Below are 72,089 nucleotides of genomic sequence, written 5' to 3'. Positions count from 1 at the left end.
GTGTGCGGTGTTGTCCCAATTTGTAGTCATGACTCAAACTAAGGCATGGTTCCAGCGAAAGGGAAACCACAAAGTGTGTCAACCTCGTAAACGTGGATCAAAGGCTTGAAGTCATCTGGACCCGGAAGATAAGGGTTAGACTTGATCTTCCTTAACCCACGCTCGCTGACTTGGTTGTCACATGTCATCGTATCCCAATTGCATAGATCGATGCTCATGATGTTGATCACTGGATTGTCTGTTCCAGACTCTATATAGCTGTAATATTGCTGAGTGCGTTGTAAAACTAAATTCACTCACTCACTGAAGTCATCTGTGGTCTCCACACTTTGCTAGAATACATGGCAACAGTACTGTTCGACGAAATGCATCTCTGGAATAGGGGTCATTTCACTTTAGTCTGTTATTTACGGTCCCATTTCAGAACTTGAAATTACAGTGCAAAAAGGGACAAAACTCAGAAACCTCTGAGTCGAATGCCCGATGTCGGCTCTATCATGAGCATGTGTTTAGGACTCACTTTCAAATATTACGATACCGGGTATTCGTGAAAAGGTGCATCCTTCCCCACTGGGGTGGTACAGGGTCATAAACACATGCAAAGGCTGGTCAAGCATTGTTCACCTGCAAACGAAATGTATGACACAAAAGAAATAGGGAGTTGTATTTGTGTCTCTGATTCACACATCACATATCTGTATCAAGGTTGGTCGAGGCACGTAGTGTCTACAAATCGAATAGAATAACTGACAGTGGTATTTAATGAACCAGTCGGCGTGAGTCGGGTATATAACACTGGACCTTGTATCACATTTCCATTCATAACCATTGGATGTAAAAGTGGCCCTATCCAATATAAACAAACAGCGAAAACACGGTTGATTCTCAAACTTGGAAAACAAACAGTATTTGTAACCCCGATCATTTGTAACCCCAATCATTTGTATGCCAGTTCAGGTGTCTGTGGTAACTCGGATATGATTTAGTCACTTTCAGCCATAGGAACTTTATATAATGTAAAATTCATGACCATATGCACCAATATGGCACTGTTTAATATCCATTTCTGGCGGTCACTCCACTGTTTTCCATGGTATACATCTCTTTTACTGTTCCTTTATAATGCGAGCTTTCACTAGGATCATAAAAACGACAAAACGAATTCCTAATCTCTGCAAAAGCAGAGTCGATTGTGCAATTCCGAAAATGCGTGTCATGGAATAATTATTCAATGGTGATACGACTAAGCGTTCGCGAAAAGATGGGCGCATCCTGCCTCGCCGGTGTCACAAACACATGCAAAGGGGAGTCAATCGTCCACTGACGAAACTATAGCCCAACATATGTTAAAAGCTGATATATTTAATATAGTAATAGAGTAATTCTTGTTGAAGATGCCTAACAAGTCACCATACTTGTGAACTGAATATCTGATTCATTGTCCTTTTTTGTAACAGGCATTGGGCAGAACATGATATACGTCTCCAGTTTGTCGGCCGTTATGGAGTATTTCAAACGAAAAAGGTTAATTGCACTAACATTGCTATCTATAGGGAATTTGCTGGTTATTGTCCCGTTTGTGCTTCTGATGGTGCTGGTCTTCCCGTCCGCGGGTATGGTCAACAGCAGATCGTATTTCATCCTGCAGTTTGCAGTCACTGGCTTACTAATACCAGTCAGTCTGATGCTGAAACCACTACATCTGAGGATTAAAGGCCCTGCTGGGGGAAGTCTGATTTCAAGGCAGCTGGGAATTCAAGGACTGACGATCTACAAGAAACCAGTTCTTTATACAGTCACACTAACGTTCTTCTTCTGGGATGGAGGTAACAATCTGAATGCAGAAATGAGTGAAAAGTATGTAGAATTATACCGTCTGTATAGCATTTCGGGCTGTCTCCTCAAACACAGGAGTAAGTCAGTGGGTCCATAATACTTTATTCGGTGGCATAAAATACAGTAACGACTAGGGATTATCCCGGAGACGATCGTCAGTTCCATTGCCTTGCCTTTTTCCAAGGGTCATGTCTCCATTAACTCAAAGCAAAAGCATTCTACAGCGTACTGCGGTACATGTAAGGCCTGTCTGCAGTATCCAACACCTCATCCACAATGTTAACCTTCCGTTGCCAACCGGTAGCACGCTTAAGTTCATTTCACGCTGATGGCCATTATGATGATAGTCTAGCTACTGTTATTTCGTTTGGCAGCACTGTGAAGATTATATGTGCAACTTTTACTTCACTCGGTGAATATATAAACATACATAATCTCCCTTCCAAAACCCATTGCCCGCCAAAGTGCCTTCCATAAAAGGTATGAGTTTTGTATGTTCATATTTGAATTGAAACCCGATCCCTCTGCAGAACAAGAGGACCCTTATAAGAGGCTGCTCCACGCCCTCATTTGTTTATTAAAAAATGAAACATGTTCAGACTAGATTCAGAAATGTGTAGCTGCTGTTAGTTTGAATGTGTACAAAAAGTGAGTGAGTTTGGGTTACAACGCTATGCACAGAAAGTAAGTTATGTCCAGAAGAGTGAGTAGTCCGTAGTACTATTAATATGATTTGAACACATCCAAATTAGACCATTGAACTACCCTTGTCTCTCTCCAACACCCCACCCCCAATATAATCTAAAGGGACCGTATATCATGTGTTCATGAAACAAGTTAATTATTACTGGAAGCAGAGTTCGATTAATTACATACATGAAAATGTAGGTTATGTCATGTCTCAATATAGAACAAACTTTATGGATAACAACTTCTTTTTATTCGTGAGTGCGACGTTTCGATACAGATTCTTGTACCGTAGTCAAGCATAATGAACTACGAATTCGTATGTCATGTCTCTTCTTTAAGTACCATTTAGAAGCTGATATGTTGATGAGGAACAAGTTTTATCGATTCCTAATTGCTATGCATGCGACGTTTTGGTGTAGATGCTTATCACTTGCTTGATAACGGTGTTAGCATCTACACCGAAACGTTGAAGCAATTGCAATAAAGAGGTTGTCAATCCATAAACAATGTTCCTCTTTATATTATGTCTTGTCAGAATATTTTGTCCATGGTTGCCAGGTTTCGAAATCATCAACAAGAAGGTGCCTGGCTTTAAAGGGCTAATCTCCATCCCGAATATGGCCGATGGACTCCTATTGACCCTTATTCTGAGCGTCGCCGTGCTGTTGGGCGTCTGTATTGCATTCTGTACCGGCAGGTTCATCCAACAGAGGGCCACCGTCATCATCTTCTGTGTAAACTGCGTCAGCATTTGTTTCTTCTGTTTCCTTGCAAGTCAGTTGAGCAAGGAGACCTATGCTACTGTGTATTCCGCTGTGGTCGGTCTGTTGAAGGGTGAGAATACATGCCTGTATGTGTTAACCCACGCGTAGTATATTTGGAGACAAGGATCATGCGGGTATGGTGTTAATTAATGAGGTAGTAGTCATGGGATTTTGGACAAGCGCTGACAAGTTTCCATCCATGGGAGTATTGCATGCTGCATTTTTAACAACGTTGGAAGAGATTGCAACATCTTAAAATTGCCTAAATATATGTTAACACATGTGATATTAATTAAGAAAATCGTACAATAATTTCATATTCATACTTCATATTCGACTTCGTACACTATTCATGGTTTAATGACACACTGCTATAGTATTTATACAATCACATAATGATAAAACCCGTGAATGTCCGGGTTAGAATGAGTGAGTGAGTGAGTGAGTTTAGTTTTCAAAGCATAATCGCCTTTTGTGGCAAGCATGGGTTGCTGAAGACCTATTCTACCCCGGATCTTCACGGGTCCGGGTTAGAAAGAACCTTCAGTAACCCATGCTTGTCGTAAGATGCGACTAACGGGATCGTGTGGTCAGGCTCGCTGGCTTGGTTGACACATGTCATCGGTTCCCAATTGCGCAGATCGATGCTCATTATGTTGATCACTGGATTGTCTGGTCCAGATTCGATTATTTACAGACCGCCACCATATAGCTGGAATATAACTCACTCACTCACTCATAATGATAAAAGCTACAAAACCCTTTCCACACCCATAAGAAATGAGTCGATAACAAACAGCATTTCACAATTGACAACTACGAAATCTCTCTTTTTTTATAGGGTTTACAGATCCGATAATTCTGTTTACCATCCCAATGTTTGTTGGAGACAACAACATGAGCATTGGTATCGGCATGGTAACACTGGGACAAGGCCTTGGCAAATTCCTCCTCCCTTATCTGGCAGGTGGGTGTAATATAAGGCAACTGTATTATTCTAAAATACCTGCAAATGTTTATTGTTTATAAACGTCATCCATTCTTTGCTAACACGCATCTTCATATACAGAGGGGAAGCCAGCTTTGGTTCGATGCTTGATGGTCACCCGACCCCACGAATAGTTAATGCCTGGGTCGATGACATAACAACACCTACCGTCTATACATTTCCGCCCGAAAATCAACTTAGCTGATTTCTATAAACCCTTATATAACCTACATCGATCCTATTTTACTCTGTTAGGAGTTGTCACCAGATACATCCGTTATTTCCACAAAGTTCCATGGTCGACGGCAATACTGGGAATACGATGCACAATAGAATGGCAGATTATATTCTATCAAACCTCCGCAGAGGATTTTCAGCATCTAGAAAATACATGATTCAGTCGAAAGCCGGTTTGAAAAAAACTCTGGAAAGCACAAGTATATGTGACAACGGAGACATTCACTCACTCACACTCATTCTCACACACTCACACTTTATTTAATGTAAACATTAAATTTGTAAAATTGTTTATCAGATGAGATCGAAGGAAGAACCAAGAAACTGGACCTGTCCTTCTACCTAGTGGGTGGTCTGTATCTGATGGGTTGTGGGTCTATGCTTCTGACCTACGGCTTACACAAACGGGCAAAGATTGAAGATGTATCTCCTAAGAAGTCTGACGGGAAGGCCGCAGAGCCATCAACGACCATCTCTGCCGTGAAGGTCGAAGGTCCTACAACCTAAATGTACACTAGAGACAATGATAGAGACGTGTTATGAGCCTTGTCCAACAATGATCATATAGCTGATTTGACTTTACAAGTGGACACTAAACTTCGAACATTGAAACAATGGGGTAAAGAGGACATATAAGACGTGAAGAAACAATATTTCCCTGAACTGATGGTTTATTTTGCCGATGTATAACGTCATGCGTTTGTGTCAAATTGTATTGGTATGTTTTGACAAGTCGATGACAATAATACAGTAAAACATTATGGTTTCCAAGATGAGTTACAAGTAAAGTCAAGTCTAAAGGAGGAGAAGAAGAGTGATTTGGTAATGACACAGATGGGGTGCATGCTCAATTATCATCACAGGTTTCTATTCGCGACCTTATAATGGGTGTGTGTGTATTATCATCATTATTATTATTATTAATAATGATCATACCCCACGAGTCTCATGAAGACTATCCTTAGTTGTTTCATAGACGAACACAATAGTATGTTCCCTTCGTGGTTGGAACTTCTGCAAAAATATATATATAGTTATTGTGACACGTTATGTTTTCATTGGTAATTTTGTAAATAAATTTTTAGATTTGAACGAGAAAAATTATTCATGGCAGAAGAAGATAACCAGGCAGTCGTTCATAAATTGCACGAAATTTGCAAGAACCATGACATATTCGAACAAATTGGCCAGCAATGTTCAGTTCAAAAGGCCAGACAATCTGACGCATAGCATTTACACCAAGTGCAGTTTTAAGGACTGCAGAAACACACTCTGTTAATGGAATGACTTTATTGCATTTGAGGGGCCACAGGTCCATTATACAGTGCTTTGTACAATAGATACAAATGCTGATGGAGCACCGCACAGTCGGCGGGTGGTGTCATAATCATGGTTGAGATGGTGACGATTTACGTTTTATCATTGCAAGAAATACATACTTCCCTTGACATTCAATGATGAATACATTATCTGATGCTAAACGATTAATCGTTCTAAAACAGGTTTTACCTATCACGTCTCAGAGTAAAAGAGGGGCAAGTGGTTAAAGCTTTCGCTCGCCACGCCGAAGACCCGGGTTCGATTCCCCACATGGGTATAATGGGTAGAGCCCATTTCTGGTGACCCCTGCCGTGATATTTCTGGAATATTGCTAAAAGCGGCGTAAAACTAAACTCACTCACAGATGTGGAGGGCATTTCCAGATCTGACGCATCGTTATTTGACAGTGATTCATACACACATGTTCTAGACAAAATCGTGCAATATACTCTCCTCTTGCCCGATGTGGAAAACGTTTTGTCGCTTTTATTCAGATTCAGTGTAAACAAATCTGTGTGGCGTCTTTCTAAATTCGAAAGGGTCTTGTTTGAAACTCTCTGCTTTATTGTCAGTCCTAATTGTGCTAAGGAAATTGAGCTGTTGTATTTTACAATTACATAGTTCAATTACTTGGCCATGTGCAATATTGTACTCTATTTTCGTAATAGAGTTGCACTCTAAAGCACGGCGAGTTTCCTATGTAGCAGATTTAATGGCAAATTTTCAGGTTTTAGTTAATGAATCTAAACACAGTCAATAAGCTCAGTGTTAATGCATGGAATGTAATATCTATAATTTAGCTTGACCTTTTCAATGCTGTGTGTAGATAGGGAGCAGTCGTTGCATTACTGTGTCAGGTATTATTACTGTTGTGTTGCAATTTCGCTATATAGCCTAAGGGACATTCACACATGTTTCATGACATAAGTGATGGATAGAACTAAGTGACATTGTATCATTCTGTGATTTTCAGAACATGGAAAGTAAAGATCCTTGTTGCAAGAATCTCGGCTTGTTGTAATATGGCTCTTTCAGTATAATCCCTACCAGGTCCTATTGTCCAATTATGTGTTTCCGTAGGGCCTGTCAGGCGTGGTCATAATTTTATATATCTACCGCTTTGGTTTTCAGATGTGTATCGGGCGTGACTGCCTATTTCCGAAAAAAACGCTTATATGTACATATGGATTTCTTGAATATTATGATGTATATTACTAAAAGATGTTGTGCCACAGTATTAAAGGGGAAGTGTTCTCAGAAAATCGCTTTTTTCTCTTTTGAGAAACTAAAAGGGATCTTAAAATTAGTTCATATCAGTGTTTACCTTCTCACAGTGAAAGTAGAGCACTCTATAAAAATGTTGAGATGTTTTGAGTCCTCTGTTTTTTTCAAATCACAACGGGTCAGGGTTACACACCTGCTGAATGTACCAAATCCCTGCTAATGTTTCCCTTATAAAACTCGCGATACTACCCTTGCTATGCATATTCTGAAAATGATAAACACGTTTTTTGCAACGAGTAGCCGAACAGATCTATCGCAAAAATGAGAATATCTGAACTTTGTTTTATTCACATTTCAAACAAATGAGGTGTTTTCTGAGCACGGCGTTCGTTCTTTTAGGGCCATCGGCGATTTCAGAATGATCACTGGTGATTCCTTTGAATGAATGAATGAATATTTCAAATATTTCTTGGACATCACAGTGAGGACTGAATAGGAGGAACAAGTATTTTTCGATTAATGAAGAACATTAGTAAACTTAGAACACTGGCAAATTCGTGTTCGTTTTGGATTTTTCAACACGATTTGCTCGATAGACAAGTAACTCAAGTTCAATGTAAAACAATTCGGTTGTACTGTAAACAGAAATAAGAATGTTGTATCAATGTGTACATTTTTGAAACCGCGATGTTATGTCACATTACGGAGTGAGTGAGTTTAGTATTACGCCGCACTCAGCAATATTCCAGTTATATGGCAGCGTTCTGTAAACAATCGAGTCTGGACCAGACAATCCAGTGATCAACAGTGAGTGAGTGAGTTTAGTTTTACGCGGCTTTAGCAATATTCCGGCAACATCACGGCAAGGGACACCAGCAATAGGCTTCACACATTGTACCCATGTGGGGTATCGAACCCGGGTCTTCGGCGTGACGAGCGAACGCTCTAACCACTAGGCCACCCCCAGTGAATAACAGCATGGGCAAGCAATTGGGATACGATAACTTGTGTCAACCAAGTCAGCGACCTTGACCACCCGATCCCGTTTGTCGCTTCTTACGACTAGCTTGGGTTACTGAAGATCAATTCTAACCCGGATCTTCACAGGTTTCACAATGCGGAACAAAGCAGTACACGAATTCATCTGGCCCCAAGGCACCGTAGGGGGTACAACAGTAGGCTGTGCAGCGAGATGCAAGAACCACACACCTGTACACCACGTGAAAGGGGTCAAATAAGGTTAAAGATGTGGTTAGTTTATCGATTCGCACTAGTGACGTCATAAGGCAAGGGACATAAGCAACGGTGTGTTTATTATGGAAATAAAAGTCTCGGTAAATGTGCAAATAAAACAATAATCTAAAATAACAAACTTGTAATGTGTGGCATCTTTACTGTTTTGGCTATGAAACTACCAGATAAATACTATTTTTGTTTAAAAACGGCAAGACGGTGTAAACTTGCCCTTTAACGACTTTTACCCACACATCATTACTTTCTGTAATGTTCAGCCAAGGTGAGATCCGGGGTAGAATAGGTCTTCAGCAACCCATGGTCAGGCTCGCTGACTTGGTTGACACATGCCATCAGTTCCCAAATGCGCAGATCGATGTTCATGCTGTTGATCAGCGGATTGTCTGGTCCAGACTCGATTATGTACAGACCGCCGCCATATAGCTGGAATATTGCTGAGTGCGGCGTAAAACTAAATTCACTCACTCACTCAGCCAAGATGAAGCAACTCTGACAAATGGTATGTACACGTCAGTAAGTCTGTCAGCAAGAAGGTCGGCCTTCAAGGATAGAATCCTAGCGTGATGATTCGGTAGCGACGTCTACGGACGGGATCTCTCTGCTATCCTTGGATCTGCTGAATTTTAACTTCAGTAGCTGACTGTTCTTTTTGCAGCATTCGCCAACCTCAAACACATTTGTCTTTATGGCATACTTGTTGATTTTGTTGTGCCAACCTTCCAAATTATTGTTAGTTCTGTGTCCATCATTTTCAAAATGATTCCAAGTTGGCAGAGTCCATGGACCTTATATCCTGGGGGTAGTAATATAATCCAAATGTATCCAAATAAATGTTTTCAGCAGCATTTCGATAATCCTTCTACTCTCATTATCACAAAATAATTTGTAAGCTTTCTCTATCTTTCCGGTATTTTTTGCATGTTAAACTCCAAAATGGTAATCCTTCCACCCGCATAACGTAAAATAATAGTCTGTTTGCAACTTTAATTCTCTTACAATCTAAAAGACACTCTCTTTAATTAACTTAATTCATTTACTCATGATACGAGCATAGCCACCATAGCCACTTGCAAATCACTAAGCAAACATTCTCTTTCATTAATTAACACCGTCATGGTATGTTGACCACGCGATGTCGACACTCCGGGTTTTTTATTCTGTCGACGGTTAGCAACATTCTATTTTTCATTTGTGGACAGATCGGGCTGATACCGAAATACCTAGCATTCTCGTATTTAGATCCACGCGAAAATTAGCCCATGGGCTAAAATACGGGATTTTTTCCGTATTTAAGGGCTTAATTATGGATTTAATTCTTGGGTGTTTAGAGTGACGCCCCTTTCCAAACGCATGGCGAACCTCGTTTTAAACTTTAGTAGTGAACAGAACATTTTGGACACCGGTTACAGGGCAGTTATTAGAGACAGAAATTGATCATCTTATCCCCTATGATGTGGATGCAGTTGCAGTTATATTGAACCATGTGGTCATTCAATTTTGAATTTATAAACCAGTTTCCTGATAAAAGAGTTTTAAAAAAACCCGATTCTTTTTATTTTATCAATATTTTTAAACGTGCCATTATAAAGATTTTCTTAAAAGAAACACCTTTAAGTTCACATATATTTCATTGCAAAAAGATTGAAAAGAATAGGCAAATAATTCGTCTTGAAAGCACTTGTACGTATATATTCAGTGTTAAAACGATTGTTACGATTGTTTATATTTGTATGATGAATACATGACTGAACTTGTTTTGAAAGATGTGCAATTGTTCTGAATCATACTATAAGTTTACTGCCTCAGTGTGTTTTACATCGAGACTGCCAATTACTGTGACATTAAAACCGCCTGAGAAATTTTACTTGACCAGTCACTTCATTTAAACTTCTTTTCACAATAAGGTGAAAATGTTTCACCCAATCTTTGCGCACATACCATCAATTGGTAACTAAAGGCTGAGAAGATTCACCGGTGTATCAATAACACATTAAACCATATTTTTACACGATACATAAAGACATGTGTTGCTCATATTATCTTCATTTTATCACATTAGAATAATTCAGATGGTACTTATCTATAGCCAAATCATTCCAAGTAAACCATCTGTTCATATGGATATGTTAAACTTGCAAACTCCACATGATCTATGAAGTCAAACGAGTCTTTTTTTTCATTATGGCAAATAAACCAGAAAAGAAACGAAAGGGCCTCATGGCGTTCTTGGAACGGCATTTTCTTGTTCGCCCACTGCACAGGCAGTTGCAATACTGGAGTGCCTCACGTTATGAATTACACACACACACACACACACACACATACACACACACACACACACACTCTCTCTCTCTCTCCCTCCCTCTCTCTCTATTTATCTATCTATATATCTGTGTGTATATGTAGTTACACACACATAATCTGTTTGATTAGGATTAATGAATAATGAGAAAGGTATGTTACTGTATGGATACCAACTTCTTTAATATATCATGATGCGACGTTTCGCAACAATATATTAAAGAGGTTGTTATATCACATTAAGTACATATACAAATACACAGTTGATTCACAATCGATTGGTTCGTAGTGTTAACAATCGTGGTTTTAGCGTTCCGTGCTGGGATGGGTTATGTCTGATACCACTACAATATAACGGAAAGCTTTTGTAATGGAAATTGGTGTCCTCTTGTCAAGAATTCATGCGCAGAAATATGTCAAAAGTCTTTTGAACGGACAAATCATGAAATATTCGAAAAGCAGTTGGACAGGGAAACAAGCGACACAGGAAAATGTTCTGGAGTCTTTTTCATAAATATTTCAGGGGATCTAACTGTTGTTAATATTTCCTCTCAGGATAGAAGAAGACCAGCAATTGTGTGGAGACCATTCTTACTCTGGATACTCGGCCTATTTTGGAAACTTGACCATTGTTGCAGTAAGGTGAATATTACCATATCCGTGATTTTTACCATAATCACTGCTTGTATATTATAAAGCCTTTGGATTTCTACTGCCACTGTACTTTACTGTTGTACTGCCACAGTGAATTCGTCGCCGTGATATATATTATGTTGCATACCTGTAGTTACGTTAAATTTGAATAGTTAATAATATTCCATCTCATAGCTGTTTATTGGTTTCATTTCGAGTTCTGATATGTATGGGCGCGTCCGGGATCGAAATTTCATACATAAATATATATTACTATACTCATGCCAAAAATGGTTGTCAATTGGTTGGAATTGAATGTCCATCGGACATTGGCTGTCCTGAATTAGTTCCTGACAAATGACAAAGTCCCGCACCGTCATTCAACAGATTCATAATCTCCTTTGGTGTTTTGTATGTATATTCTTCAACAGTATCTGTACACACTGATTTGTTGTTATCCCTGTTGAAAAAATACCGACCGCGATATTTTTCATTATTTAATTAACTGACGAACGTGCCATGGGCGACCAAGGTCACCTTCTTCAGATCAATCCTATGAATTAACAGCTTGGTGTTCGTACAGGAATTGAAAACCCTTGACAGTTCCTAAAATCTGAAATATCTGAAATGAAAACCGTTGATAGTTCCTTACATCTGAAATATTAAAGACTATTCAGTATAGTCTGTTCTAAGTCTCACTGGCAATATGTTAATTTATACGCCCTGTGTGTGAGAAATGCCAACACTCTGTGTGTGAGAAATGCCAACACTCTGTGTGTGAGAAATGCCAACACTGTGATTGAAACAGTATTATCCTAGCAAGACACGTGATGACGTGATGACGGATCTCGCTATCTGTATTGCCCCCTGAAAATCTACCGAACTGTTTGACATCGGGATCTCGTGTATCAGCCACGTGCCTGGGCGACAGCCTCCATCCTTCTCACCTGCAGTTGCCGAGAGACTTTCAATAGCATTATTCCGCAGTAACTCTTCCACAGACCGAATGATGTTGCCTAGGGTTGTCCTCCATGAATATGGGGCGGGTAACCAATGGGCGATAATCACAGTGAGGCACAATACAGACAGGCAGTGGGCCATTTTGCAGTCAAAATACATATAAAAATCGGTAATTAATCTGAAAACCTTTATACGCTTAACCAAACTCCACTGCTTATACAATATAACAGTGAGTAGCCTTTACTATTATCAATCTTATTGCTTTGTTGTGGTAATGTTCATCCTAATCTTGAACAACTTAATCTACATTTAAGAATAGTCCACTTAAATATCCGAAGTCTTTAAGACAAAACCGATATATTGAAAACGGAATTCGGGTCATACGATAAAATATGTATTAGGAAATCATGGCAGCGGGCTGATATAGATGATAAAATTCTCCATATTTCGGGGTTCCAACCTCAATTTAGAAGGATTTGCAATATACGTGAAGGAAAATTTAATAGTACAGCATATACAACAATTAAACATTGTAGGACTGGAGGCTATATGGGTACAGGTAACATGTAAATCTTGTTCCTATCTGATTGGAACCATGTACAGGGCCGACAAAAGTGATGCATACGACATAGTGGATGGGATTAACAGTAGCATCAGACTTTTTGCTGATTATACGTCCATTTATGTTATCGTAGACGATCCATCTGAAGCAGCTAACTGCTTAAATGACGATCTAGAAAAGATATCCAACTGGGAAAATACGTGGCAAGTTACTTTTAATCCTTCAAAAACAGAAACAATGCATGTTTGATTGGCATTTTAGAAGATTTTTTCATCTTGTTTTATTGTTTGGTACAACGTTTCAGGGCTTGTTCTGGCCCCATCAGGTAAAACTAAAGAACAGTAACTGTTAACTCTGTCCGTGACGTCACAATGCTTATGGCGTCACAATGCTATGACGACGCAATACATGTGGAGGTCATGATGGAGGTCATAATGGATAGAGCTAACAGGGCTAATATGAATACATGTTATCATGAATATATAAAATAATATTCTTTACTGCAAAAATATTGGATTAACTTAGAAATGTACAGATACTTATTATTCAAAATTGCGTATTAATTTAGAAATGTACAGATACTTATTAATAAATGTATAGAATGTAAAGTAATTGCAGTGTATATATAGAAATTGTGGTTTAAACATGGGAACAGTGGGGCATTGTCTATTGTTTTATGAACCATGCATTCGGGAGGTACACATCCTGAGCCCTGTTTATTACTGGTTTTGTACGTTTGATGAAGATAGCTTCAATCAACTTGCGTTTCCGCCAGTCACTAATGTGTTTTGCAAGAACTTCCCAGTCAACTCATGTTTGGGATTATTCATAATGTGCTGAGAAACTGCACATTTCAGATCCAATTTGTCGACTGAAGTTGTGTCCTTTCACGCGTGTAGCTACTGGTCTGCCTGTCTCACCGATGTAGATGTCACCACAGTCACAATTTAGGTTATATACACAGCCTCTTGGGTTGGAGATAGCCTGATTGCACTCCTTACCATTTGAACGTAACAAGGTTTTAAGGGTTTTGAGAATATTGTGTCAATGCTGGCCATTTACTTCATAAGTCTGATGACTTGGTGGCTGATGGGCCCAACATACGGGATGCTGATGCGGATGGGAGATGGTTCAGGTTTCGGATGATGCTGAACTTGATCTACTTTGGTGAGATAGGCAGACCAGTAGCTACACGTGTGAAAGAACACAAAACTTCAGTGTTTAGTGTGGAGAAGTTTGTTACGAGTATATTAAATCTGGCATGCTAAAGCTGATGTTTAGAACATGTTGATCACATTCCAGGTTGAGGAAGAAAGATTTGAGGATAAAAGAATTAGAAATTCAAGCTGATAAAGAAATTAAACTGGGAAATTGATTTACAAAGTCATATCTCTTTCGCTACCTTTACGGTGAATGATAGTTTTATTTTGATAGATTAGACTCGTTCCACTCTTCTCTGGGCGTAATGTTCCAAAATAATTCTTACATTTTGTGAAAATGTGGCTCTAAATTTGTAATGGCCTGATAGTCAGTCGGCCATGCTATTGCAAAGTATATTAAGGCGGAGAGCTCAAGACGTTTTTTTATTCTGCCTTGCATACTGATAGGAGTTGATACACCTGAATTTGATAGTATTTTGTCATTTCTTGAGTCCTTAGCCAACGCCGTGGTTTTGTTAAAGAGTTTATGTGGTTTTACCATTCCATTTTGTGTTTATAGGAGGGGTTGTAGAAACTCTTCCTATCAAAGGTGTTGGCTTTATTATGTTCCTGCTCACACGGCTCATAAATAGAAATACCATGTGTTTTATATGTGTTACTACTCGTGCTAAGGCTAATGTCTTATGAGAAATATTCCGGTTATGATTTGGCTTTCATGGATCATTCTCTTGTCTAAATTCTGTGGGAGAGTACTAAAAACACTACCAATTTGGCTGTTGAGGAACCAATTCTGGGCAAGGACAGTTGGTTGAATTACAGGGAGAAGACTAAACGTTCTTGCCAATCGGGCACTCCCTTTAGAAGCAACTGACAATGTTCCAGTTCGCTATTATTCCAAGGATATCATTTTGATAAGGAAATGGAGGTTGTCAGATGTACCTGTTGATAATGAAATGAAGGTTTTCCATCAGATTGTTTTTCCAAATTTCTATCGAAAACATGTTTCTGAAATTTCTGGGAATGGTTGGTTACTGCCGTCAATTCTGTCGAAAGTTTTCACTTGGGGGTAGTCCATCTCGCTTATTTGCAAGGCAAAAGGGTGAATTTGTTTGGGACAGCAATTATCAGGCTGCTTTTGAGAACACTAACACCATTCTTACGAATTTTCCTGTTCCCCAAGCAAACAAATTTTGAAAACCCTTTTTCTTCAAATATATTACAGATCAGAGGGATATGTGAACTTTTGCTGATTTAGACAGAGTTCTTGAAGGCACCACACTGTGCTACAATCCTATATACATGTCCTTTCAATTCTATTAGATCCCGGGAGTTATTTTCTATAGGTATATATATGTGGAGATACCTCTTGCTTCTCATCTCGCATGATCTGACACGTCACTTCAGAGGCGTTCTATTGTATCCACTGGCGTCCTTACCGCAACTGATATCCCATCTGTATCGATCCTCCACCTTAAAAACGATCCTTTCCCAGAACACATGGCTAATGTAACATTTACCTGTACTCCGTGATCCGTGAAGTAACTTGTATGGGTTTTTTTTACAATAAGTATAGAGAATGAAATCCACTTTATTTTTGCATAGCTACCTCCGAAACCATCTCCTTGCAGAGGCACGTTCGCTTTTGTGCCTGTAGACACGTGTCCTGTCGTCAGCGCTGTGAAGAGTGTGAGTGTGGGGACACCAGCAATGGGCTTCACACATTGTACTCATGTGGGGAATCAAACCCGGGTCTCCGGCGTGACGAGCGAATGATTTAACCACTTGGCTACCCCACCGCCCCTACCGCGGTGAAGAAGTAAACGTGACTCAGTGGTAATGAGAACCCTCTCAGTTTGAGTGCTTCCCATTGAAACTGTTGTCTGCTTCACAGGAGATAATGACGTCGATGTTCTGGTTGTCTTGTTGTATTGCCTATTTAAGTGAACATTGCTGATCATTTTTGTAAATTTCGTTCAATTCAAACAACAACTGGTTAGTTGCCTGTCTGCGATAATTTCAGCACAGTGTTTCTCTGGTTCAAATCCGAACATTCAATTCACAATGGATAATGGAGAAATTCCATGTCAAAACTGATGTAATACCGCACGCAATATGTGCAAGTTGCTCTACCTATTGTTACTCTGCAACCTTTACAAAATAAGCATCTTCTTCTTGAAATAGCCAACAAAGTAGGAAGACAAACCGATCCCCTTTCGCCCAAGATGACCTGTGAAAGGTTCCCTGAGATGAGTGGACACGACGACAAGGACCAAGGTTCCCCATCACAGGAAACAGGGACACAGGTAGGTGTGTCTGATGTCAGCTATAAAAATCGGGTTCACGTTGTCAATTCCCATGTCAAGCCAAGATCGCTAATTTCGGGAATCACGAACTATGAATGTATCTGATGATAGCTGCTACAGATATTTAAAAGTTTGCTGCACTTTTGACAAAGAACATATTTGCCCTGAAACATAACTATTCATCCATAAACTGGTCCTTCCAATTTTGTACTCATTTAAAGTATTGCCTTGAATGGAATACATACATACATGCATGCATCCATCCATCCATCCATACAGGCATGATGCCATACCCGTTGTAACAACATCCGTGAAAGAACGAGTCACGATCAAGCACCTGTTCTTGATGGAAAAGAGCAAGAAGCAACAGTATTGACAACACTGGATTGTCTCAAATACTTTCTGTAAATAAACAGTCCTGCTTTGATAGTTTTTAAAATTTCAGTTAATCTTCAAGGCAGGGATGTTATGCTTCTTTTATTGGACCATGCAATATTAAATATGTACAGATATCTGTGGCGATTTAGTAGTCAACACATTAGAAATAAGAACATGTCTACAGGTTTTAGCCCAGGGTATGTTTTAGTGGATTGTACTTCGGTTAATATTATGTCGTTATATGTAGTATTCTATGATGTGTTATTGATACTTGTTGTGTTATCTAAAACCTTGCCAAAGGGAACAACTAAACGGTTTTTAGAAGCTAATTTGGGAAGAATGGGTTTATTAACTGTTTTTTAGAAGCTAATTTGGGAAGAATGGGTTTATTCCATTTTTCCGTTTTTGCATTCTACCAAAGACAACATCACACAATTCTTAATCCACGTTGAAAAACATTCAGTTTCATCTTCCATATTTAGTACATAAACTAAGTAAGAAAAACTGTCAAAGCAGTACTTGATGTGTTACCATTAAATTGAGTCATAAATGAAATGTGAAATTTGGGGATGGACAGGCAAGGACATGGACACAGCATGTGCTCCTCTCCTCTGTGCAGACGAGTCAGAATTTCTCTTAGGGTTGGCAAAAAACAAAACAAGAGCATTTGGCCAAGTGGTTTCACTAATTTTAAAAACACTGGAGGACAATTCCCGTTGCTTTATCCACGACAGTTTGAAAAAACAACAAACACTCTTTCTAAATCAACATTACAACAGACAAGACCCGAAGTTCAGTTTTCATATATGTTGAGCAAGTAATATATAACTTCTTTGAGAAGCATTTTAGAAGTTGTATAGATGAAGGAAAAACAGGTCATATGGACAGTCTAGTTCTTTATTGCAATGAGTCTCATTACACCGAAACGTCGCACTCAGTGCAGTAAAGAAGTTGACTATCCATAGAGCTTGGTTTTCCTTCAAGTAATATATATTCATCACAAATATATTTAATTGCCTAGTATCCAAGTTGATTTCACAATCAGTTCCATTAGTGCTACGATTTCAGAGCAGATCAGCAGAAATGTACGACCCTCGTCAGTGAGCATGTGTTTTGTCATTGTCCTGCAATGCCAGTGCTCGTCTACTTTACATTACTATTGTAATAAACGCGATTTATAGAATCCAACGTTTGCTCACAGAACCATTGCTCTAACGGGGTGTGTTTGTGAGTAGTCGTGCATGCATTAAATATCATATTCATGATTATTGCACCCTTTATATACCGGCGGTGCAGATACACTACAGGTGCAAAGTACGTTTATGGATAAAAATTCTTTATTCTATTTTGAATTAGACTTTTCGCATTTAGTCCTTATAAGTTGTCAAGAGACTTGTTGTCTTGCTTGAAAACGGCATAAGGGTCGAAACGTCTCATCATAAAGAATACAGACGCAGATATTATTGATTGTGGCGTAAAACAACATTCAACCACATGTTCATAGACTCGCAGTTTGTTGAATCATATACACTATGCATTGTGCTGCATCAGGCGAACAAACACTTGATTCTGTATACACATTGTGTGTGTGGTTGTTGCTGCAGTTAGCGAGGGCAGTCATCATGATAACACTTATCGCGAAAACCTGGTATCGTGACTGACCGTAAATATCAGTGGTAGAATTGGTCATCAGCAACCCATTATTGTCGTAAGAGGCGACTGGCGGTTCAGGCTCCATGACCCGGTCCATGCATGTCAGTGTGTCCAATTTGCGTAGATCGTTGCTCATGTCAATCACTGGATTGTCTGGTCCAGGTTCGATTACACACCGCCGTAATTTAGCTGAAATACTGCTTCGTTAAACAACACACTGATTTTACCATACGGAAGTGTATTTGGTTGTGTAGTTCCGCCAACTATTATTTTCTGCAAATTAAATTTACATAGCACAGTGAGATTAGACTTCATGCAGTCGATCATATATTTTGCAAGACTGCTTGGTTGTTTTTGAAGAATGTCCTGGTATATGAGGATCTGTGGGTGAATTCTGTCTTAAAACGGCTGGGCAGAGAGGCAGCTTTGGGGAACTGGTTTGTTTCATCCCGCGGACACGGGTTAAGTGACAATAAAATGAGTTCATTATTGAACAACATCTGGGCTGAGATCTTATGACCATGGACCCCTCTGACACCAGTAAACTGCGTCAGCTGAGACCACTCTTTCACTCTGTGTCTCCCTGCTAAGGTTTTTTACATACATTTCAGGTATTTACCATGGACTCCGGAACTGGTCAAGAACTGACCATCCCGACAGCTGATGTGGTTGTAGATCCCCCTGATGGGTTAAAGGCGTGGTGTTTAGTATTCGTTGTTATGATTTTAGCCTGTCTGAGAGGAACATTCATAGAGCTCATGCCACAAGTTCTGTTGTTTATGGGAAGTACAAATAACACATCATCTGGAGGCGCGGGACACATTGAGATTTTCCCAGTACTGCCAGTGGAGGCACAAACAGTAGATAACACTTATAAGGCTCTGTATTCAGTGTCAGGTAAGCAGTTACCTGGCCCCGATTTCTCGAAACAAACTTAAGTCTGAGTTTCGACTTAAGTTAGAGTTTTTACTCAAATTTGAAAAAATGCATTTCCCAGAATGAACTAAAATCGATATTAAACTCAAACATAGTAGACAATTTGAGTTTGGTGGATAGATTACTTAAGTTGTTTGGGCTTTTTAATTTAAAACATCCAGTTGAGTTGAAAATTCATCCGTTTCAAATTGTCCAACTCAGTTTGAAATTTGAGTAAAAACTTAAGAGAAATCGGGGCCAGATCTGTTCTTTATGAAAAGTATCGGATTAGCAGGCGACGGACAAAGCTGGGGTTACAATTTACCTACTTTAGATGTTCTTTTAATGGAGGCACAAATAATAACGGAAACTCTGTTTTAGATAACAGGAGTACCTTTGAAGCAATAACTAAATCATTTATTGTCATTGATAGAGATCAGATATTGTTTTAGGTCAGGAATCCAACAGGAAGTTGTCATATTTTCTCGCTTTCAGTGTCTTTATGGTCATAAAATCGGCTTGCTTTACAGTGCACACTGAGACATTGATCACATGGAATTCATTAGCCCCTCAGTTGTCAAGAGCTATATAGAAAATGAAGAATTTACTTCAATATGTCGTTTGTCTAAGGAGACATCTGGCAATCTGGCAGTGACACCCTATTGGAAAGATAAATATTGGAACATTGCTTCGAGATACCCTCAATGTATCATACAAAACTAAATCCCAGATTGCTCATTGAAATTATTAGAACAAAACTGTAGACGATACTAAGATATCAGAGACACTATTCAGCTCATGCCCCACCAACCTAGTCTACCTGAAATCACTCGAGTATGCATGTTATAGTGTGCATGTTACAGAACGAGATCATGACCACGAATGGACCAGGAGATCTGCCTTGCATTGTCTGGGGATTGTCTGGATTAGGGCCCATTGCGGATTGTTAGGCGTTTCGAGAACACAACATCCAATTTCACCCCACAGCTATTCAGTGGGATGGAGGGGAGGGTTGTTCAAGAAAATTCCCGGAAATTTCGTTTCGTTAATATTTCCATTTGGATATTATTTATGTGTCGACGGACCAATCACACGTTTGATGGCCCAATCAGACGCTAGATGGCCCAAACCACTAATCATGGCAAGTAGACCATCAAGACGGATCAGGCCTGCCAAGACCCTCTCAAAACTGGCCACGTAAATTATATTATCAACTAAATTTATGTATTGAGCACTATATAATTGTGTTCAACTATACAAATAGAAAGAGTATCGCAACTCCTACCATTGTTGATGTCCTTAAAACCACATGTATGTTCATATAATCATGTTCGTTTGCATGATTATTGTGACACTTCCAGCGCACCATACGATACATTTAAACATGCATGTGCTACGATCAAAGACGAATATCACTTGCAATGCGACGTCATTACGCAAATATTAAGTTTCAAGAAATTGTTTCTGAGGCTCGATAACTTGGAAAATCAATTGATTTCGTTTCAAATACGTTGCCTCCCCAACTGACTACTGCTCACAGATGGTACGTTATTGGGATATAGAATGCTGGCTTATCATTGAGGGCTATTGCAAGAGATGTTGGTTGTATTCCATCGACTATAAGCCAATTGGCCTGAAAACATCAACAAACTAATGACGTTAAGGATTGTCCGCGTTCAGATTGACCACGAGTGACTACTCTTTGGGAGGATACTCTTTCTCAGTATCACAACAAGTCATTTGGTGTTGTACTTTTCTCAATGTGTATATTATATATTTGTTTTAATTTACCCTTCCATTGATTATTGTTGATTATTTCATCAATGGTGTTGCAGTAATAACAAGTTGTATTCTGACTGTCTCGGCTGGTTACCGGTCGATGGCGCTGATCGGAATTTTTCTGACGGCAGTAGGGTATCTCGGAGCTGCTTTCTGTGACATTTCCAATATCTCTCTCATCTCCTTCCTGTACGGGGCACTACCAGGTTAGCTTTGACTATTACTATGTCTGTAAACCTACAGCCTGAGGGTTTAATATTACGAAGTTTATGGTACATGGTTATGTGTATGCTGAAAACAGGAAACTGGTATTACTTTAGAAGACTTTCCCACATGCAGAGGATGCCAGTAAAGCTACAGCCTGAGGATTTAATATTTTGCGGTACATTGCTAAGGTTTTAGTTGAAATCACGAAACTGGTATTACTAAAGAACCCATTCCTAAATACAGAAGATTGTTTCTTTAGTTGAAGCACATATGTATAATACAACCATACAAGCCACACATATTCAAATATGAATTCAATGCATAACTCACTTGGTTTACTTGCCCTGATTTGTCCCCTCCATAGCTTATCGGGGGGTTCCAAAAAGCTGCAAACTTACATCATTTGTTCCAAAAGATAACTAAAGATTTGATGATCATGCAGAGTTCTTTTGTCAAACTTTAGGTATCGGGCACAACTTGATCGAAGTGGCAATTCTTGCGGCAGTCCTGCAATACTTCAGAAGACGCCGACTGTTGGCTCTATTCATCGTCGACGGTGGTGCTCTTCTTGGAGTTTTGGCTGCTTCTTTAATGTCAGTGTTCTTTACTGGATTCCCTGGCATCAACATCTGGAAGAGTTATCTACTCGTCCAAGCAGGTGCTGCTTGTGTTATGATTCCGTGTAGTCTCATTCTGAAACCCCTGAATACCCGGATGAAACGTCCAGCCAATCAAAGCCTAATATCATATGTGATGGGTATGGATGAGCTGAAGGTGTTCCGATCTCTACTACTCTACGTCTTCGCAGTGGTCTGCTGCTTGTGGGACGGGGGTAAGAAATATCACGAACCGAATTCAATTCTGAACAAGAGCGACAAACATGTTGACACAATATAGAATAGGTGCATGAAAGATTTACTTGGTGTTTAATCTTAAATACTATTTTGTGTAATTTTACGTTTCCATAATATACGTATTATTCTCACTTTGCGAAGGATCAAATCATTGATTCAACAGAAAACTATGATGTGGGGTCAAGTTTGGTTTAAATATCTAAGTCTATTGCATGCATCCACGTTTTCAATGTCATTTCATTTGGTAGATCCCACATCTGCTATTGACAGTTGTTGTGTTCTCATCAATGACCCATGCCATGATTTGCAAAATGGTTGATTGGTGCCATGAAAACTATTCTTATGGTCACTCATGTATCAAGTGCATATGGTTAGATTAAAGTGACTGTTTTCCTAAAGATGTGTTACCATATCATTATTTATCCACTTTTAAATGGACGCAATTTCACATTATAAATCTAAGTTTAAGTAAAGTTGCAATTTTTTGTGATCCTTAGCAAAGTGTGAGTGGTATATAATATCTATTTTGAAATGAACCTAATTCTTTGTGACACTTATTAGACCCAGAAAGTGTCAAAATGTCATGGAATCACTCTGAAGTATTAATAGTTTTACCGTATCCGGTCATATTTTCTTTCTGTTACAAACTTTTTTGTTTTCTGCCTTAAATCTACCGCTGTCTTCAGGTGGAATTAAGATAATGGAATAGATACAAAAAAATACAACTGATAAAAAAAAGTCTGTTTCTCTTTGTAAAGGTATCAGTGTCATTGAGACCAAACTACTGAATTTCAAGGGTCTGCTCTGGATTTTGCCCACTGGTCAGATGTTGATGTCAATTATATTGCTGGCCAGTCTGGTGGGCGCCTGCATCTCGGGCTGTATCTGCAGTAATATCTGTCTGAAGAGTGTGGTCATTGCGATGGCTGTCTTCAGTGGCATCCTGTTCCTTCTCAACATAACGGCCAGTCTGTTTTATGACACCATCTATACCATCACCTATTCCGTACTGGTGGGAATGTTCAAAGGTAAATACTTCTGAATCATATGTAGTCATTTGTGATGGCCCTGTCCTCTCGGAATTCGCCAACAGAGTTATGTCTCTTTCTAATCCCTCTAACTACGAACAAAGGTTTGTCAGCACCAACCCATATTTAGACCTGCTTCACTTTGGAGCCTCACTCCGCATTTAGCCAGCATATTGTGACATAACTGAGACACTTAATAAACCCAACACACATAGAGGTTAGCTTTAGGTGATGTGATAGTGGTAGGGGAACCTCACCCCGCATTTAGCCAGCATATTGTGACACTGAGACACTTAATAAACCCATATATCACAGGTTAGCTTTAGGTGATGTGATAGCGGTAGGGGAGCCTCACCCCGCATTTAGCCAGCATATTGTGATATAACGGAGACACTTAATAAACCCATATATCACAGGTTAGCACATAGAGGTTAGCTTTAGGTGATGTGATAGCGGTAGGGGAGCCTCACCCCTCATTTAGCCAGCATATTGTGACATAACGGAGACACTTAATAAACCCATATAGCACAGGTTAGCACATAGAGGTTAGCTTTAGGTGATGTGATAGCGGTAGGGGAGCCTCACCCCTCATTTAGCCAGCATATTGTGACATAACGGAGACACTTAATAAACCCATATAGCACAGGTTAGCACATAGAGGTTAGCTTTAGGTGATGTGATAGCGGTAGGGGAGCCTCACCCCTCATTTAGCCAGCATATTGTGACATAACGGAGACACTTAATAAACCCATATAGCACAGGTTAGCACATAGAGGTTAGCTTTAGGTGATGTGATAGCGGTAGGGGAGCCTCACCCCTCATTTAGCCAGCATATTGTGACATAACGGAGACACTTAATAAACCCATATAGCACAGGTTAGCACATAGAGGTTAGCTTTAGGATGATGTGATAGCGGTAGGGGAGCCTCACCCCTCATTTAGCCAGCATATTGTGACATAACGGAGACACTTAATAAACCCATATAGCACAGGTTAGCACATAGAGGTTAGCTTTAGGTGATGTGATAGCGGTAGGGGAGCCTCACCCCTCATTTAGCCAGCATATTGTGACATAACGGAGACACTTAATAAACCCATATAGCACAGGTTAGCACATAGAGGTTAGCTTTAGGTGATGTGATAGCGGTAGGGGAGCCTCACCCCGCATTTAGCCAGCATATTGTGACATAACGGAGACACTTAATAAACCCATATAGCACAGGTTAGCACATAGAGGTTAGCTTTAGGTGATGTGATAGCGGTAGGGGAGCCTCACCCCGCATTTAGCCGGCATACTGTGACATATACCCAACCTACTCACTGAAGACACATAGAGACTATCATTGGGTGATGTGAAAGAGGTAGTCTTTGTTAAGCGTTTATCATAAAATAACATCATTTTATCATTTATCATATTAACATCAATGTGTCCACTGGCCCAGCCGGTTCAGTCCGCCACTTAGCTTCAATTCAAATTGTAAAATGCTGCAGAACTGCGTCACCTTCAGTGTTCTTCCCACGTTAGGATGTCACGCCATGATAAAACTGTTCCAAGATAAACCATTGACTCATCATGCCATGATAGACCTGAGGCTTCGTTAGTGGTTAAACCGGTGGCCCCAAAACCCTATTGAGCCAGGACTTCACTGGATGTTTAAGGTGCTATTCAAAACTGATGCAACTGTAAGTCAGTATAGAATATAATGACATACTCTCAATCTCAATTTCGGACTTTTTTTAATCCGTACGCAACAGATGTCACTTATATTACTAAATACATTTTCGAGACCACTCGAAAAGAAACTAACTTCTGGTTGCTATTGTCATGTCACAGGTTTTGGAAACCTCTTGGTTGAGTATTCTTTGCCGCTGTTTCTCGGGGAGGAAAACGTTGCCATCGGTGCAGCCATCATGACCTCGTTTCAGTCCATTGGAAAACTGTTGATGCCAGCCATAGCAGGTAAGCACTTCATAACCACTAATATCTGAATAGAGATTACATATTGACAACGTTGTTTCAAACAAAGTTGTTGCATCGTGGTCATATACAGTGAGTGAGTTTAGTTTTTCGCCGCTTTTAGCAGTATTCCAGCAATATGACGGCGGGGGACACCAGAAATGAGCTTCACATGTTGTACCCATGTGGGGAATCGAACCCGGGTCTTCGGCGTGACGAGCGAATGCTTTAACCACAAGGCTACCCCACCGCCCTTATATAGAGTGTTCTATACCTCTGTTCACAGAGGAATCTATCGCAATCGGACTATTCTGATTGAAATATTTGGCAAAACATTACCTTATCTGATTGACGTAATTCATGTGATCACCTCAGTTGTTCGGACCCAGTAAAAACGTACACGTCTCACAAAGCAGATTCTCTAAATTGTTTTTTTATTAATGAATAATAAAACATGAAACTTTTCACCAGACATTTAATGGTGAGACTCGGCGATGGTGGTGGGGCAATTTGAAAAACAACAACCATTGTTTCCAGAAAATACTAAAATATAATGATTTCTCCAACCTGTTACGAAAATGCCGAAACGCGATATGAAAAGTTTAGCTCCTATTGTCGATCGATCTTTTGAAGATTTATTAACATGCAAGTTCAGCGCCAAAAATATGGTTATATCTCACCATTCGTCCAATTTCTAAATACCTTGACAAAGAATTTGATTCATATGCAGTTACTGTAACACTCATCGGTTTAAATGTATTACTTCAACAACTATCGCCGCGGGTATTCCTCATAATGAAGTATTGTTCATATTTAATCTTGCAGATGAAATCGAAAAATCGACCAAAGACGTAGACATGTGTTTTTACTTTGCCGGAGTTATCATCTTCGTGTCAGCTTCCGCCATCGTGTTGGCCTACCGCTTACACCTGCGTGTGACCAAATGGGTGGTAGTCTCAGACAACCCAGACAAAACGCCAACCAAGGAACCAGAGTGCACTGGGGTGGTCACGGAAAGATTCTGATGACAGCAAGTTAAGGCATATCTTGTGGAACATATTTCACAAACCTGACCAGGAATGTTAGAGAGCTTTATGGGGCTTTATGCATGTAAGTTTAAAAGATCTGACTCAAAGCATAAATACATTAAAAATTTCGGAAGTCGGTCGATCAAGATTACAACATTTAATGTCTCAGTCAGCTTTCAGAATGGTTTATGGTACATGCGTGGTGGACATTTTCACATTTTGCGCATCGGTCTTTGACAGTGATTCAACAGCTGCTCGTGATGATCAACGCTGCTCTTGGCAAAGGATTTTTGTGGATGTGGAAAGTGTTTTGTTGCTTTGATTCAAAATGACATTATTTGTTTGACCTCATTTATTCGAATGTGTCCATTTGCCGAATGATGTGCTTCCCTGATGTCAGACGTCGTCATAATTATATTTCTACCACTTTGTTTTTCAGCATTCATAATTTCTGATGTGTGTCAGGCTCGATTGGCCTATTTCGGATACATCGCTTATATGCACACGCATGGGCATCCGTTAAATCAAGTATGCATTGAATATATTTCTATATCTGTAACAGTACCTACATGTATGCTACAGTATTAAAAACTTCATTTACGCACACATTATTACTTTCTTTTGTTCAGTCTAATACCGACAAGGAAAAATGATAAGTCTATATGTACCCAATTGTCTACAATATTACCAGTCAAATGCCAATCCACTTACCCATGACCAAAACGTGTGCATCGCACCCCTTATGGAAAATCAATGTTTTATTCATTAAAATGTTACAAGTAAAGTGACGTTTTTTCTTCATTTTTGTGAGCACCTTCAGAATACAGCACCACACCTTCTCGTGAGGACGATTTCTGCCGTAGGTCACGTGTCATTAAGACAAGCAACCACTTTGTGAGAATCCGTCGGACGCGAACCCGCGACCTTCGGATTGTTAGCGCGACAGCTAACCGACTGAGCTACGTCCACACTGTTACACAATGTGCAAATTACGCACGTACAATTACGAAGGTTACGGATAGTCTTGGTGTCTTGTGATTTTAATCTACGGACACATTACCGAATGGACCCGATGCCATTTGGCACACTCGTCCCATTCCGTAATCTACAAGATACCGTGTGGCGTGGAATAAGTCGATATGCCTCAAACTGAAATGGGTTGTTTACGTCAGGCGTCAGACGTAGATTTCACGGTGCATGCATGAATGACGTGCTTTAATATAAATCGGGTGATTTTGTGACAGAAAAGTGATGTAGGGAACACTGTAAGGATAATGTGGATCGCACTAAGGAACGAAGGAGACATGAGCATGTGTAGTGACGGCACGAGGGTGAGTTAGCCTTCGAATCATTACTTTACAAAATTTATGTTGCGTGTGAAAGAGGCTTGAGTGCAAATTCCAGGCCAATTTCCATTAGCCCAAACTTTCTACATTAAACCATTTCATAGTGTATTTTCGACGTTTTTGGTTTCCAGTTTTTGTGTGAAAAAAAAAGTATTAACATGCAAAAAGGAAAAACAACAAATGGTACCCACGTATTACACCGGAAGCTGTCGCGAGACCTCTATTATTTGGCGTCACTATTTGGCTCGTCATGAATCAACATACGTAATAAATGTAACAGAATAAGCACGTTGATACATAACATTACTTTGAAATATATGTTTGTCCTAACTGAATTCAGCCATAATTCACATCATCATTTATCGAAGTTATGCATACATCATTTTTGTTGGTGTGAGTACCCACTGGGCGAGTTAAGTTTAGTTTCTTGTTAACCGTCACACTCAGCAAAATTCCAGCTTTGCTTCGGCGAGAGTGAGTGAGTGAGTAGATACAGTTTTACTAGTCACGGCGTACATATTGCCTGAGGTGGCGCTAATTGATGTGTACAGTTTCATACCTTCATCTGTCGATCGAAGCTTTTAGTTGGTTCAAATCCCATATTTACACATCTGCTTAAGGGTTGGTACTTCGTGCTTTTGCCGTGCTGCAACATCGAACAATAATTGAGCGGACAAATAAAATCATTTCGCAATTTATGTCGACCACTACAGGAAACGACATGCCAATATATTTATCGGATTTAAAACAGAGACAAACATACTAAGTATACATATCCATACTTTGGCTGTTAAATAAACAGAAAACTATAAAACTATACAGGCTTTGTTTTCTGATGACATGGGAATTAGCGTACATGAACAACAATAGTTAAATCGATCACATGGAACGTATAAACTTTTACAGAGTCGAGTCGATTGGTTCGTGGTGTTTACAATCTGTAGTTTGTAACGTTCGCATAGTTGTACCTTGTATTATTTCACGTTTGGATAGGTTCTTATACCACTGCTACATAACGGTAAGATTGTGTAATGGAAATTAGAGACCTCTGAAACAGTCTTGACAAGTATTTATATGTGGCTTACCGAAATATTAGTCAAAAGAGATTTGAACAGGATTGAACCCTGGATACTTAGCCTATTTTGGAAACTTGACCGGTTTTGCTGTCAGGTCAATATTACTATCTCTGGTTATGTTGCTTTAATCTTAAAAAAATATATCTAGGGCCGAATTCTTTGGTTTATGGTAAATGTGATAGGTATCCATCTCAAATAGTTTCACAAACTAGATGCCTTAAATTATTGTTTAAAATTTTAGATTTGCAGGAAACAATGTTCACCTGAAACCGCTAACAGCGTACTTTTACATTCTGATAGTATATGGGTTAAAAACATTAGAAATCTTTTATTTTCCTATGGTTATGGCATTGTTAATGTTCATGTGTATTTGAAAGAACTACGGGAACGTTCCACAAATATATATTTCAAAACTTGAAATTGATATTTTAGCGATAATACACGATGCGAATCCTACAGATTTGAAAATGTCTGGAAAATTACGCGATATAGATTTAGGCTTTGGGTTTGTCGGAATTAAATATCCATGCATTTAAAACAATAGGCATCAATAAAAATGAGCGAAACTGTATGTTATGTAAAAGAAGTATAGAGAATGAAATCCACTATATTTTTACGAAACGAAATCCTTAACGAAGCACGTTCACCTTTGAGCCGATAGACACGTGTCCTTCCGTCAGCTAGGTGAAAAAGTAACGTGACTCATCGGTGACGAGAACTCTTCTCCCCTTCACCCCATCGGAAGTGTTGTCTGCTCCGCTTGAGATAGTGATGTCGATGTTCTGGTTGTCTAATTGTATTACCTATTAAAGTAAACATTGCTGATCATTTTTGTAAATTTCGTTCAGTTCGAACAACAACTGCTTGGCTACCCATCTTCGGCCATTTTAACACACTCTGTCTCTGGTTAGATTCCAGAAATATTATTCACAATGGAAAAAAGAGAAATTCCGAGTCACGATACCTTTGGCCTCTGCGTATATATCGGAACTTCTGTAACGTGTGCAGTTGGGCTATGAATTGTTACTCTGTAACATTTACACAATAAACCTCTTCTTCTTCTTCTTGAAAGCCTTTAATGGTGGAAGTCATAAGTTTGTGAATCAACCTGGAAAACCGGTCTAATCATGATGTGAAACAAGCAGATAGACAAACTGATCCCGAAAGTCTTACCCCTATGAGATAACTACAGTGATAAATCCAAGAGTGCTACTGGTGAAAAGGCCTTTGAGATGAGTCGACACGACAAGGACCAAGGTTCCCCATCAGAGGAAGCAGGGACAAAGGTGGGTGTGTCTGTGTAAGATATAATATTGACATGTATGAGTTTAACATACGTTATATTTGGGATTACACTTTCTTAGTAAAGTACAGATTCTAGTACTTTTGGGGTTGAGTCCCATCCGGGATTCGAACCCACACCCTCAGAGTCAGGCACCTAATCGCCAGCACACAAAGTCAGACGCCTAGACCGCTCAGCCACCTCGGCTTCCACAAAAATGGAAGTCGGACAACTGGTAGTCTGGCGATTAGGTGCCTAGACAATATTACATACCGGCCATGCTGATATACTATAATTGAAAGATACTTTAATGGATGCCAACTTCTTCATTCTATGCTTGAAAAACGGCATTAATATCTCTCCATAATAGAATACAGTTTCTATAAGTAAAAACGTATCCTGCCTTTATTGCTTGCAAAATCTATAATAATACCAAACAGTGTCGCCTCAGAGGTAAAACAACATTCAATCACATGTTCGTAGATTCACATTAAATTTTGTTGAACCGTATACATTGTGCTGCATCAGACAACGAACAAACACAAACTTTTATGTACAGATTATGTGAGTGGCTGTTGCTACGGTTAGCTAGGAAACTCATAATGCTAACCCTTTTCGCGCAAAACCTGGTATCGTGACTAACCCGTGAACACCCGGGGTAGAATTGGTCTTCGGGAAGAGGCGACTTATGCTATCGGACGTTCAGGCTCCCTGACCTGGTCCATGCATGTCATTGTGTACCAATTGCGCAGGTCGTTGCTCACATCAATCACTGTCGTCTCCAGACTTGATTGTTGGCACACCGCCTTAAGTTAGCCCGAATACTGTGCGTTAAACAACACGCAAATAGAGAAACATCACTCATGTTGCCATACGTCCTCAACAGTTCTAAGTATTCTGGCCAAGGATCGATCATCAAACCATTATTATCAGAATAACAGGAAAATATGTCCAAGACTGCTTGGTTGTTATTGAGGAATGTCCTGGTAAGTCAGGATCTGTGGGTGACTTGTGTCTAAACTCGGCTTGGCGGAGAGGCATGTAGGGGAACTGGTTTGTTTCATCCCACACACACGGGTTTAGTGCTAATAAAAAGTGTTCATTATCGAGCAACATCTTGGATCAGATCTATGACCAGAGACCCCGCTTACAACAGCAAACGTCGTTAGTCCAGACCACTCTTTCACTTGTTTCTGTGTCTTCTTGCTGAGGTTGCTTTTTGTTGTTGTATATTTCAGGTATTTACCATGGACTATGGAACTGGTCAAGAACTGACCATCCCGACAGCTGATGCGATTGTAGACCCCCCTGATAGGGGAAAGGCATGGTGCTTGCTATTCTTTGCTATGATTTTAGCATCTTTGAGGGAAACATTCATCGATCTTCAGCCAAAGGTTCTGTTGTTAATGGGAAATACAAGTAGCTCTTCGTCTGGAGACGCGGGACACATACTGACAGTTCCAGTCCTGCCAGTGGAGGCACAAACAGTAGATAACACTTATAAGGCTCTGCATTCAGTGTCAGGTAAGCTGTATACATGTAGAATTAAATCAAATAATATATACCAAAGTTCGGCAACCAGATCTAATCTTTATGAAATGTATCTCATCTGCAGGTAACGGACAAAGCCAGGGTTTACAATTTAAGTACCTTAGATGTTCTTTTAATGGAAGCACGAACTATAATGGAAGCTCAAAATTCTGTTTTCCATTCTAAGTGTGTGTTGAAAGCAATAACTAAATCATGTCATATCAATTATAGAGATCAGATATTGTTTTAGGTCTCGAATCCAACAGAGAGTTGTAATATGTTTCCTGCTTTTAGTGTCTTTATGGTGATGGCATCAGTTGGTTAGTGTTGTAATTGATCAACTCAATTAATAAGCACATCAGTTGTCAACAGCTATGTAGAAAATGAAGACTGACTGAGTTCTGGACGTCCACATGTAACAACGCCAAAGACTGGACAGATGGATAAGGGTGACCCATCTTCGCCACAGGTTTCAGACTGCAGTGATGACTGCCCGAACCATCCCAGGACTTCGCCGTATCCACCCCAACACAGTTCGACAACGTTTCATCACTGGATCAGACCACGACGTCCCGCCATACGGCCTATCTTGACACAACGTCATCGACAAGCTTGCCGAATGTGGTGGCGAAATCATGTCCGCAGACCCTTGTTTTGGTGGAGAAATGTTGTTTTTACAGATGAGTCCAGGTTTAACATTTCCCATAGTGATGGACGTCAACGTGCCTATAGACGCGTGGGAGAACGTTATGCACAGGCCTGTGTCTTGGAGAGGAATCGCGTTGGTGGTGGTTCCGTGATGATTTGGGGTGGAATAACAGCACGCCAAAGAACTCCTTTGGTGATTGTTCAGGGCAACTTAACTGGTATGGGCTACAGGGATCAGATTCTTCGACCTGTGGCAATTCCTTTTCTGCAACGTCATGGCCCTGGGTTAACATTCCAACAGGACAATGCCCGCCCTCATACGGCAAGGGTTGCTATGGATTTCTTGCAACACCACAACGTTGACTTACTGCATTGGCCTGCAAATTCACCGGATCTCTCCCCGATAGAGCATGTTTGGGACGAGATGGATCGACGTCTACGCCGTCTTCCTCATCCGCCAGATAACGTCCTTGACCTTGCAACAGAACTTGTGAGAATCTGGCGTGACATCTCACAAGCCTTCCTTGCACGTTTGATAGGCTCTATGCGTCGTCGATGCAGTGCTGTTCTCAATGCCGATGGTGGACATACCCGTTATTCAGCTTGTGACATGGTCGTTTGACCCCTGTCCCGCTTGTGGACTCGTGACGTCATTGTGATTGACTTTTCAACTGAAATTCTCCCGACTTGTTATGGTCTCATGATCCCTCCATTAAAGTTTATATGTACCTTTGACATTATTATCGTACTTATCAACTGGGATAATATTTTGACAATGAACAGTTTCTTTATGTGGCTAGTACATATATACATTGACACTTCGTGCGCACCAAACAATAAGTTTGTACATGCGATCACAGACGAACATCACGTACAATACGTGTACACAAATATTAAGTTTCAGTAAATTGTTCCTTAAGCTCGATAACTTGGAAAATCAATTGATTTCGTTTCAAATATGGGGCCGCACCAACTGACTACTGCTCTAAGATGGCACGTTATTGGTGTATAGAATGTTGGCATATGCCACATGAATACGTTCAAACACCTAGTTGCGGGTACAGCAACATGCTGTAAACTTGGACAAAGTACTGTGACTATGTGTCCCAGTCCATCCAGCTGTGAATGGGTACCTCGTTAGTATGGGAAAGCCGCATAAACTCTGTGCGCCTAAATGGCTGCAAGAGTTGTATGTTCCCCAGGGAGTTGAGATTGAAAAATATGATGTGCCTTTGAGATTGACATCCAATGATAGAGGAAAAACAAAGCACCTTTGTGCAGCTGAGCTGAGCTGGATATTGGCGCTATACAAATATCATATATATAATAATAATAATAAAACCTAATGACGTTAAGGATTGTCAGCGTTTAGATCGACCACGAGAGACTACTCGTAGGGAGGAAAACGTCATTCGGTGTTGTGCTACTTTTTTCCATGTGTATATTATATTTGTATTTTCGTTTCGACCACCAATGATGACACCGTAAAACAAACAATGCCTTAATTTACCCTTCCATTGATTATTGTTGATTAATTCATCAATGGTGTTGCAGGAATAACAAGTTGTATTCTGACTGTCTTGATTGGTTACCGATGGATGGCGCTGATCGGAAGTGTTCTAATGGCAGTGGGGTATCTCGGAGCTGCGTTCTCCGACATTTCCAATGTCTATCTCATCTCCTTCCTGTACGGGGCACTACCAGGTTAGCTTTGTCTATAACTATATCTGTGGGCTACAACCTAAGGGTTTGATATTACGAAGTTTATGGTACATGGTTATGTGTATGCTGAAAACACGAAACTGGTATTACTTCAGAAGATTTTCCCACATGCGGAGGATGCCAGTAAAGTAATATTTTGCGGTATATTGTTATGTATTAGCTGAAATCACGAAACTGGTATTACTAAAGAACCCATTCCTAAATACAGAAGATCGATTGTTTCTTTAGTTTAAGCACACATGTGGAATTCAACCATACAAGCCACACGTATGCAAATATGAATTCAATACATATCTCACTTTCTTTACTGCCCTAAGTTGTCCCCTCCATAAGTTTTCGGTGTTGTAAACTTACATCATTTGTTCCAAAAGATAACTATAGATGATCGTGGAGAGTTCATTTGTCATACTGCAGGTATTGGGCACAACTTGATCGAAGTGGCAATCCTTACGGCAATACTGCAGTACTTCAAAAAGCGCCGACTGGTGGCTCTACCCTTCCCCACTGTGGGTGCGATCTTTGGAAATGTGGCTGCTACTTTAATGTCAGTGTTCGTTTCTGGATTTCCTGGCTACAACATCTGGAAGAGTTACCTGCTCGTCCAAGGGGGGTGCTGCTTGTGTTATGATTCCTTGTACTCTCATTCTGAAACCATTGAATACCCGAATGAAACGTCAATCCAATCAAAGCCTAATATCTTTTGTGATGGGTATGGATGAGTTGAAGGTGTTCCGGTCTCTACTACTCTACGTTTTCGCGGCGGTCTGCTGCTTGTGGGATGGAGGTAGGAAAAATTATCACGAACAGAATTACATTCTTAGCAAAAGTGAAAACCTTGTTGACATAATGCAGAATATGTGCATGAAGGATTTACTTGGTGTTTAATCTTAAATACTAGTGTTACTGTTAATAATTTGCCGTGACCAAAAGTTTAAGAGTACCCTTTGAACCAACAAAATAGAACACAGACTAGTCTACAATATTCAATAATATATTGAACAAACAATGACCTTTTAGACCTAAACAGTGTCAACATGTCATGGAATCACTCTGAAGTATAGTTTTACCGTATCCGGTCATAATTTTGTCTTTCTTCTGTCAAAACTTTTTGTTTTCCTCCTTAAAGCTACCTTTTTCTTCAGGTGGAATTTAGATAGTGGACTATAAGGCTGAAATATTGCCGAGGTGACGTTAAATTTTAACTCACTAACTGACTTAGATAGTGGAATAGATGTAAACTATACAACTGATCAACCAAATGGTCTGTTTTTCTTTGTAAAGGTATCAGTGTCATTGAGGCCAAACTACTGAGTTTCAAGGGGCTGCTCTTGGATTTGCCCACTGGTCAGATGTTGATATTGATCATACCGCTGGCCAATCTGGTGGGCGCCTGCTCTCGGGCTGTATCTGCCGTGATATCCGTCTGAGGAGTGTGGTCATTGTGATGGTCGTCTTCAGTGGCATCCTGTTCCTCCTCAACATGACGGCCAGTCTGTTTTATGACACCATATATACCATCTCCTACTCCGTACTGGTGGGAGTGTTCAAACGTAAATACTCCATTTGTAGTCAATTGTGACACAACGAATGACCCTGTCCTCTCGCCAACAGAGTTATGTCTCTTTCTAATCCCTCTAACTACGATCAAAGGTTTGTCTGCATCAACCCATATTTAGACCTGCATCACTGTGAAGCCTCACTCCGCATTTAGCCAGCATATTGTGACATAACTGAGACACTTAATAAACCCAACACACATAGAGGTTAGCACATAGAGGTTGGGTGATGTCATAGCGGTAGTCTTTGTTAAACAGTTACATCATAGAATAACATCATTTTACCAAAATGTGTCAACTGACCTAGCCGGCTCAGTCTGGCTCTTAGCTTCAATTCAAAATATGAAATGCTGCAGAACTGCGTAACTTTTAGTGTTCCTCCCACGTTAGGATGTCACGCCATAATAAAACTGTTCCCAGTTAAAACCATTGACTCGTCATGCCATGATAGAGCTGGCGTATCGTTTCAAGTGGATAAACAACTGACGCGTCTTGTCATGATAAAGTTGAATTATCGTTTCCAGTGGTTAAACCACTGACTCGACATGTCATGATAAGACAGACTCGACCACTGACCCGACATGTCATGATAAGACAGAAGTATCGTTTCCAGTGGTTAAACCATTGACACATCATGCCATGATAAAGCTGAAGTATGTTTTTAGTGGTTAAACCGTTGGCCCAAGAAACCTATTGATTTTGAGCCAGGACTTCACTTGCAGTTTTAAGGTGCTATTTAACACTTAACTGTAACTAGCATAGAAATTCATAATCTCATTTCGGAAACAAGTTTTTCTTTATCTGTATTCAGCAGATGTCACTTATATTACTAAATACACGTTCGAGACCATTTGAAAAGAAAACTAACATCTTGTTGCTATTGTCATGTCACAGCTTTTGGAAACCTCTTGCTGGAGTATTCTTTGCCGCTGTTTCTCGGGGAAGGAAACGTTGACATCGGTGTAGCCATGGTGAGCTGGTTTCAGTTCATTGGCAAGCTGTCGATACCAGCCTTAGCCGGTAAGCACTTCATAACTATTTATATTTGGATAGAGATATTCGGTGCAGTGAAGAATAAAAACAATATTCCCACAAACAGCTGAGCAATATGGTATCGTGCTCCACGGCCAGTCCCTGACACAGATATCTATACCAGTGTTTACCGAGGAACCTGTCACGATCGGACTCTTCTCATCAAAGTGTTTGGCCAAACATTACCTTATTGACGATATTCCTGTGATCATCTCATTTTGTCGGAACCAGTAAAAACCTTCGAGTCCCACGAAACCGGCAGATTCTTTAAATTGTTTTGTTTTTTAATGAACAATAAAACATGAAACTTTTCACTAGACATTTGAAGGAGGTGAGAACCGGTGCGTGGTAGAGTGGGCAATTACAAAAAACAACAACATTTGTTTTCAGAAAATGCTATGATATAATTTCATCTATTGAAAATGCCGAAATGGGATATTAAAGGTTTTGTTCCCTTTGTAGATCGATCGTTTCAAGATTTATTAACACGCAGGTTCATATAATATGGTCAAATCTGATTTCGGGTAAAGACTATTCATCCCTGTATCCATTGCTGTAAAGACAGAATGTTATCGCTAAATGGTAAAAACCTCATGGGCATGAATACATGACACGTTTTATAGATGACAGACTTCTTTTTATTCTTCATACGACTTTTCATCAGGTGAATGATCTGATCTCATACGTTTTATTGATAACAAGTTCTTTTTATTCCTTACACGACCTGATTTACACCTGCTTCTCGGGCTGTATCTGCAGTAATGTCAGTCGGCAGAGTGTGGTCATTGCAATGGTCGTCTTCAGTGGCATCCTGTTCCTCCTCTTGCAACCGATGAAGCAGCAAGAAAATGCTCTGAAGCGTCGTATAATGAATAAAAAGAAGTTGTTATCCATAACATGTGTCTTGTATTCATGACCGTCCAATTTCTAAATGCCTTTCAAGAACTTAACTCATGTGCAGCAATACTCGTCGGTTTAATACATTACTTCAATGTCTACCGCCGCCGGTGTTCCTCATAATGAAGTATTGTTCATATTTAATCTTGCAGATGAAATCGAAAATTCGACCAAAGACGTAGACATGTGTTTTTACTTTGCCGGAGTTATCTTCTTCCTGTCAGCTTCCGCCATCGTGTTGGCCTACCGCTTACACCTGCGTTGGACCAAACCTGCGAATGCCCCGGATAACCCAGACGAAAACCCTCCTCAGGAACAGGGGAGTACTCCGATGGTCACGGAAAGATTCTGATAACAGCAAGTTGAGGCATATCTTGTGGAACATATTTCACAACCTGACCAGAAATGTTAGAGATGTTTAAAAGGGTTTATGCATATACGTCTAAGAGGTCTGACTCAAAGCATAAAAAGATTAAAAGTTTCAAAGAGCATCATACCACTATTGCTCGAAAGATGATCGATTAAGATTATAACATGTAATGTCTCAGTAAGCTTTCAGAGTGGTTTATGGTACAGGCGTGGTGGACATTTTCAAATTTGACGCATTGGTGTTTGATAGTGATTCAAAAACACAGGCTCGTGATAATACTGTCCAAATCGCTCAATCAACGCTGCTCTTGGCAAAGGTTTCTTATGGATGTGGAAAGTGTTTTGTTGCTTTGATTCAATATGACATTATCTGTTTGACCTCGTTTATTCAAATGTGTCTATTTGTCGAATGATGTGCTTCCCTGATGTCAGATGTCAGACATAATTATATATTTCTACCACTTTGTTTTTCAACATTCATTTTGATGTGTGTCATGCTTGATTGGCCTATTTCGGATACATCGCTTATATGCAGACGCATGGGCATCCGTTAAATCAAATATGCATTGAATATGTTTCTGTATCTCTAACAGTACCTGCCTGTATGCTACAGTATTAAAGACTCCTTTAACGTACACATTATTGCTTTCTTTTGTTCAGGCTAATATCGACTTGGAACTATGATAAGTCGATATGGACTCAATAGGCCATATTACCAATCAAACACGAATCCGCTTACCCATGACCAAAACAAGTGCATCGTACCCCATATGAAAAATCAATGTTTTATTCATCAAAATGTCACTAGTAAAGAGACGTGTTTTGGTTTTTCATTTTTGCTATATTTTTTAATGTGATTTTCTTTAAAAAAAACAGGCAGGGATTGTGTGGTACCAAGCAAAATAACTCTCTGTAAACGGGTGTTTACGGAACGAATACAAGAGAGTAATGGACATTAGTTTAGATTTTACAACCAAAGGTAAAGCTGACAGCTGGTTTTGGGAGAAATTTGTTTCGCTAGTACAATGGCCTTATTTGATTTGCCACTTATACCCCATTTGTGTTTATGTCAGTGGGAACACCTCTTTCATATAGGACCAAAGTTACTTTAAGTGACGGATGGCTGGGATAGAATGGGTATTTCCTCTTTCTTAGTTTGTGAATCATACCTATTCCAATGTCGCACACTGACTCTGAAAGACATTCAACAGGTTCATTATCTCCTTTAGTCCTGTGTGTTGGCATATTCTTCAACAGTATCTGTTCACACTGATTTGTTGTGATCCCTATAGATGGAAGACCTTCCGTGATATTAGTCGTAGTTTGAATAACTGACAAACGTGGTTATTTTCAACAGTAGAGATGTCACCAGTTATTATATGACCAACTTGTTGGTAGGAGCAGTTAGTGGAATATACATTATTGGCTCTTCAGCTCGTTCCTGCAATTTAACATTTTGGTGTTTGTACAGGAAATAAAAACCGTTGAGAGTTTCTGAAATCTGAAATATCGAAGTACAGTCCTGAAACGGACATTGTAAATGTGGATGTTCTAATGTAAAACGGGCCTACCACATACCTCGTCCTTCTTTTCGCTACCCCCCAACCAAAGCCTGCACGTAACAAAAAACACACTTCCATTGCTCTGTAAATGATAATTGTAAAAAACATAAAATGAATGTACTTACCAAGTCATAGATGTTTAGAACATTAAGAGCATGTTATAACAGATGCCAAGTATGTCATCTCAAGTGTATTGTACATATGGTTGAACATGAATTTCATTACGAGAAAATGTCGCGAGACCTTTATTATTGGGCGTCACTTTTTGCCTTGTTAATGGCAAACGTAATCTATTGCTTTGAAATACACGTTTGCCCTGAGTTCAGCCACAACACATATCACACCATTATTCACAGAAGTAATGTATATATCATGTTTGTGTGAGTGCCCACTGAGCGAGTTAGTTTTTTGTTTCTTGTTTGGTGCCATATTCAGTAATATTCCAGCTATGCTGCAGCTAGAGTAAGTGAGTGGATACATTTATATTAAGATAAGATAAGTTAATAATTTATTACCCAAAAGGGAATTTTGTGTACATTAGAGGAAATTGGCATGTTAAAACAGGGAGCACAATACAAACAGACATAGAAACATAAACAATAATATTTACAACATCCAAAGCAATAGCACATGTAGATTCCCCAAAAGTTAAACATAATAAGTTATGACAATAACTTCGAGCCAAGCACAACAGATAACAAAATATTTAAGATTGGTTTAAAAGAGATATACCAACAGGAATATAAGATTGTTTTGCTCTCTTAGATTAACATTGGGATAAGATATCTTCGAGCAGAGGGTAGAAGCTTATAACAAGAGATAAACCAGGAGATGGGTCATATTCTTAGATTAGAAACACTTGAAATTTATAGAGTTTCTAAAATAAATCACAAGAGGCTATTTTCCCAGCAACTGTCACAACTCTATTCAGTTTGTTCTTGTTCTGGAATAAAGGTCCATACCTGAGTGAGTGAGTATGTTTAGTCTTACGCCGCACTGAGAATTTTCCAGCTATATGGCGGCGGAATATAAGATTATCGACTAGACAATCCAGTGATCAACAGCATGAGCATCGATCTGCGCAATTGGGAACCGATGACATGTGTCAACCAAGTCAGCGAGCCTGACCACCCGATCCCGTTAGTCGCCATTTACGACAAGCATAGTCGCCTAGGCCTTTTATGGCAAGCATGGGTTGCTGAAGACCTATTCTACCCCGGATCTTCAAGGGTAGGTCCATACCAGGACTGTATTGAGAACGTTAAAATAGATTGAATGCATGATTTGTAGAACAGTTCCATAATGGTAGAGTCTATTTGGAATGGATAATTAGTCATGGGATACATATTGCCTGAGGTGGTGCTACCTGCAGCGTTGATTTCCATCCCTCATCTACCTATCGTAGCTTTTAGTGGGTTCAAATCTCATATTTACAATCTGCTTAAAGGTTGGTAGTAATCGACAAACATAATCATTTCGCAATCTCTGTGGACTACAGCAGGGAACGACAAGCCAATATATTTAACGGATTTGAAACAGAGACAAACATACGTGTCAATGCTTTGGCTGTTAACTAAACAGTAACTTGTCTAGCATCGTTTATTCTAGGTCTGACTGGAATCAGTATATCTAATGAATTGGCAATAAGGGTACATGAACACACAATAGTTAAATCGATCACATAAAGCATACATACAACTACACTGATGATTCAATAGATTGGTTCGTAGTGTTAACTATCTGGAGTTTATAGTGTTCTCATAATTGTACCCTGTTTTCTTCCATGATGGGACTGATACCACTACTATATAACGGTAAGATTTTGTCATGGACATTTTTGACTTTTGAAACATTCTTGGCAAGAATTCATAGGCAGGAATGTGGATTGCCGAAATAGTCAAAAGTCATTTGAACAGAACTCTTCTATCATGATAAAAGAGTGGTTTTAAAAACAGTTGGATGGGGAGACAGATAGACTAAGACACTGGGAAGTAAATTGGCGTTTGTATCCTTAGCCGATAGTTTAAGTAGTCTTTCATTCAGGCGTTTGTTGTACACTTGGAAATATTTTTCTTAATCTCTTTTCGAAATATATTCATTGTCAGATATAACCATAGTTGCTTCATGGTTACAAAGATGGGGATGCGTTTACATTCAGACAGTATATGGACTTCAAATATTAGAAACCTTATTTGCCTATGGTCATGGTATTGTCTGGTTGTCCCGCACAGTTGGTAATGTTCGTATGTATCAGAAAGAGTTGCGGGAACTTTCCATACATATATTTTTCAAAACCGACATTAACATATAAATGAATGTACATACAAAGATGGGGATGCGTTTACATTCAGACAGTATATGGACTTCAAATATTAGAAACCCTATTTGCCTATGGTCATGGTATTGTCTGGTTTTCACACACAGTTGGTAATGTTCGTATGTATCCGAAAGAGTTGCGGGAACTTTCCATACATATATTTTTCAAAACCGACATTAACATTTAAATGAATGTACACCATGCAAATCATACAGATCCTTTAGAAGTCTCATTGAACGTACAACATATCCTGTCCTTCTTACGTCTGTAAAATAACGCGAGTTATTTGTCAGATTTAGAAGTATAGAGATTGAAATCCACTATATTTTCACAAGTCCAGGTACCTGCGAAACAAAATCTTGAACGGAGGATGTTCACCTTTGCACTCATGGACATGGGTCTCAGCTTTAGATAATGATGTTGATGTGCTGGTTGTCTTGTTGTATTTCCTATTTATGTAATCATTGCTGATCATTTTTGTAAATTTCGTTCAATTCGAACAACAACTGCTTGGTTACCTGTCTTCGACCATTTAACACACTTTTTCTCTGGTTCGAATGAAGAAATTCCATGTCACAATAACCTTTGCCTGTGAGTATATATCGAAACTTCTGAAGCACCGCGCGTAACGTGTGCAAGTTGCACTATAGATTGTTAGTCTGCAACATTATACAATAAACCTCTTCTTCTTTTTCTTCTTGAAATAGCATTTATTGGTGAAAGTCAGTTGGTTTGAAATCCTGTCTAATGTTGAAGTGAAACAAACAGATGGACAAACTGAACAAACTGATCCTGAAAGTCTTACCCCGTCATCATATGTGATAACAAAAGTGAGAAAGTTGTAACACGTCCATGAGCGCTGAGATGAGTGTGCAGGACGACAAGGACAAAGGTTCCAAAATGTCAACGGAAGAAGCAGGGACAAAGGTAGGTGTGTGTTTGTAAGGTATAATAATCTGCTTCACGTTTTCAATTCCCATTTCAAAGTAAGAATGTGTACATATTCACTATTGAACTATGAATATATCTGATGACAGTATTTATAGACATTTAGGGGTTGTTACATTTTTTGACAAAGAACATAATTCCCCTGATACGTTATTATTCAATATATTATTGGATATTTTAGACTTGTCTGTGTTCTATTTTTTTGTTTCAAAGGGGACTCACAAACGTTTTGTCACGGCGATGTCTAATCCGTAACAATGTGGTGGTCCCTCCTACTTTGTACACAATTAAAGTATTGACTTGAATAGATTACATGTACGCTTTATTCAAAATGCTGACACATCAGTTGTATCAAAAAGCCCGAAAGCCAAATGATATCATTGACTTGTAAGAATTTGCCCCTTCTGCAGGAAGGAACAAAACCGTGGTTGAAAGATCTCAAAATACTCATACTAAAGCACATTTCTTGATGAAGAACCAACAGTATTAATTGTTCTTATAGTCATTTGCGAAATGTTGTCATTTGTAGAATGCACAAACTGACACAATAGAGAGAACCACTCTACGCCAGCCCCAGAAAACATGTTTCAATTGTTCAATATGTCAAGATCTCAGATTACATAACCATTGTTTGTATGTATCATTGCTTGTTTGATCAAAGCACTAAGAGTGACATATCAGAGAATGTTACATACAAAGACAGTATTTCTCAGATGACTTAACCTTTTATGTATATGCAACATTACATTAACTGTTTGATCAAAGTGGTTTGAGTGACGTATCAGAGAATGCCCCATACTAAAAACTGGAGATATGTTAATACTTCTATTGTATTGGCTTCTGATCTCAACAGACATCATTACAAAGAGAGACACATTGCTGGGTCCATCACTTGTACCATAAAATCCCTGCCATATAGATAAACAACAAGTCTTAATACAATCAAGAAAGGACGTTTGTGTATATATAGAACGTATTTGAGACAATCAATCAGGATTCTTAAAACCTCAAACGATTTGCTTGATGAGTTACCATTTAAGAAAGAGGAAAGTTCAATTGTGTCATAAATGAAATGACATGATGATATCATGCAAGGACATGCGAAGAGACCGAATGTGCTCCTCTCCATTGTGATCTGATTCTCGTGTGCATACAAGTCAAATTTTCTCTTAGGTTTGGCAAAAATCAAAAGACGTTTCTCTACATTTAACAACATTGGATGAAAATCTCTTTCAAAACAATACTGAGAGAAACAAATACGGGATCACAGGATAATTCAAGCGTTCCTTTAATATGTTCTTGTTTTCATCACCACCGCGCTATTCAAAGCTGGTGATGAAAACTAGAACATATTAAAGGAACACTTGAATTTTCCTGTGATCCTTTATTTGTTTCACTCAGTATATAATAGTATTGACGTCACACCATACAAGGCCCCATTTAAGCTTTCAAATACATTGAGCAAGCATATATATATTTCATCACAAATGTATTTGATTGCTTGATATCTGCATACACGTGAGATTGATTCCACAATCAGGGGTGTTAGTGATACGATTTCATAGCTGAATTATCGGTTCAGTCGTTAATTTCCAACCCACGTCAATGAGTATGTTTTATTGCTAAGTCCTGCAATGTCAGTGCTAGGCTACTTGACAATAATTACTATTTAAAAAAACGTGATTAAGAGAATCCGCCCCTTTGCTTTCGATGCTGCTGCTTTCGACCTGCATGTCATTGTGCCTTAGTTTTTCAATCTGTGATATATTCAGCCCAGATCCAACCGGACATGCTGATATACTATAAATGCAAGTTCATTTCATTGATGACAATTTCGTCATTCTATTTGTAGCTGACTTTTCGGAGTCTTGAAAACGGCTTAAATATCTCCTCATAATAGAATACAGAAGTAAATATATCTATATAAAAAGGTTATCTTGTTTTTATTACTTGCAAACTTATAATAATACCAAACTATTCTCGCTGAAAGAACGTTGAGTCTGCCGTAAAATAACATTCAATCACTCATGAGTAGATTTGCATTTTGTTGACTCGTATACATTGTACCGAATCAGGGAACGAACAAACACACATTCTGTTTGTGTGAGTGGCTGATGCTAAGGTTAGCTAGGACACTTATCATGCTACCCGTTTTCGCGAAAACCTGGTACTATTTGAAAGAGGCAAGTTCAATTGTGGATTATTGACACACCGTCGTCATTGAGCTCGAATACTGCTGATTGGGGCGTTAAAACTTAAAACAAATAAATTTAACATCACTGATTTTGCCATAAATCCTGAACAGTTTTAAGGATTCTGGGCCAAGGCTCGATCATCATAACATTATCAATAGGAATACTATGGTTACTCAATTCAGTGTCCAGGAAAAAGCTAAACTACATGATGGAAGTGTATCTGGTTGTATAGGTGCCCCAAGTATTCTTTCATGCTTGGTTGTTTTTGAGGGATGTCCTGTGCCTCCTTTCACAAAGCACTAAGGTGATCGTAAGTGACTTAGGTAACCTTAGTGCAATGTTAGTTCAAAGAATGGGAGTTAAGGTTAACCTTAGTAAAGGTTGCTTCGTGAAAGCAGCCCCTGAGGATCTTTGGGTGAATTGTGTCGTTTTGTGCAAGTTTGGGGAATATGTTTGTTTCACCATACATACACAGGTGTAGTACCAATACAAAAGGTCATTTTCGAGCACCTACTGGGATCAGACCCCGATTTCTCGAAACAAACTTAAGTCTGAGTTTTTACTTAAGTTAGAGTTTTACTCAAATTTGATAAAACGCAGGAAAATTCATTTCCCAAAATGAACTGAAATTGATATTAAATTCAAACATAGTATGATGTCTTTTAGGGGCAATTAGAAGTTGTACGTAGATGTCCAAGATATTTGTATGGATTAAACTTTTTTTTATTCCCCACAACATGAAGCTGCGGGGGATATAGAACACTTTCACACTTTCTCCGAAGCATATCTCCTGAACTATTAGTGAAAGCCGAACCAAACTTGGTACACATGTCAACCATGATCCCTAGATGTGTCTTTTGGGGATTAGACCCAGATGTGAATTTCATTTTTGCGGTTTCCATGGAAACATGACTTAGGCTGTGACTATGAGGATGCCATCTTGTCCGGAGCGCAGATCTCCTAAACTATACATGCTGGCTTCATCAAACTTGGTACACATATCAAGCATGATCCCTAGACGTGCGTTTTGGGGGTTAGACCCAGATATGAATGATATGTTTTGCTGTTTCCATGGAAACATGACTTAGGCTGTGACTATGAGGATGTCATCTTGTTGCATTTCCATGGCATCAAGTTAGGCTTTTACTGAATTTGGTGGTAGTGCAGATCTTAAAAACCTTTCACTACTCTCCTTCCACTTTGCTGTATACACACCAAAACATTGATATAATCATAATTAGTAGACCATATTCATAAAGAGTATTCTGCCGTTGCGGGGATATTGATGACTTTGTCTTCTTGTTTATTTCCCTCACAACGTTTCGGGATCATTCCAGGTCCCTTCATCAGTTCACCTGATGAACGGTCACGAAACGTTGTGAGGGAAAATAAAAATGAAGTTTAATCCATAAAATTATCTTGGACATCAAACATAGTAGACAATTTGAGTGTGGTGGATAGATTAATTAGGTTGTTTGGGCTTTTTTATTTTAAAAATGCAGTTGGGTTAAAAAATCCAATTGTTTCAAATTGTCAATCTCAGTTTGAAATTTGAGTACAAACTTAAGTTTATTTCGAGCAATCGGGACCCTACTCACAAATGGTAATAGTGCCAGCTCCGACTACTCTTTGGATCTGTGTCTCTGAGTTTTGTTTATATTTCAGGTATTTACCATGGACTCCGGAACTGGTCTAGAACTGACCATCTCGACAGCTGATGCGGTTGCAGATCCCCCAGATGGGGGAAAGGCGTGGTGTTTAGTATTCTTTGCTATGATTTTAGCAACTTTGAAGAAAACATTCATCGATCTTCAGCCTAAGGTTGTGTTGTTTATGGAAAGTACAAACAGTTCATCATCTGGAGGAGAACTGTATAGTCAGCCGTTTTCCCCAAACGTGACTGTGGAGGCACAAATAGTTGATACCACTTATAAGGCTCTGTATGCAGTGTCAGGTAAGCTATGAACATAAAGTATTAAATCCAATCATATGAACCAAAGTTCAGCTACCAGCTATATAGAACTATTTTCATACAAAATGTCAACAATATTAACTCCCACACTGCTCATTGAATTATTAAGACAAAGGAGTAGACAATGATAAGAATTATTTCTTCAATCTACCCCCTTTCCTGAATACCATACAGTTAGTTATATTTATATTGACGGTTAAAGACCACTTTTTCCAATATATTGCTAGATTATTCATTATTTTGTAAACCTCGGACAGTGCTATCAATCAGTAACATATCGTCAGCGAAGAGTAACATGAAAGGTCGACAGACACCAAGGTCAATACATCTAACTTCATCAACATCAAGAAATTCAGTAATACCATTAGCATACAATGAAAATAGCAGTGGTGATAGTTGGCAACCCTGTTTTGATCCTTCACACAGTGAAACAGTTGTGTGCAGCCATCTTGCAATGATATACATGATTGAACATTTGTGTACATATTTATAATTAATCTAAACATTTTACCTTTCACATTGCCAGTCTAAATTATACACAGGTTTATCAAACATGTTCTTTGAATGGAATCAAATGCAGCTTTAAGATAAAAAACAACAACAGTATAGTCTGTCCTTAAATAAAGACAAATATTAGTGACCAATGTATCTAACACAAATATATTGTGCTTGAAAGAGTTTATAGAGTTCATAAATTGTTAAAAAGATATCAAGTTAAGATGACACTACTCCCACTTTAAAACAGATATGAAGGTGATACTTCAAAACAGACCAGATGTTTGTTTCAGTTTTCGTCTTCTGTACCAGTAGCAGACATCATGGCTGGTCTGTTGTCAAGGGACATGGATGTTTTTGTGTGGTACCATTTTATATGACGGGTCGGTACGTTCTAGGTTCGAGTCGGCAGTTCTGAAGTGAAAAATGGAAATCCTGATGGTTTCGGCCAATCCGATTACCTAAACGGCTGGTGGTGTAAAGTTTTCAAACTTGCTAGTGTTCAGAATCAACCGTGATATTAACACAATTAATCGTACGCGACACTCTGTCTTCCATGACCATGCCAATTGTTTCAGAGAATGTGAATGCGATCAATGAATATACGAACGAAGCTACCGAAGATGAACGATGAAGTTGAAATTTCTCTGTTTCACACACACAAACAGACAGACAGACACACACACACACACCCTAAAACCAAGAACAACACACACAACAAAAACACACACTAACACATAGAAACACACACTAGCACACACACACCCATTCAAACAACACACACACACACACACGGTTATCGTCTAATTGCATACGGGGCGGTGGGGTAGCCTAGTTGTTAAAGCGTTCGCTCGTCACGCCGAAGACCCGGGTTCTATTCCCCACATGGGCACAATGTGTGAAGCCAATTTTTGGTGTTCCCCGCCGTGATATTGCTGGAATATTGCAAAAATGCGGCGTAAAACTCAACTCACTCACTCCCTAATTGCATACTGTGACTACGCCCAACGAGTCTCTGTTATGATTTACTAACTGTATTTTGGGATGGAACATATAACCAATCTTATCATTTCATCATCGCGTTACAGGAATCCTAAGCGGAATTCTGACTGTCTTGACTGGTTACCGGTGGATGGCGCTGATCGGAAGTTTTCTGACGGCCCTGGGGTATCTCGGAGCCGCATTCTCCGACATTTCTAATGTCCATCTCATATCTTTCCTGTACGGGGCACTACCAGGTTAGCAGTGTCCAATACTATGTCTGTAAGGCTACAGCCCGAGGGTTTAATATTACGAAGTTTGTGGTACGTGGTTATGTATAAGCCGAAAACACAAACTGGTATTACTTCAGAAGACTTTCCTAAATGCAGGGGATCGATGGTATCTGGAGTTTAGGCAGAGATGTAGACTAATCCATACACATCACATCAGTCCTTCCTGCATTCCGCTACGAATTTTTAAGAATTCCGAGGCAAATCTAAGTTAATTCTGCATCCCAATTTTCAAAATTCTGCAAACAATTCTGCAGTTAAAAGCTTGAAAAAACACGCACAAAATAATGAAATTTCAATCTTCAAAAACATTGATTTTGTGAACATAATTGCAGTGTCAGGTTAAAATGATATTATTGTTAGGTGCTTAAAAAATGAATAAATCATATTTATTCGTGAATATTTTGAAAATATCGTTATAACAAGTGTCTCAGTTCGTTTTTGTGTAATCAGTCATACTTGCGACATTTACCCCTACTTTCCTTTTCGGTTGATAGTCAATCTTGATTCAACTTTCCAAATAAGTAAATTCCGCGGCAGAAAAATGGCAAATTCTGCATAAAAATGCGGTTTTCCGCGGACTAGACGTTTTTCTGCATCAAAAGGTAATTTCCGCGATTTATTCTGCAACCGCGGTATCGCGGAATCCAGGAGTGACTGTCACATAGATGCTAATTTGAATTCAGTACAGATGTCAGTCTGTTTATTTGCCACCTCAATACATTTTCTGGGTTTTCACCAAAGCTGATAACATTTCATAATGAGCATATTAATTATAATGTTTTGCATAATTGCTAACATCGTCCTGTGTCATACTTCAGGTATCGGGCACAACCTGATCGAAGTGGCAATCTTTTCGGCAATACTGCAGTACTTCAGAAAACGCCGACTGTTGGCTCTCCTCATCCCAAGTGGTGGTGGTTACTTTGGATCTGTCGTTGCCAACGTCATGGCAACCTTCTTTTCTGGATTGCCTGGCATCAACATCTGGAAGAGTTATCTGCTCGTCCAAGCGGGTGCTGCTTGTGTAATGATTCCGTGTAGTTTCTTTCTGAAACCCCTGAATGTCCGGATGAAGCGTCGAGCAAATCAAAGTCTGCTATCTTTTTTTATGGATATGGATGAGCTGAAGGTGTTCCGATCTATTCTACTCTACGTCTTCGCGGCGAACTGTTGTTTGTGGGACGGAGGTAAGAAATAACGCGCACGAAATGAATTATGATCAAGAGCAAGAACTATGTTGACACAATACAGAATGGACGATATACTTAGCCTTCGTCTTAAATTATAGCAGTTTGTGTAATTTTGTGTTTTTATCAATATTCTTGAAATGAGCATTTCTCTTTGCGACACCCACTAGAGCTAGAACTTCTTCTTCCAAGAGGTTTCACAATTGTTCAAATGTTAAAGAATTTTTAATTGTTTTACTGTGCAGTAGATCTCCATCCTGGTCATACTCTCTCTATTGCAATCTGACCCGTGAACTGGTATTCAGTAACCCATGCTTGTCGTAAGAGGCGACAAACGGAATCGGTTGGTCAGCTTCGCTGACTTGGTTGACACATCCCATCATATCACAATTGTGTTGATCGATGCGCATGCTGTTGATCACTGGATTGTATGGTCCAGACTCGATTATTTACAGATCGCCGCCATGTAGCTGGAATATTGCTGAGTGCGGCGTTAAACAACCCAACCAACTCTATTGCAATCTGTTTGGTTTTCTTCCTCAAATCTACCCGTGTCGCCAGGAACAGTTTAATCAGAAAGAATTAAGATAATGGAATAGATGTAAAAATTAGAATTGATCAACAAAATAGTGTGTTTTCTATGTAAAGGTATCAGTGTCATTGAGGCCAAACTACCGAGTTTCAAGGATCAGCGCTGGCACATCTCCACTGGTCAGTTGTTGATGGCAATCATAGGAGGGGTCAGTATTGTGGGCACCTGCTTCTCATGCTGTATCTGCAGTAATATCCGTCTGAGGAGTGTGGTCATTGCGATGGTCGTCTTCAGTGGAATCCTGTTCCTCCTCAACATGATGGCCAGTCTGTTGTATAACTTCATCTATTCCATCTGCTATTCCGTACTTGTAGGATTGCTAAAAGGTAAATAGCTTTTATATGGTCAGTTGTGACCTGTGAAATGTGTTACATGTTGATTCCCAAGTTGAAAGTTTATAGTTTACAGGGAATTGGTCCTAAGAGAAATATGTGTGAAACCAAAGTACATCCAAAAACATGCTGTAGTTAATTAAGAACTGTGTTGTAAAATTAAGTTCACAAATCCGTACAAATCAATACATAGGTGAGTGAGTGAGTTTAGTTTTACGATGGGATACGATGAGTAGTATTTATAGTGGGGGTTCTAATACCGGGGTATCACAATGGTTTTATTTGTGGTTAATTTTGTTCCCTCATGCCCCCCGAAAAAATTATGATTAAATTTTTGTGGAGCATGTGAGGCAGTGTGTCGCACATGTTTTTGTTGTTTTGTTTGTTTTTTATTCTGTTATTAATACTGGCTCACAAGTTTAAAAAAAAATTTATTCTAAGTAGTCGGTTACGTTTGTTGAGATAAACTTTTTGTTATCATAAATAAGTTGGTTTCTGACCACGTCTGCTCCGTGGGCTTTGCACAAACCATAATGACATTTCACTCTAATACCGCATACTGAACACGTGTAGTTCACAAAACCCTTTCTGATAGACATCATGTGTATCCTAAATTACTCGGTCCTGCATTTCTTGCCGCAAGTCTCGGCTTTTCCCAGAAGCTCATATTTGCAATGATACGGAGTGGGTCTCATCTTCTTTATATACACTTAGATATACGTTAGTCTAATTGATTGCCGATCAACACGGCCGTGGCTAACCCTAATGCCACGAAGATCAACTCACAATCTTTCTGTTCTGGAGAAAGGTGTGTAATACTGCGAGAGTGTGGGTTCGTTGCGGAGAGTTTCGAGTCGTTTTCCGGTGACGAGATAATACGCATGTATCACTTCGTCCACGTCCTTAAATGTTCGAACGGCGTGACCTTCTCATTGGAGTTCGTTGTGGATAAAATCTATCCTCTGCATGCATTTTTTTCGCGTAGCAGGCTTGTGCGGCTTGTAATTTCTCGATGGTTAAATCATGAGGTTTCCGTTCCGCTTCTATCTCGGCTGTGTAACATAACGTGTGGGTTTACCTCTAATTGTTTTGTTAATGGTTGGACCATCACCGGTGGTGTCGTCGTTTTGTTTTGTTGATATACCATACAGCTGCGGCGATACCCACGAAAGTGGCTGCCACGGCGTACGGTATAAATGGTGGCCAATTTATTCACAAACATGAAATGTGTTACTTTGACCATTTCTAAATCGCATTGTGTATCCAGACCCTTCAATAACTCCTCACAAGCTCGAACGGGTTTCAATATGCGGATGCTATTTTCTCATCTGGTTTGCCAACCTTTTCACACACATAGTTTTGTAACATTTAGCCACATCACGCCGCATGCTACGTCAAAACAGTCTGACAATATTTGGTACAAGGTGTTTCATATGCTGAACTCAAATTATGTTTCAAAAGAAGATATATAAGACTGGAACTTTGTCAGCTTCTTCTAAAGAGGGTGCCATATCCAGTTGTCCATTAGAAACTGTTGACTCGTAATATCATGATAAAACTAAAGTGTTATATCAATGCGGTTAAACCGTTGACGCGCCATGCCATGATATAGTTAATGTATTTTTTTCCAGCGATCAAACCGTTGACTAGTCAAGTCGTGCGGCTAAACCATTGGCCAAATCGTCTATTGTTGTGGCTATTGATTCCGAGCCAGAACTTTACTGGCCGGTTTAAGGTCCTATTTTAAACTGATGTAACTTTGGATCAGTATCCAAAATAATAACACGACAAGCCTTAAATCTCATTTTGGACTTGTGTTTTCTATATCCGTAATCAAAAGATGCGTGCGGTTGTTATCCATTACATCATCGTGGAGCCAACATCATCATGAAAAGTGGAACCTCATTACAAAATTCAGTTTCGAGATCACACGAAAAAAAACCTAACATCTGGCTTTTATTCCCATGGCACAGGTTTGGGAAACCCTTTGCTGGAGTATATAATGCCGCTGCTTCTCGGGGAGAACAACTCAGCCATCGGTGCAGCCATCATGTCCTGTGGTCAAGGCATTGGAAAACTGTCGATACCAGCCATAGCCAGTAAGCACTTCAGAACTGCTAACATTTGGTGCAGTTTGGGACAAAAATTCTAATCCAAAAACCAGTCGTGAGTATGGTATCGCGCTCCACAACCAACCCACAGTGAGTGAGTGAGTTTAGTTGTATGCCGCACTCGGCTGTATGTTTGCGGTCTGTAAATAATTGAGTCTGGACTAGACAATCCAGTGATCAACATCATGAGCCTCGATCTACGCATTTGGGATACGATGACATGTGTCAACCAAGTCAGCGAGCGTGACCACCAGATGCCGTAAGTCGCGTCTTACGACCAGCCTGGGTTACTGATGATCTATTCTAACCCGTTTCATCGCAGGTGCCAACCCATGAGAGTGCTGTTACAAATCCAACAGCTGTATTACGGTCATATAGTGTGTCCTGTACATGTACTCCTGTTCACAGTAGAATCTGTCCAAACAGGATTATTCGGATTAAAGAATTCGACCATACATTAGCTTAACTGACGTCACCCTGATTTCGGGTAAAAACTATTCATTTCTGTATCAACTGCTGTAAAGACAGACATCACTAAATGGTAAAGACTCATATGCAGTAATGCTCATCGGTTCCAAAAATTACTTTATTATCTACCACCATTGGTATTTCTCACAATAAAGGATCTTTCCTATTTTTTGTTACAGATGAAATCGAAAAGTCGACACAAAAAGTAGACTGGTGTTTTTACTTTGCCGGTGTTATCTTCTTCGTGTCAGCTTTCGTCATCGTCTTGACCTACCGCTTACACTTGCGTGTGACCAAATCTGAGGTAGCCCCGGATAACCCAGACGAAACGCCTACTCGGGAACTGGAGAGTACTGGGGTTGACTGGGAAAGGTTCTAATGACAGGCAGTCGAGTCACATCATGGAACAAATTACACCTGATCAGGAATTTTAGAGAGCTTTACATGCTGACTCCTCACTGAATCTAGTGAGCAAACCCCTAAGTGTGCATGTTATTGTAATCCAAGTTTTACGCTAACCTCCAGGAATATGTTTCTGAAGCCAAATATATACTTGTAATTGTTCCAGTTAAATACACATCTTATTTTCTATGTACGATATGTATGTATTTTATTTTAACACATTACCTATTGAACTTGTGATACAGTGGACCATGTTCAACGAGGCAGTGTAGTGACTGCTTTCTTTAACCTTTGTGTGATATCACGTCAATTGAAAGTGTCACATACAGTGGCAATAAAGGTTTTACGTATTTGATACTTGCCCAGTTTAATGAATAATTACCTGAGCTCTATAGCTCTCCGGAGAATAACACCGATATATATATATATATATATATATATAAGAGTGAACGGATTATATGCACGTCATTATATATATTTATATACTGAACATAAAAAGAAAAGTTTCGAAAAAATGAAACGGTATTCTTTATAAATGTTTGTGTCAAAAAACAGTTCAGCATTGACGCTAGGAGGTGTACACGCCACACAAACGATGCCTAGACTAACGACTGAGCAGAGGGGAATGGCGATTGGAAAGTTACACGGATGTAACTCTGCAACCGCGGTAGCTAGACAATTGGGCTGTCATTTTACCACCATTACACGACTTGCTCGACGTCATCAGCAAACCGGGGTTGCTGCTGATAGTCCCTGTACCGGACGGCAACGAGTGACAACGCATACGCAAGATCGGTTCATCCGGGTCACTCATCTAAGGAACCGAACTCAAGCAGCAACAGTAACAGCAGCCTTAGTTCTTGGGTCAAGGGGAGCAGTGTCCAGCGATACGATTAGGCGTCGTCTTCGGGCTGATGGAATCCACTGCCGAAGGCCATATGTGGGGCCAATTTTGGCACGTCAACAGCGCCAATGATGTTTGCAGCCCTCACACAGCAAGGGTGTCGATGGATTGTCTGGCTCAGAACATCATTAACATTTTGCCATGGCCATCTCTTTACCAGATAAGGCTCCCTTTACTGGATAAGGATTGGGGCAGGTAGACAGCCACTCACACTTGCACAATTCGAATAGAGATTGGTGTTTGGGCGGAACCAATTGCCTCAGGCATTCTTTCAGACTCTAGTGAACTCAATGAGGCCACGTTGCACGGCCTATGTGCAAGCTCAAGGTGGCTATACGCGCTACTAAAGAGACTGTCACCTTTAGCGTTCAGGGGTATCTCCATTTGACGGACTGTGATCAATTTGAACTTATTGCAATTCAATGTCAACAGCAACTTTTAGCTGTTAAATTGACAGTGTTTTCTATAGAATAATGATTAGACATGATTTTGGTTGTCTTCTATTCAAAAACTTGACAAAACGCCAGACTTGCGTTTCTTTTGCTGTTCAGTATATATAAACTGAACGCCAAAAGAAATTTTTAATTGTTTTTTACACTTTTGATTTGAATTTTTACATGATTGAAAATAGGACAATGGACCCCACCTAAACAAACATGTCGATATCCTAATTATCAATGACTTCCTCAGTCTGATGTTTTGACTCAATAGAGTTACATGATTGGTTGTTCAAACATACCAAACCAAAGTCTTCTATCCATATAACATTTTAGGATATTCTAATGTTCAGAGGTGTAACATTTCTTTTGGCGTTCAGTTTATACATATATGACATTGTGCATATAATCCGTTCATTTGTTAATGTTCATGTTATTTGTTGCATGAAAGGTATCAGGCCCTTACGCAAGGGTCATCCATAAAATGTCATGAAAGAAAGAACGTGACAAAAAGATATCATTACAAAGTGTGGGTGTTTTATCCTATTTTCTATGATTCAGATTGGCTAACGTTTAATCAAAATTGAATGCTATGATGACTACAGGAAATCGGAGGGGGTATTTTCAAAGGGGTGAGTTCCGGTGACCTTTACATTGACAAGAGCGTGTTTACAAATATAATCTAAAAATATAACATTGTAGGAGAACACCTTGCCCGCACCCTCGAGATTTACCACAATGCATGTACGTATTTAGGCCATTTTCAGTAACATTTCACTGACTAATACATACAATAAAACTAGCCTGTTTCTTGTTGTATTTGCCATTTACAAGAGATAAATTCTTACCTAGCTGAATCAGACAATGTGGAAATCTTTAAAGACAAAGTGTGATTCCGCTTGGAAGTTCATTTTGTAGGCATTGGCCTTGACTTTATATTTCCGAATGAAATCCTTTGAATTTTGTTCAGATGATGCGGGTGGGAATATGCACATTTATTCCGCTATAGACAACAAGAAAATGTTCATGGTAGAGTATGTGATTCCTTGGCTCCATCGGAAATAAGTGTTCTGTCTAATCCCTTAACATGACTCAACACCGTCATCTGATTTAAAAACACTTGTATGTAGGTGAAAAGACTCTACCAACTCCGATGATTTCTTTGGGTGGCATTTTAGAAGTTGGGGCTTACAATATTGAACAAACCTTATGGATAACAACTTCTTGTACCCTTGTTCCTGCCTGGCAACGGTACAAGAATCTGTATCGAAACGTCGCACTCACGAAACATAGAACTTTTGTGCCTTACAGTTTGTTCAATATTGAACTCTGATGATGTTTGGAGCACGGGTAAGTCCATCGGCAAACGCATGTTTTCGGATTTCAGGAAAGTGAGGCATCATTAACCACACATCAATATTACATCATTGCCCGCGAATACACTTTGTTAGTCGTTCAAAAGTGAATACGAAGGTCAAGGTTATATGACCTGACAGAAGACAGATCCAAACGTTCCGACAAATAAACATAACATAATAGATGTACAGATGAACGTGTCTGATACGATCCATAGCTGTAGTGTTTGTTAGTTAATGAGACAAATTACATTGCTAAATAACATGAAGTGATTTGTAAACATCCGGTGGAGTTACACCGTTGTAAGTTGCCGGAAGCAGAGATACTCAGTCACATCTACAAATTTAAACGCTGCTGTGATCCCTACAAAATGTAACCAAATCAAGAATATCACCCCATACTTCGAAATTTTAAAAATTTCATACAATGTGAGTGTGATCCTTGGACAGATGCTCCAAAAACGTAATACCATCATTAAATATATGTGGTGTCTTTGCAATAAACGGACTGTTTCGTTCAACACCAATCATGTTATTGTAATAACATAATTAATTTTATTAATATCATTAGTGTCACAAAAAGTTGAAATACTAAATGGCAGTGAACATTGTTTTTGGATGTACAACAGTCAGATTCAACCTCTTTGATATAAAATGGAAGTAAGTCATCATATGAAACCAATAAAAAAACACAAAGCCAATGTGTGTTTAAACATAAAATATAAAAGTTAAAATAAATAAATGTTCACCCGAGAATTGGGACTTTTGTTCTGAAATCATTGGTATTATAACGTTATGCCTTTGTGTATAATTGCTTTGAACAACGATATTCTAAGACGTTAAACGTTTCCTGATAAAAACAAAATCTAGCGTTTTACTCTTGTGTCACTATTTGCAGGATCAGGGATCATTTATCATGCATCAACACATACTATGAGGTATGGCATAAGTTATAACATGCGGCGATGGGATAGCCTAGTGGTTAAAGCGTTGGCTCGTCACGTGAGTTCGATTCCCCACATGAGTGCAATGTGTGAAGCCCATTTCTGGTGTCCCCCACCGTGATATTGCTGGAATATTGCTAAAGGCGGCGTAAAACCATACTCAGCCAGTCCCCATAACAAGCCAGTCAGCATGGCTAATGTAGGTAAAGTACGTATCACCTGTACTGGTGTAACTCTGAGGGGGTTGATGGATGGGTGCGTTTGAAAGAGTCTAATTTGTGAATGAGTTTGAAATGAGTGTATGAGATGCTGCTTTTATAATTATTTCAGATATATAACAAACTTCAGCTTAATAACGGCTTTGGTGAAACCAACGACACACATGTGCAGCTAGTAACCATTATCGACGTACCTCACCTCTGTCGACAACAACAGCCAACGACAAGCTATTACCCTTAGTGGATATAGAATCACATCAATGACAGATCCAAATAAATCTATCCATAGTTGACTCTTTAAAAAATGCGAACTGTAATGAGTTATCCAGGAGTGATTGTTCCAGCTATAATAGGAAACATATGTAATCGTAGGCAATACCCAACAGCTAAATATCGTCATTGATACACCATTAAACACAGGGAGTATATCACACCTTGCGCACTAATAGCCGTTCTCGCAGTCAGGTGATTGGAACGGCGTGTGCTCCTTATTTATTTGATATTGATAAATGAGGATACCTCCAGATAGTACTGCTCTTGCTATATTACGGTAAGTTGGTTTTCAATGGACTTTCTTGGCTTTCTTGGCAGTCTTGTATAAGAAAAACTGATACTTGGCTGAAAGAACATTTATTAAATCTCCGACGCTGGATTATTTGACAAAAGTATTCTAAAAACTGTTGGATTGTGATAAAATATTCTAAAAAAGGTTGGATTGTGATAAGATATTCTGTAAACTGTTGGATTGTGATAAAATATTCCAAAACTGTTGGATTGTGATAAAATAATCAACTATAAACTGTTGGATTGTGATAAAATATTCTAAAAACTATTGGATTGTGATACAATATTCTATAAACTGTTGGATTGTGATAAAATATTCTATAAACTGTCGGATTGTGATAAAATATTCTATAAACTGTTGGATTGCTGTCGAAGAACGAATAGCGCAAGACAGTATGTATCTACACAATGACATTTTGTTGCATTAATTAATTTGAAGTTGATTATAAAGTAGCTTCTGTTGATGAAAGTCATGGGAATTCAGTAGGAGAAGTGAAACTAGCAGATTGACAAACTGGGGATTGCGCCGCCATCCAACGTAATAAAACCTCTGATAAAGTGTGACCAACTGCTAACATCGGAAGTATTCCTTTCCAGATACTACTAACATCGGGTTCAAATAGAGCTGAAGGGTTCCCCGCCATGAGTGGACACGAGGACAAGGACCAAGGTCCTCCAGGGGCGTCAGATGAAGCAGAACCCGAGGTACGCGTAAGGGTGTCTGTTGTAAGCTGAAACTGTCAGTAATTCACATGTTGTTATGTTTGCATTTCTGTTGTTTTAAATAAGAGGTGGATGTAATTCATGATTCATTGAATTATGTATCCCGGTGTCCGGGGTTTTCGACGATGTAAGACAAAAACGTATTTTTTCTGTAATATCATTTAAAGTTATATTTTACTAACCCCGAGTGATAAATGATATATTCGTCTATTTCACACAAAAATATCAAGTGTTTCCTACAAAAATAGCGTTGATGACATCGTATCGGCGAAACTGTTGCCGCTCGCCACATCCGGGGTCTTTGTATGGGTTTTCAACGATGAGCCATACTTTTTGCTCCGCACTGCGAGGGAGTGTTGTGATCACATGGCTTCCTATTTATATATTGCCTGTCACCAGCAGACGACTGATCTTACTGAATTTTCGCTGGCTATTTTTTGCCATAAAGGCAACTGATTTTGCATCCGAAGTGGTATTAAAGATCTCGGGTAAATAATATGGACGTTTGTTTACTTTTTATATAACTTTACTTCCCGATTTCCATTATGAATAAAACTTCTCACGACAGCGACCGGGCGTCCGCCCTATCGATGAAACTGCTTGTGCGACCCGATCGCACACATACTCCCCCGATATAGCGCGAGCAGTGCAATCATCGAAATCACCAGAACGTCGAAATCAGCTCGTTTACTCTTTGAAATGTTTGTTGTTTAATACTGCACTTAATTTAATGACGTCTTTTTATAATTAATCGAAACTGAATCAAGCAAGTCAGTGATTGACAATACGAGCACCGAACCACGCAAGTGAGATAACGATATTGACATGTGTCATGTGATCCCGACCACCCCATCCATTTAGTCGGTTCTTACTACAAACATAGGTTCCAAGAACATATATTCTGACCTGGAAATATTGCGGGTTTGGCCCATGAAGCAAATACGTAATCATGAAGCATCACCGTGGTACAACGATCAAGTCCGTGAGGCAAAGAGGAAGAGACACTTTGCTGAGCGCACATGGCGCATCTCTGGCTTGGAGATCCATAGACAATTGTACAAATGTGCCCGAAACAATGTTGCCAAAGAAATCAGGAATGCTCGCGCCCATTACATCAATGAGGAAATTTCTAGGATTGCAGACAATCCAAAACGCTTACACAGCTCTCTCCACAAGATCCTTGGAAAATCTAAGGAAGTCTTACTTCCTCATGGCGAGGAAAAGACATTGGCAGAGGATTTCAACACCTTCTTCAATGAGAAGATCACGAAACTACGAGGTGATATTGATTCTTCTTCTGAGGATGTTGTATTCGGGGAGCCCATTGGTACCAAGCTCAGTTCATTCCGTCCGGTAACAGAATCTGAGGTCAAGAAAATAATGCTTTCGTCAAAACCAACTTCATGTGAGCTTGATCCTATCCCGACAAAATTCCTTTGAAAATACTGGATATCATTCTGCCAATCATTACCAAGATCATCAACCTAAGTTTATCATCAGGTTGTGTACCATCATGCTTTAAGCGAGCTGTAGTCAAACCACTCATCAAGAAAACCACGCTTGACCCTCAGAGCCTCAAAAACTATCGTCCTGTCTCAAATTTGATGTTCATGTCTAAAGTTCTGGAGAAAGTAGTCAAACAACAACTCTCGGATCATCTTTCTCAGCATAACTTGACTGATTGTTACCAATCTGCCTACAGGCAGGCTCACAGCACAGAAACTGCTCTAAATTATGTCTTGAACTCTGTCAGATCTGCAGTCGACCATGGTGAATCTGCTTTGCTTGTCCTCCTGGATTTATCTGCGGCTTTCGACACAATTAACCATGAAATTCTTCTTGAGTGTTTGGTGAAAGAATTTGGTTTGACTAATACAGTTCTTGACTGGCTAAGATCCTACCTTTCAGACAGAACCCAGTCCATTCACATCGGAACGTCTTCATCATCCAGTCACACCCTAACCTGTGGAGTTCCCCAGGGATCAGTTCTTGGACCAATTCTTTTCTCCCTGTATACTCAACCGCTCGGAAAACTGATGTCTGCTTATCATGTGCCTCATCATTTCTATGCGGACGACAGCCAATTGTTTGACAGTTTTAAGTCGTCAGAACAAAGTCAGTTAGAGTGCAAGTCCAACCTTGAAGCATGCCTCTCGAGCACAAGATCCTGGATGTCTGCTAACAAGCTGAAACTTAACGACTATAAAACAGAAACAATGGTCATCTCCACAATCTCAAGACAACGAAACCTTATCATCAAAGATATCTCCATTGGGCAATCTTCGATTCCTTTTTCTCCTCTTGTGAAAAACCTTGGCGTTCTTTTGGACTCAAACCTCAGCATGGACAAGCAAATAAATCATCTAGTAAAGACCTGCCACTACCATCTGAAGAACTTCGGCAGCATCCGCAAAGTCCTAACAAAAGAAGCCACTGCCACCCTTGTGCGGACACTGATTTTATCCCGCCTGGATTACTGCAACAGTTTACTGTTTGGCATCACTTCCTCTCAACTCCATCGTCTTCAGAAAATCCAGAACAAAGCTGCACGCATCATCACTCTCACCAGTCCTCGCTGTCACATCTCTCCCCATCCTAAACTCTCTACACTGGCTCCGTATTCGTGAAAGGATTGATTTCAAGATTCTCTGCCTCACCTACCAGTCTTTCTACAACTCAGGACCTTCCTACCTTCAAGACCTTCTGACACACTACTCTCCAGAAAGAACCCTGCGCTCATCACAACAACTGTTACTTGCTGTCCCGAGCTACAATCTCAAATCATTTGGCTCAAGGACCTTTTCATATGCAGCAGCTTCTCTGTGGAACTCTCTCCCCTATCGAGTTAAAATCATCTCCTTCCCTAAGTACATTCAAAACACGACTAAAGACTCGTCTATTTCTTCGCTACAAGTGACTTCCAATCATCCGTACCTGCCAACTGTATATAGTTTTAACTTGAGCTCAGGAAGCGCTTTGAGCATATCCCTGTGACGTGGAAAGGCGCTATATAAATGGCCTATTTTTATTATTATTATTATAGAAGTGACGTTCACATCAACAAGACTCTCTATTCTATACCCGTGAAGATCCGGGTTAGATTTGATCTTCAGTAACCCATGCTTGTCGTAAGAGGCGCCTAACGGTATCAGCTTGTCAGGCTCGCTGACTTAGTTGACACATTTCATCGGTTCCCAATTGCGTAGATCGATGCACATGCAGTTGATCACTGGATTGTCTTGTCCAGACTCGATTATTTTCAGACCGCCGCCCTGTAGCTGGAATATTGCCGAGTGCGGCGTAAAACTAGACGCACTCACTCTATTCTATAAACCAGACCAATCATGTCTTTTCAATGTAAATCATGATTGATTATTTTGATAATCCGACACATGCTATATACCTTAAGTGTGGCAAGTAGATTTCAGCCAGGATCCTTCCTGCAATGATAATTGTCTTTAACAACATTTTAAGCAACATGCTATGAAATGTTTATTTTTTGTCCACATAACCAGCCCTCTATAGAACTCACGTACTGTTAGTCTCGGCGTTTAACTCCGTCAGACGTCATTTTCAGTTTCAGAGAGTTTGCTCAGTGTAAACAGAAGTTACTCATGAACGTGTTTGCTCGTAATTCATTATGAAACCTCACGTAGGTACGTTACACATTTAATACAGTATTGTTGTGTACTGTTTCTACCTAGAATCATTTCAGGGAATTAGCTCTGGAATCTCCTTCAAAAACAAACAGAGAGGGATCGTAGGTAAAGCAGGAATGATTCTAGTGTGCAACCATCCTGTATATATAACCCGAGATCTCCTGTCTGAATTTGAAAGCAAGTCCGTACGCGTAAAATATGCCAATTTTGACCCTGTTGTACATTTATGAAATATTGACACCACTCCACGTGGGATAAGGACATATTGGTTTGGTAAATGTTACAGTCATACATATGGATATCTTTTACCCTTCTCAACAGATTTAATTGTTTGAAATTGCACAATATTTATTCAGAAATCAAACTCACCAACTACCAAAACAGTCTAGAACAACTATAGACGACACCGTGCATACTGAGTATATGGCTTTCATCACAAAAGCATGTCATTGCTTTATGTTTGTACATGCACAATGTTCACAATGAGTACCATGCATTAATGATCCGACTGGATACCTGTGATGTAAATGTAATTATGTAAAGAGCTTTACATTGTACCATTTCCATAGATTAATGCATCAGACTGTTATGGTAGATTCAGCCTTTCGTGAATTGTTCTAAGCGTATGTATTGGCGTGCTGGTCTATGATGTCCTGTAATGCCAGAACTATTTACCTGTAATTACTTCGGTGATAAACGTGATTGAGTGGACCCGGCCCTTCACTCCCAGAACCATTCCGTGTATTCTGTTTCATGTTACTGACATGGGATATGGCTGTGTGTAATCCATTCCATACGTTATACATTATGTCTATCTACTTTCACCTTTGCTGTTATATTATTGATTAACGTGGTTTACTGAAGGATAGGCACCCGTGAAGAGACACCTCATCGTGGTGGGTGCTGGGTAACGCTAAGCGCTCTTCAACCCCACGTTGTGGACCCGGGGGTATCTTTGGTCCACCAACCCGTTTGCCGTGGGTTGCGCCCCTGTGTCTGGTGGTTGAGGGCACTGGTTCCAGGAACAGTGTTCCTTTGCCCAACACACCACTTCGCCCCTTACTTCACTTAGACGGGTGGTTGAATGGGCCCGGTTGAACCAATCGGCTGGTCATGTCGAGCCCTGTGCATCAATTGTATTTGCACAAATTATATTATAAACAATATTTTTGACTTTAGGTCTTGGCTCATTTTTGTTTCTAAAACATCACTTGATTTTGATATATTTCCAAACCCACTGAGGTGTTTTAAATGCCAAAAGTTTGGTCATGGGGTAAATTCATGCAAAAATCCAATTACTTGTGCTCACTGAGATGAGAAAACACATGTTACCGAAGATTGCGATAGCAACTTTAAAATATGTGTCAACTGTTCTGGACAACATTCATCCTTGTCGAAAGATTGTCCAATACGGAAGAGACAATTGCAGATTAGTAAAATCAAAACTACTCAGAACATTTCAATGTCACATATGTTCTCGTCACGATATTGCTGAAATATTGCCGATGTGACGTTAAATAATAACTCTCTCTCTCTCTCTTACTGAAGGATAATGCCAGCAAATTCACCCTGTAAACTAGTCACTAGCTAGCAAATAATCAGTTTGAACGTCAATTTGACTAGAGAGAGACAAAATGATTAGACCCAATTATTCAAGTGAGTGAGTTTAGTTTTACGCCGCACTCAACAATAATCCAGCTATATGACGGCGGTCTGTAAATAATCGAGTCTGGACCAAACAATCCAGTGATCAACACTATGAGCATCGATCTACGCAATTGGGATACGGTGACATGTGTTAACCAAGTCAGCGAGCCTGATCACCCGATCCCGTTAGTCACCTCCTGCAACAAGCATGGGTTACTGAAGATCAGTTCTAACCCTGACCAAATATTTAACCTGACATGTAGCATGAATCAGATTGACTAGCATCATGAATGAAATTGACTTATCAGATTTGCCATAATGACTAGAGACAGAAGTCAAATTAACATCAGTCAGTCTGATGTTTGCATTGTCTTCACCCAACAAAAGTTCCCTCAGAAACAGATTGACTACTTATACGAGACAATTTAACAAAATAGATTTGTCATGGCGGCAAGACATGGAAGTCAAATTGACTAGTTAATAATGTTAGTTAATTTAATGAATCAAACGTGTTATAATGACTAGCTACAATTTACATAAGTCATATCTACGTATGACATTAGTCAATTTGACTAGTCTTCTTTCAGTCACGACCCGTGAAGATCCAGGTTAGATTTGGTTTTCGGCAACCCATGCTTGTCGTATTATGTGGCCAAACTCAGTGTCTTGGGTAATGGCCTGACCCGCAGCCCACAGGATGATATATATCTGATGATTATTTTTCTGACTGTGGCATAATAGATCATTCATTTACACCCTCTAAATTCACATTTAGTTGAATGGTATCTCAATGTTTGGCCCGGATAATCACGTTGTGTGGATTTGGTCCAAACCAGAACAGCGACTTGTACCGTGGTCCGTGTTTTATTGTGAAAGCTAATTCTATTTTTCAGGTGTTTACCATGGACTATGGAACTGGTCAAGAACTGACCATCCCGACAGCTGATGCGGTAGAACCCCCTGATGGAGGAAAGGGATGGTGCTTAGTATTCTTTGCTATGATTTTAGCATCTTTTAGGGAAGCATTCATCGTTCTTCAACAACCCACACTATTCTTTATGAAAAGTATGACAAGAACAAGTACCGGTAACTCATCTGGAGGCTTCGGACAAAGCCAGGGGTTCTTTTTACCAACCTTAGATTCCCTGTCAGTGGAAGCACGAACAATAGTGGACATTCACAACGCTCTCTTTTCTATATCAGGTATGTCTTGTAAGCAATAACAAAATCAAAATGTTTGCTCGTCTTTGAATGTTTCTACACCGTTATAATCAGACATTGTTCAAAGACATGTATTTTTAACATCTGTGATTGTTCAAGGTAAAGTATTTTAAAGATAAACTGTTCCAGCTCAAGTATTTTAAAGATTAAAAAATGTTCAAGAACAAGTTTTCTAAAGATCAGACATTTTTCTAGGGCAAGTATCTCAAAGACAATAAATTGTTCATGGACAAGTATTTCACAGATCAGAAATTGTTCAAGGACAGGAATTCTAAAGATCAGAAACGTTTCAAGGACAGGTATTTCAAAGATCAGACACCGTTCAAGGACAAGTATTTCACAGATCAGAAATTGTTCAAGGACAAGTATTCCAAAACTCAGAAAGTTTTCAAAGACAGGTATTTTAAAGATCAGAAATCGTTCAAGGACAAGTATTTTAAAGATCAGAAACTGTTCAAGGACAGCTATAATAGAGATAAGAAATTGTACAAGGACATGTATTCTCAAGATCAGAAATTATTCAAGGACATGTATTCATGCATGTGACATGACCCTAGCGTGTAGGTCTGGTGACAGTCTCTTGATTAGGAAAACAATCACATTGAAAAGACTAGAACATCAGTTGTCATGACGTGTATGGTTAACTCAGCATTGGCTTCAATGCCGTTGCTCCTTATGGCTGTATAGATGCTGGTAATGGGCCTGGAAAGTTAAGCTTATACTACAATAAACGCTAAATATGTTGAAGAAATCTCCATGTAAAATGGACCCGTGAAGATCTATGTTACAATTTAATAATTGCCCCAAAGTTTGAATGTTAATATATCCATTATGAAATCTATGGAACAAGACACCTGCCTAACGGGCATAGTCCTGGGTGAGGGCCAGATTGTAGCGCTAGGAATTCTTAGACAATCCTCTTGCAAAGCTGCATGTTTCAAATTTATAGTACACCATTATGAAATACCGAAAGTCCTTTTGTTCAGTTGGAGTAATGCAGGTCTTTATGTCTTTACCTTGACCAGGGAATGACCTGCACGTCTCTATTCCTGAATATATCCATTAAACCACAAGTTGTGTGTAGACCGACCGTAACCGATAGGAAACCACACAAACGACTCATCTTATGCGCAAATATAAAACGGCTGGCCTCATCAAGATACCGAACCCTGTCACAATTATTGAATGTCGTACAAATAAACTTGCCATGTTATGCGTTGACAGTGTCCATCACGTCACCAACATGATTCTCTTATAGTTGATCGGCTAATCTTAATTTTAAATGAACTAAAGATGAATTTTTAATCCGTTACGGTCAGTTACGTAAAAGTACAAATGCGATTATGTCTGTGAGATTGTTACTGTTTCTTACCGTTTCAGTAATGTTTCGTTGTAATAGTTTCAAAACTAGTCATGCATTTGTTTTTCTTACCCGACTGACATCAACCAACGCTATTTTTGGATCGAACATACAAAAAATCTTATCATTTCATCAATCGCGTTACAGGAATCCTAAGTGGAACTCTGACGGTCTTGACTGGTTACCGGTGGGTGGCGCTGATCGGAAGTGTTCTGACTGCCGTGGGGTATCTCGGGGCTGCGTTCTCTGATATTTCCAATGTCCATCTCATCTCCTTCCTGTATGGGGCATTACCAGGTTAGCAGTGTCCAATAGTACGTCAGTAAAGCCTGTGGATCTAATATTTTCAAATTTGTGGTAAATGGTTACGTGTGAGCGTAACGAACAGAAAACTGGTATTGCTTTAATGGGTGAGTGAGTTTAGTTTTACGCCACACTCAGCAATATTCCAGCAATATGGCGGCGGTCTGTAAATAATCGAGTCTGGACCAGACAATCCAGTCATCAACAACATGTGCATCGATCTGCGCAATTGGGAACCGATGACATGTGTCAACCAAGTCAGCGAGCCTGACCACCCGATCCCGTTAGTTGCCTCTTACGACAAGCATGGGTTACTAAATATCAATATTCTAACCCGGACCTTCACGGGTGATACTGCTTTAGAAAACAACCATTATTAGGTCAAGGGCCCTCGGTGTAAGCATGGACTGTGGACTAAAACCATACAACACTCATATATGTAGATTTGAATTCAATACAGATGACACTTCTGTTCATTTGCGCTGATCATATTTCTAGAATTGTCACCTCCAGTCACCAAAGGTATAAGCATTTCAGTCTTTACTCTCTCATAAACTGAAAAGTCTGAATATAAACAAATTTTTCAAAGAGGTACGAAATCACACTTGGTTTGAGGCATAATTTAAAGATTAGATATTCCAATATTTAACACATTCTGTTACATTTCAAATGCTAAGTTTCACTCTGAAAGTTATATTCCTCTTGTCATATACTAAGACAATTCCTCTTGTCATACTTCAGGAATCGGGCACAACTTAATCGTTGTGGCATACATCACGGCAATACTGCAATACTTCAGAAGGCGCCGCCTGGTGGCTCTACTCATCCCCCATGTTGGTGCCATCCTGGGATCAATTGCTTTTTCTGTCATGTCAGTTCTCATTTTTTGGATCCTTCGGTATCAGCAGCTGGAAGAGTTATCTCCTCTTTCAAGCGGGTGTTGCTGGTATCATGATTCCGTGTAGCCTCTTTTTGAAACCCCTGAATGCCCGGATGAAAGGTCCAGCCAATCAAAACCTAATATCTTATATGATGGGTATGGATGAACTGAAAGTGTTCCGGTCTCTACTACTCTACGTCTTCGCGGCGGTCTGTTGCTGTTGGGGCGGAGGTAGGAAATAATGCATACCGAAATGTTTTGTGATGGTTTGTTTGTTTGTTGTTTAAAGCCACACTCAGCAATATTCCAGGAATATGACGGCGGTCTGAATATTGTGATCATAGAGAACATGCACATTTATATTGAAATTTGTGTTTTCATAGAGTAAACTATAAATGTGTACCTTTTCTTTTTCTACAGCCTGCAGAAGAAAACACTTATTTCTTGCTTATTCAATGCACTCACGAACAAGGCAAAATTGCATTTATACATTATTTAGACCGATTTATCTTGCAGTTAGACCCATTTTAATTGGGCCTTTTCCCATTGGAATTTGCCCATATGGCACTTGATGAATTAAATAGTGTTTTCTATTTGAAGGTATCAGTGTTATTGAGGCCAAACTACCGAGTTTCAAGGGTCTGCTCGTGTTCCTGCCCGCTGGTCAGCTATTGGTGTACGTCATACTGTTGACCAGTCTCGTGGGCACCTGCTTCTCATGCTGCATCTCCAGTAATATCCGTCTGAGGAGTGTGGTCATTGCGATGGCTGTCTTCAGTGGAATCCTGTTCCTCCTCAACATGATGGCCAATATGCTGTATGACTTCATCTATGCCATCGTCTATTCCATACTTGTCGGAGTGTTGAAAGGTAAATACAGTTAAACATCGATGTGTCGCTCTCGATGTAATATCTTGGTCCTTTCGTATTACGTCTGTATGTTCCAATTGTGTCGAATCTTGGATAACTCGAAGTATTTACGGCGTCCGACACAATGGACTGTAACTCGCTTATAGCCAGCTGAGACCTGTGTAAGGATGTAGCTTACACATATGACATAATATAGCCACGGAATTCCCTTACAGAATTATACCCCTTTGGCGAACCAGAATCCTGATCATGGTAAATGCCCTGATTATGACCATAATACCATATAGGATCACGTTCAGTCATTGAATGAATGAGTGAGTTTACTTTTACGCCTCTTTCAGCAATATTCCAGCAATATCATTGCAGGTGACACCAGAAATGGGCTTCACACATTGTACCCACGTGGGAATCAAACACGGGTCTTCTGAGTGACGAGCGAACGCTTTAACCACTGGACTACACCACTAGGCCCCAGGATCACTTTCAGTTTCAGCATTGATTAAGCATGCGTGTTGTGATGTAACTGAAATAGTGTTAAGACCTGACACACAGACGCTATCACACTCACAAAACGTGGAGGTTTTACCATAATGTAAAATGATTGGACAGAGGTGTCTCAGGCCAGGATCGTTAAACAGGGTTCTAATACAATATATACCCGAAGAAGACCTTGTGCCTGGTATCAAAGACCCTGTGAACATGCAACTCTATTACACAGTGATAAAACCAAAGTGACGCTCCCTGTGCCAGGGGCAACCGTTGACTCGTCACACTGTGATACAGCTTACTGGTATTTACTCCAGTTATTGAAATATCGACAAGAACCTAGTAAAGCCCGCTTGATCATAACGCCGGAGATATGGGTTGCCCTCACTTCATGGGTACAATGTGAGAAGTCAATATTTGGTAATTACTCCAGTTATTGAAAATTCACAAGAACATAGTAAAGCCAATCTCACTTGATAAGTATATTCCTCATCACCGTGAACACCATGAAAATAGGATTGCAACAATCTCAACCTTTATTATAAATGTCCAATGGACAGAATGGTTAAGAAACCCTTAATCCCTGCGTGTTAACGCGATGTTACAGGTATAGGAGAACCTTTACTGGAGTATTTCATTCCACTGCTCCTCGGGGACGACAACGCTGCGATCGGTGCAGGCATTTTGACCTTTGGTCAGGGCCTTGGAAGTCTGTCGATGCCAAGCATAGCGAGTAAGCATATCTTTATTGCCTACATTTGGACATTTGCCTTATGGTATTTGTAGGTATTCTAAAATGTGTTTGCAGTCGTCGAAGTAATTGTTCTGTGAATAATGTACTATGAGATTGGTTATTAACAGTTTTTTTATTTACCACACTGGTTACTCTCTATTTCACTGCAGAATTTGACAAACGACGTACTGATTGTAATAACCACAGAACTCCGGATCATGGGTAATCGGGAGCATGTTGTTGATGGGGTCTGGGAGTTGGAATTGTTTTGAAGTATATTTGATCCAAATTCTGGAAAATAAAAATAAATTGCCTCGGATGTTTAAGAGGTTATTTAATGTCTGGTTCCTTTGTCTATAGTTAAAGATTTCATAACCTCATGGTCGCTGCAAATTCAGTAAAAATATGGTCTAATAACGTACTGAGCTACGAACTAACTTCAACTCAAGCAGATGTGCTGCAAAGCTGTTCACCCCTGCTCCAAATGTCGTTAAGTAGAATGTCCTTGCAGACTAACTAAACACAGCAGTATCACTGTCATTGGGTTGCAATGTAATATATACCACCGTTAATATTACCACAATGAAGAATCTTCCTGTTTAATGTTGCAGACGAAATCGAAAAATCTACACAAAAAGTAGACGGGTGTTTCTATTTGGCCGGAGCTATCTTCTTCCTGTCAGCTGCCTGCATCATCTTTGCCTACCGCTTACACTTGCGTGAGACCAAACGTGTGGTAGTCCCAGATGATCCAGACGAAAAGCCTTCTCAGGATACAGAAGTAACTGGGATGGATATGGAACGATTCTGATACAGCGAGGCACCCCACGTCATAACGCGGAACATATAGCCACATGCCAGCTTTTGCATATTATAGAACCATACATTTCACATGATCATTTGCTATATTTAGTAAGGAAATCTCAATGTGCTTACTATTATTATTCACGATGAACGTCAGTGCGTTGCAAATTGGATGTTCTTTGAGCAATTGAAATACTCCATATCGTTCCGATTACATACACATTGTCTGTTTAATGCTTGCATCATTCGTTATAGAAGGTAAAAAGACCTGTCAACGTTGTACGTGAAGGACATTGCTGTGTTTTGGGCTCTGTATGAAATCAGGCCAAATCAAAGTGAAACACGCATGAAACAAGTAAAGTTTATGTGCTCGTTTAGTGAATCGTCATCTTAACAATTAATATTCTGTGTGTGTGTGTGTGTGTGTGTGTGTGTGTGTGTGTGTGTGTGTGTGTGTGTGTGTGTGTGTGTGTGTGTGTGTGTGTGTGTGTGTGTGTGTGTGTGTGTGTGTGTGTGTGTGTTAAGCCTAGTGGTTAAAGCGTTCGCTCGTCACGCCGAAGACCCGGGTTCGATTCCCCCCATGGGTACAGGATGTGAAGCCAATTTCTGGTGTCCCCAGCCGTAATATTGCTGGAGAATTGCTAAACGCGGCGTAAAACTAAACTCACTCACTCACTCACTGATATTCGGTGAAACTCCGCAGTCCAGCACAGAATTGTTGACTTTATCAATATGTGTTTACAATGACTGTTCACATGAATTTGATTATCTGTTAATGTGAATAATTTGTATTGTCATTTTGCTTATTGGGGAATAAAGGGGAAGAAAAGGTTATTTTGCATGAAGCTCCATGTACAAAGTGAAACATACAAACCAGAGTGGGTATAAATATTGTAGATAGATACAAATATCTTCTTTTTATCATGATCATAGTAAATAAGATAAACATGATCCATCAGGAGTGTTTGTTTTAATATGGAAATATCAATCAAGTCTTAGTTAATAGCTATTTGCTTACCCTTTGTCAACCAAATAAATATCTATCAGTCAGTTCGATGCAAGATTAAATTAGAAACGGCGAAACATGTAAATATCGCCTAGACATGATTATCGATCATATCACAAATAGAAAGACAAATACTCATAATCCATTCGCCACTAACGTTTCGGTTTTAGTTCAGTTCAAGAGAACAGATGTATACATGCTGGGCTGAACATCTATGCGACTGATCTATCTCTAACACCAACGGGCAAGACCGCCTCCGTGGTGTAGTGGTTAGAGCGTCCGCCCGGAGAGCGGAAGGTCGCGGGTTCGATCCCCGATCGCGTCATACCAAAAGACGTTAAAATACTAGTATTGTACTAGTTGGTCCCTGCCTGGCGCTCGGCATTAATGGGTACAACAAGGACTGGTCGGCTCGGAGTCAGTATAATGTGTCTGAGTGGGGTATTCATACTTCACTGCGGCATGGTATCTCAGTGGGCTAGCACTATAAAACCAGCTTAAGTCTGGGCTAGTAGAAGCAGCCGCACATACACATTCACACGTATGCACGTCGTCATATGAGCGAAATATTCTCAAGCACGACGTTAAACCCAATTTCATCTCACCTCACAAACGGGCAAACCCACAGATT

At 39.6% G+C, this 72,089-nt stretch overlaps 4 protein-coding genes across 4 annotated transcripts in view; all 4 read left to right on the top strand.

Moving 5' to 3' along the window:
• Nucleotides 1-5,990, top strand: part of LOC124289157 (monocarboxylate transporter 4-like) — an 11,749-nt gene extending 5,759 nt beyond the window's left edge. Inside the window, exons 5-8 of the mRNA XM_046725768.1 lie at nucleotides 1,458-1,826; nucleotides 3,085-3,360; nucleotides 4,132-4,257; nucleotides 4,814-5,990. Coding sequence (XP_046581724.1) covers nucleotides 1,458-1,826; nucleotides 3,085-3,360; nucleotides 4,132-4,257; nucleotides 4,814-5,022 — 980 coding nt within the window. The 3' untranslated portion in view covers nucleotides 5,023-5,990. The remainder of the gene's footprint in view (nucleotides 1-1,457; nucleotides 1,827-3,084; nucleotides 3,361-4,131; nucleotides 4,258-4,813) is intronic.
• A 4,914-nt stretch (nucleotides 5,991-10,904) lies between these two features.
• On the top strand, nucleotides 10,905-26,710 carry LOC124289150. Its single transcript, XM_046725757.1, has 8 exons — nucleotides 10,905-11,256; nucleotides 16,111-16,232; nucleotides 18,875-19,160; nucleotides 21,014-21,163; nucleotides 21,628-21,996; nucleotides 22,777-23,046; nucleotides 24,881-25,006; nucleotides 25,829-26,710. Exons 2-8 carry the CDS (start codon nucleotides 16,152-16,154, stop codon nucleotides 26,026-26,028), a joined length of 1,482 nt encoding a protein of 493 aa, XP_046581713.1. The 5' UTR covers nucleotides 10,905-11,256; nucleotides 16,111-16,151; the 3' UTR covers nucleotides 26,029-26,710.
• A 15,522-nt stretch (nucleotides 26,711-42,232) lies between these two features.
• On the top strand, nucleotides 42,233-53,321 carry LOC124289078. The gene is made up of 7 exons (XM_046725681.1): nucleotides 42,233-42,295; nucleotides 46,177-46,465; nucleotides 48,067-48,216; nucleotides 49,071-49,439; nucleotides 50,088-50,357; nucleotides 52,337-52,462; nucleotides 53,122-53,321. Exons 1-7 carry the CDS (start codon nucleotides 42,233-42,235, stop codon nucleotides 53,319-53,321), a joined length of 1,467 nt encoding a protein of 488 aa, XP_046581637.1.
• A 4,325-nt stretch (nucleotides 53,322-57,646) lies between these two features.
• On the top strand, nucleotides 57,647-70,662 carry LOC124289143. Its single transcript, XM_046725747.1, has 8 exons — nucleotides 57,647-57,752; nucleotides 58,364-58,471; nucleotides 64,689-64,998; nucleotides 66,524-66,673; nucleotides 67,421-67,790; nucleotides 68,160-68,429; nucleotides 69,523-69,648; nucleotides 70,260-70,662. The coding sequence occupies exons 5-8, from the start codon at nucleotides 67,511-67,513 to the stop codon at nucleotides 70,457-70,459; spliced, it is 876 nt and encodes a 291-aa protein (XP_046581703.1). The 5' UTR covers nucleotides 57,647-57,752; nucleotides 58,364-58,471; nucleotides 64,689-64,998; nucleotides 66,524-66,673; nucleotides 67,421-67,510; the 3' UTR covers nucleotides 70,460-70,662.
• The last annotated feature ends 1,427 nt before the right edge of the window (nucleotides 70,663-72,089 follow it).

Source organism: Haliotis rubra, unplaced genomic scaffold (assembly GCF_003918875.1).
Source record: "Haliotis rubra isolate DU_JTF1 unplaced genomic scaffold, ASM391887v1 Scf1115, whole genome shotgun sequence".
Taxonomy (NCBI): Eukaryota; Metazoa; Mollusca; class Gastropoda; order Lepetellida; family Haliotidae; genus Haliotis; species Haliotis rubra.
Note: the sequence above shows the minus strand (reverse complement) of the source record. Positions and strands in the feature narration are given on the sequence as shown.

What these genes read in the sequence shown, in the direction of transcription:
- LOC124289143 (XM_046725747.1), top strand. Translation starts at nt 67,511, where the DNA reads ATGTTGGTGCCATCCTGGGATCAATTGCTTTTTCTGTCATGTCAGTTC. An exon ending in CTGTTGCTGTTGGGGCGGAG is followed by an intron (nt 67,791 to 68,159) that starts GTAGGAAATAAT and finishes TTCTATTTGAAG; the next exon opens with GTATCAGTGTTATTGAGGCC. An exon ending in GTCGATGCCAAGCATAGCGA is followed by an intron (nt 69,649 to 70,259) that starts GTAAGCATATCT and finishes TTAATGTTGCAG; the next exon opens with ACGAAATCGAAAAATCTACA.
- LOC124289150 (XM_046725757.1), top strand. Translation starts at nt 16,152, where the DNA reads ATGACCTGTGAAAGGTTCCCTGAGATGAGTGGACACGACGACAAGGAC. An exon ending in CCTGTACGGGGCACTACCAG is followed by an intron (nt 21,164 to 21,627) that starts GTTAGCTTTGAC and finishes GTCAAACTTTAG; the next exon opens with GTATCGGGCACAACTTGATC. An exon ending in ACTGGTGGGAATGTTCAAAG is followed by an intron (nt 23,047 to 24,880) that starts GTAAATACTTCT and finishes GTCATGTCACAG; the next exon opens with GTTTTGGAAACCTCTTGGTT.
- LOC124289078 (XM_046725681.1), top strand. Translation starts at nt 42,233, where the DNA reads ATGAGTGTGCAGGACGACAAGGACAAAGGTTCCAAAATGTCAACGGAA. An exon ending in GGCTCTGTATGCAGTGTCAG is followed by an intron (nt 46,466 to 48,066) that starts GTAAGCTATGAA and finishes ATCGCGTTACAG; the next exon opens with GAATCCTAAGCGGAATTCTG. An exon ending in CTGTTGTTTGTGGGACGGAG is followed by an intron (nt 49,440 to 50,087) that starts GTAAGAAATAAC and finishes TTCTATGTAAAG; the next exon opens with GTATCAGTGTCATTGAGGCC.